Source organism: Phaethon aethereus (assembly GCF_964289735.1).
Source record: "Phaethon aethereus genome assembly, chromosome: 2".
NCBI lineage: Eukaryota > Metazoa > Chordata > Aves > Phaethontiformes > Phaethontidae > Phaethon > Phaethon aethereus.
Genome location: NC_138582.1, coordinates 130571677 through 130633896, shown reverse-complemented (window position 1 = coordinate 130633896; position 62220 = coordinate 130571677). Strand labels below are relative to the sequence as shown.

The 62220-nt window shown below is 40.9% G+C and overlaps 2 protein-coding genes across 2 annotated transcripts; one reads left to right on the top strand and one right to left on the bottom strand.

The window, feature by feature from the left end:
- Window positions 1-2366: 2366 nt before the first annotated feature.
- On the top strand, window positions 2367-48917 carry KAT2B (lysine acetyltransferase 2B; the record flags this gene model as incomplete). The annotated part of the gene is made up of 18 exons (XM_081996983.1): window positions 2367-2582; window positions 11347-11473; window positions 16129-16274; window positions 16781-16870; window positions 18638-18819; window positions 21083-21274; window positions 23276-23382; window positions 25050-25175; window positions 27522-27658; window positions 29055-29263; window positions 33201-33327; window positions 39661-39771; window positions 41366-41509; window positions 44262-44376; window positions 45127-45163; window positions 45476-45539; window positions 45637-45721; window positions 48724-48917. 18 exons carry the CDS (start codon window positions 2367-2369, stop codon window positions 48915-48917), a joined length of 2409 nt encoding a protein of 802 aa, XP_081853109.1.
- A 3928-nt stretch (window positions 48918-52845) lies between these two features.
- SGO1 (shugoshin 1) lies at window positions 52846-57458 on the bottom strand (the record flags this gene model as incomplete). Its single annotated transcript, XM_082015239.1, has 8 exons — window positions 56956-57458; window positions 56673-56869; window positions 56211-56315; window positions 55653-55717; window positions 55340-55491; window positions 53891-54745; window positions 53224-53392; window positions 52846-52987 (listed from the first exon to the last, which is right to left on the bottom strand). The coding sequence occupies exons 1-8, from the start codon at window positions 57089-57091 to the stop codon at window positions 52846-52848; spliced, it is 1821 nt and encodes a 606-aa protein (XP_081871365.1). The 5' UTR covers window positions 57092-57458.
- Window positions 57459-62220: the final 4762 nt, after the last annotated feature.

Below are 62220 nucleotides of genomic sequence, written 5' to 3'. Positions count from 1 at the left end.
GGAAGGGAAGGGGAAGGAGAAAAAAGGAAAGGAAAAGGAAAGGAAAAGGAAAGGAAAAGGAAAGGAAAAGGAAAGGAAAAGGAAAGGAAAAGGAAAGGAAAAGGAAAGGAAAAGGAAAGGAAAAGGAAAGGAAAAGGAAAGGAAAAGGAAAGGAAAGGGAAAGGAAAGGGAAAGGAAAAGGAAAGGAAAGGGAAAGGGAAAGGGAAAGGAAAGGGAAAGGAAAGGGAAAGGAAAGGGAAAGGAAAGGGAAAGGAAAGGGAAAGGAAAAGGAAGAGAAGAGAAGAGAAGAGAAGAGAAGAGAAGAGAGTAAAGAGAAGAGAAGAGAAGAGAAGAGAAGAGAAGAGAAGAGAAGAGAAGAGAAGAGAAGAGAAAAGAGAAGAGAAGAGAAAAGAGTAAAGAGTAAAGAGAAGAGAAAAAAGAAAAGAAAAGAAAAGAAAAGAAAAGAAAAGAAAAGAAAAGAAAAGAAAAGAAAGAAAAAGAAAAGAAAAGAAAAGAAAAGAAAAGAAAAGAAAAGAAAAGAAAAGAAAAGAAAAGAAAAGAAAAGAAAAGAAAAGAAAAGAAAAGAAAAGAAAAGAAAAGGCCTTTTGGGGGATGTAAAGGCTACAGCACCTCCCTGAAAAACTAGGAGTCTATGTTCAGGCATGGACATTAAGTGGTCCATAGGAGCCAGTATGTTCCAGACGTGCTCTTTGGTTGTAACATTTGCTACCCAAGAAGAGTAGTGGGAAAGCTGAAAGTGAAACTAAGCAACAACAGTTTCATTTTCAAGCCGGGGAGGAAAGTAGAAACCTAACCGGCACAAAAAAATGCAAGCAAAGAGTTCTTAGATGGCTGTTACCACACAGTGGCTATTTGTCATTTTCCAACATGATTCAGACACTTAAAAAAATAAAAAAATTCTCTCTTAAATTTAAGAGAATCTGGATTTTTTTTCCTCTAATTTTCGGCGAAGCTTGGGGCAGCTGCCGCTGAGGGCAGCAGCTCTTCCACCTTAACAGTCCGTCTTAAAGCACCGGGGATGGCAGCAGCCATCTTACGGGTCGCTGTCACCGCTGCTGTGAAGCCCTAAACCAGCCCCGGCCTCCGCCGCGGGCTCCCCAGGGCAGGGGTCCCCCCCATCAACCCCCTTGCCGATTTTAAAACCTCAACCAAAAAAAAACCCCACCCCAATCAACGAACCCAGACCTCCTTTTTCGTGAAAACACTACAGTGCTTTATTCCATTCTTTTTTCCTATCATTTAGTGGATATGCCAGCTCACCGTATAATCTTATGCTTGAGAATATCACCAGGAGCTGAGGAAAAGTGGGCGAGGGAAGACCACGGGGAAAGTGTTTTCTCACTCGTCCTCCCCACCCCAAATACTCCTCCTAACTTTGCAGAAGCCTGGAGTCCTCTTTGCTTGCCCCATGCAAGGTGGCAAGGCCCCGCATCTGCGAGAACTCTTTATTACGCTGAGATTCTCTCCCAAACTAATAATGCTGCTACAGATTTACACATCAAAGAACTGTAGATCCCACGCAAACACCCAGCTTCGATCCCAACCTTTCAAACCGTGGTGCCGCACTATAGAATTGCCATTTGTGGTTTCTTACAGCTCAACCACGTTTTTACATATGTTCAACGGAGCGTAACTGCCTCAAAACCCAAGTGCTTGCTTCTGTGTATAGAGTACAGTTTCTGTGGTGGGACCATTTACTTAAATTTAACTTTCAGTTAAAAAGGTAATCCGTTTAAGACATAAATCAACCCGCTGTCGATGCTCATTCCTGGCCCAAAAAACCCCCAAACAAAAACCCCAAAACCATGATGTGAAGAACTGAGCAATCAGTCTTTGAATTCTCCTGTATATAAAACTGAATGGCTTTTATATATTGGCGGAAATAGAAATCATCTGGGAAAAGAAAAAAAAAAGGAGTCGTTTAAGAGCGGCTGCGAAGAGCATGGGGTAAAAACGCAATGGTGAAGTCAAGCAAGGTCGTGCCACTGCGCGGGGGAACAGAGGCCGCGGGATCACCGGCGCTAAGGAGCGCGGCCGCGGGGCCGCCTCTTCCTACGGCAACTTTCCCCGCGGCCTCCCGGAGGGCCGGGCTGGCTGCGCAGCGGCTTCCCGCTCGCGGCGGGTGCCGCCGCCGCCACCCTTTCCGCGGGGGCGTAGGGCGCCGACCACCCCCGCGCAGGGAGGCGGGTGCCGGCCCCCCCGCCCGGCGGGGCAGGAGCCGCCCGCGGAGCGGCGGGTCCCTCCTCCCGCCCCCCCCCCCCCCTCCGGGAGCAGCCGGCGGCGGCGCGGCGAAGGGGAGGGTCTAGGGCCGGGCGCTGCGCTCCGCGCCGGCCGGCCGGACGGGCGGCTGCCGCCGCGCCGCGGGCATGGCGGAGCCTGGCGGCGCCGGGGCGGCGGGCGGCGGCGGGCCGCAGCAGGGCTCCCCGGCCGCCGGCGGGGTGGCCGCCGGGGGGACGGCCCGCGGCGCCGCCGAGAGCCCCGGGGGACCCGGCTCGGCGCGCACCGCGGGGAAGAAGGCGCAGCTGCGCGCCGCGCCGCGGGCCAAGAAGCTGGAGAAACTGGGCGTCTACTCTGCTTGCAAGGTACCCGGCCGCTCGGCCGCGGGCGCCCACCCGCCCACGGAGGGTGGGGATTGACGGGAGGGAGGGGAGGGAGGTAGGCGGCGGGGAAGGGCCGTGCCGGGCGGGGGAGGCTGCCCGGCCGCAGCCCAGCGCTCCTCGCGGAAGTGGCGGTGCCGGTGGATCCTGCTCCCGCCGGAGCTTTCCGGCCGGCGGTCGCAAAAATAAACCCCGAACGCGCCGAAGACGGGAGGGGGGGGTGAGGGCAGCGCCGCCCTCCTCCTGCCCGAGCCGGGCGGCCGCGGAGATACCCGTCCTCGGCGTCCGCCTGTCCGTCCTTCCGCAGGAGGCGGCGGCGGGCGGGGCGGCCGCTGGTGCCGGCGGTAAGCGCTGTGTTAGCTGCGCTGCCCGCAGTCGCTCCCGGCGTAAACATCCTGGCGGGGAGCCGGCACACCAGCCTGTCCGGGCGGGGGGGACGCGCCTCGGGGCTGCCCGTCGGCGGCCTCGCAGCGCAGAGCGGTTGAGATGGCAAAAGCCACTGCCCCGAGCTGGCACCGTCGCCAGCCGCTTTGGAGGAGAAGCGAAGGGGCGCGGCCCCCGGGCTTGGGAGAGCCGTGTCCGCGCCGGTCACGTAGCGGCGTCCCGGTGTCCGGGCCGGCAGCGGGCACTGCCGGCAGCCCAGCCCCGGCGGGCATCTCTTGTGCAGCGCCTGCCCGGCCCTCGCCTCCCCTGCTGGGGAGAGTTGCCCTGGGTTTTCCCGCCACAAGCACTTTACCCTCCACCTGCAATTTCATTCTTGGTGGGAGAAGCGGGACTTGCCGGAGACGGAGGGAGCCTGGTCGGAGCTGTCGCTCCCACCTTCGGGGAACTCTGATAACTGGCGTTGTCGTGTCCGCACGTGGGGTGCGCAGAGGACCAGCGTGCTTGGAGCGTGGGCCGCTGGCTGCGCTGCTGCTGTCGGGGCAATGCCTGGATGCACAGCGGGTCCGACATGTTCAACTTGGCAGTGCTGATGTCAAATCCACTAGTAATGCTTTCAGCCCTTTTTGTGAGAAACGTGCATCATATTTTGTCTGTTCCCTTACTTTGGAAGCCTCAAAAGGACAAACGCTAAGTGAAAGGCCAAACTAAGTGCTAATGCACATGAGGAAGCGTCGTAGAATGGCTTTGTACTCCTCTCTGGTGGTGTGAGGAGCTCTAACTGTATGCTGAAGGCATGGCGCAATGCTGTCCTGCGAAGGCGAATTAAGGAAGCCGTGCACATTTCAATTTCTTAGCTGTTTACAAAAGTGCAGGCACCTCCACTTCAGCTGTGGTGCATATGTGGGACATGGCAAGGTGGTGTCAATAAGTTAAAAGAGCAGATAGTGTAGTTGAAACTTGTGGCCCTCACTGCAGGCTGTGTGGCATAGTTTGAAGCTTTCCTGGTGCTGAGTCCTCTTTGCACTCCCATATTTTAATGTTACCAGGACTGGCTGCTAAATGATGGTGGATGTGGGGTGGGTGAGATTTTCATGGCTGCTAGGAGTGCGTGTGTGTGAATTGTTTTTATCTTACCTGGTTGGTTCTGTTTTCTTCCCCTGATGTACCTCCAGATGATCTTTGTGAGGGCAAAAGCCTTCTCCTGAGGTGCTATGCCCCACAGAGGTATCTGTGCTGTGAAGAAGTGCAGGTGGCCTTGTCTCCTCCCAAATTTTCAGGGACTCGGAAGCCCCTCATGTGCACTGCCACAGGTGCTTTGTTGGAAGGGAGATGAGTGCTATTTGGGAGGGGAGGAGGGCATGCCGTGGCCTTGCTGCCAGCCCTTTGCCTCTACAGGGCTCTGGTGGTGGGGTACACTGTGGTGACAGCTCCTACTGCCAGTGCCCTTGCTGGCCCTCTTCCATGAGACATCCTGGGTGCATTCCCCAGTGGCATTCCAGTGTTGGGTGAAGTGGGACCCATGGCTGGGGGCACCCCAAGGCCTCTTCCTCCTGCCAGGATCTAGGCACAGCCACAGCACTAAATGCTGCTCTGTGTTCAGATTAAAACGCAAAACCTACCTTTGCTATTTCACCTCTCCTCAGTAAGTCAGAGGCAGGCAGCTTGCTTTCAGGTCTCAAAACAGAAGCAAGTAGGCAGAAGGGAGTCTCGTTGTAAACCAACCAAGTGGCTTCTCCTGTGGGAAAAGGGAGAAGGATGGAGCAGGGTGGAAGGATGTGTTATTTTTCTTCCTGAACACCTGGCAGGTGCTCCAAAATGACACTGCTTGTCTCGTATTGTTAGTGGATTGCAAAAACCTGTAGTGGTGCAGAGTGTAACTTTGAACTTTTTCTTACCTTGGGTTGCAGCTTCTCTTCCATTTATTTTGCGTTTCTCTGTGTGTGTGCAAAAGAGTGAGAGAAGGCAAACACCCCTTGGAGATGGTGTCATCTCTGAAGGGGACCTCTCTGTTCATTCAAGTAGTGGCCATACGTGAATCTTGTGTAAATCTACATAGAGCTGTACAAGTTGGAGTGCAGAAGATATGTAATGGCACCCTTAGTGTCGATCACCTTCATTGCGAAATTCAGCATGCAGAATTTATTAGGAACTTAACCTCAGAAATGCCGTGAGTAGTAGTGGCAGGGAGCGTGTGTTCCCTAGGGTTGAAGAGCAGCAACACAAGAAGAGGGAAAGGTTGGTGGCTGTGAAGAGGGTGAGTCACTGGTGATAGCAGAAATGCCAAGCAGAAAAAGGGTGGAAGGTGCTGCTCTGGGGTAGGGTACTTGGTCCCCAAGGCAGATCTCCTGGTCCTTCTTCAGTGATCCCTTTTCTTCATGGGAAACATGGACAAAGACTGCTGGCAAAGACATCTGCAGTGTGAACATATTCTGAGCAGAATGAGAGTGAAGTTTAGGGAGCTGCTGCCCAGACTAAAGAAATGCGGGGTTTATTTTTCCTGATAAAGAATTGGAACAGGAGAGTTGTAGCTGTTGAGCTGCTCCGCTTGACCTTTTCCCTTGTGAGAAAAGGTCAGGGTGGAAGGGAGAGAACAGGCTCCTCTGTGTGAAAAAAAACCAAAAAACCCCAAAAAACCCCCACCCCAAACTTCTTAAATGGCAAAGTTAGTGTGTGTGGGGAAGAAAGTGCTTTTGGACCAATAAGAGATATATATTGGGGATTGTCACAGTTTTCACGACTTCTGGAAGCGCACAGTAGTGCTGTATGCTGTGTGGGGTTTTTAATTTGGCACTTGCTGTATCTGTGCATGTATGAATGGCTACATACATCGTTATGGTTTTGTCCAGTGTGAAACTTGAGCATTAGGCATGTGAGCTTGCAGCACTTTATATAAAAGCAGGACTGTGTGACTTACACACATAAATATATTTAATGAAGATGTAGGAGGAAGTCCCCTTGGCTTTTTTTCCCCAGTTGGTTTACAGTATGTGAAAATACAACTCTCTCTGCAATCCCACTGGGAGTTTTTCCTATAAACAAGGTGAAATATGTACTATTTTAGTATACTAAGTTTTCTGTAAAATTGGTTATTTCTCATTATATGTATCTTACAGTAATGCCTTGATGCTTATAAATATAATTAGAGCCCAGTAGCCTAAGGCATTTGCACAAATAGCAGGGAGTAGTACCTCCATGAAGAAAGACCTTGAGCTTTAGATAAACAAAATGGACACAGAGTAAGAAGGATTATGTTGAGATGACTTGGCCAAGGCCCTGTGGCAGGTGAGCAGGTGTCAGAGATTGAAGTAAAGTCTGGGTCCCAGGCTCCAGACCAGCTACTGACCCTTGGTAGAGGCACTTTGTCCCACTTCTCATCCTAGACTGACCTCTATGGAGTTTTCCTGCTCCTACACATAAAAAGAGTCATAGGATAAATAATGTCCCACCATTTCAATAATGTTTGTGTTTCCCCCCCGACCCCGACTTTCATAAAGGCAGATTAAGATGAGGCAGACTTGACTGTATTACTCCTGGACTCTGTATGGTGTGAGTACAGCTCCCTGAAGCTCATCTGGAAATGTATTAATGCAGTTTTCTGCAGAAGTGTGTAGGAGACTTACAGGACATCTAAAGCTTTCTTACAATCAGTTTCATAGTGAGGTCAATCTGTTTTACAATGTCTTACAGGCCTAACTAAAGTATTTTCTTTTAAATTAAATAGGAAATCTACCATTAACTTTACATGGTGGGAATTGGGCCCCTATTATTAATAAAAGCTTTATATGGTAGCCTACATCTATTCTGTAAGTGAAACTGGAAAATAGAAGGAATAAAATACTTGGATTGATCAATAAATGAAGAACATGTCCTTAGAGCTGAACTGATTACTTTGTACTGTTAAAGACAAATGGGTCAGCTAATTTCCTGATAGGTGTGAGTAGCTCTCCAAGCAGTGTCTAACTGTCTGGTTGTTGGGTACTGGGTGTTTGAGTAGGAAAAATATGCATTTTAAATTAATTCATGTGTTTGTTATGGACTGTGTGATGTTCTTTGTTAAAAGCATCAATTTGAGATTGTTGCTTGCAGGAAAAAAACTTACAGGGTGTTTTGCATGGCTTTTGTGTTGGGAGGAAGAATATTTTTTTCTAGAGTAATTACACTTGCTGGAAATAGAAAGGTCTGTAATGTTGTGTGTATATATATATAATCTGTTGAGTCTGCTTTGCATCTCAGTTACCAGACAGGGCAACCTGTATGATTTTTAACTGGAAATAGAGCCCAGCACAACAGCTGTTTTGAAACTCAATTTTAAGCCTGCTGGGGTCTTTTACTTTGTAACTAAGTTAGCTTGAAGTTTGCAGATTCCTATGGTCATTTCACTATCTGAAAAGGGGAGGAATGTTTTAGTTCATAAGTTACTGTAACATTCTTCATTTATTCATTATTAATTAGACACTTGAAACCCACTTGAAAGGGGCCAAGATGTACAATGTTGTGACTTTCAGGTGCTTCCTTTTTCAATAAAAATGCCAACAACTTGTATTAAAATGTGCTGTATTTTTTCACTGTCCGTTTTTGACCTGCTATCAGTATATTCAGTATTTTAAAGAAAACAGTAACTTTAGTTTGTCCAGAGTTGCAGTTTTCGCTGCCCAGAGCTACCAGACAGTTTGATTTCCCACGTTGGAAGGGGTCAAAAAAAAAAAAATTTGAAATTATATTGTACAGTGCAAAACGTACATAATTTCTGCACTGGATTTTTTGGGGTGGGCAGGCAACAGTGTGCAATTGTTGTGTTTTATTATACTGCACTCATCCAATTTTATTAAAAACTGCCCATGAAGATGCAGTGTTTGTGATCCCTGGGCTTGCAAAGACGACAGTCATTGCTTTGCAGGCTTCAGTAGGGCAGAAGTCCCCAACTTGCTCCACTGGCTTTATCGCAGCTCTGCAGATGTCCCAGAAAACAAGGCTACAAGGACTGGACGTACTAGCACAAATGCTGCTTTCCCTTCCTCCCCTCAAAACTGTTTTGATCTTAAATTAAGTTTTTTGCAGAGGTGAAGCCATACTTTATTTTCTAATGAAAAGCAGATGAGTGACGTTAAAAAAAAAAAAGGGAAGAAAGAAAGGAAAAAGCTGAAGATCGTCAAAGAAGGGATTGAATGAACAAAACGCTGTGGAAGACTTAAAACAACTTGGCAATGTAAGCCACTGAGGAATGCACATTGCGTATTCACTGCAAAATACTTGCACTGTCAACATCTACAATGAAAGCTTAGTTTTAAAGAGGACCTTCTCGAGTTGTGTTTCTCCTCGGTTAACAGCACATTTCTGGTGATTCTGGTGTTTTATAGAGAGACTAACGACCCCCGCCTCCCGTAGTTGTCTGAGAAAGGTCTCTGGAATAAATCGAACAATACAAATTAACATCTGCTTTAAAAAGATCTGGCGAGGAAATACTACTGAGGGCAGAAAAAAATCTGTCGCTGAACACACTGTTTTTATTCTTCTGTGGGTGGGTTGATATTTACTTTTGGCAGTTTAACTGAGCTGTTAGCACCATTCGTACATCTGTGTGTTTGCATCTTTGCTGTTAATTATTGTGTGACACTGAAGTTTATGTAGCTACTCACTGTTTATAGTTTTTAGGCTTGATAGTAAACACTATGTGGTGAGCTTCTGTGAAATACTGCTTCCTCTTGGAGAAAAAAAAAATCCTCAAAAAGCTTCTGTCTCGTTTGAGGGTTGGCTTTTTTGGACATATTTTATTGTGGTATGATTTAAGGCAATTAATAACAAGCATGATATTATGTCAGTAATTTACAGGGTTGAACATTTGTCTGGACAGCTGCATGAGAAGGATCAAATTTTATGTCCCGAAAATAATATTCAATCAATTTTTGTTTGAGGACTTCTTTACGAGTGTCTCTTGAATTTTCTTTGGCAATAATCGCATTTTCTGACAGTTTTTTTCTGTGACAGTTTCTGCCCAGAAGTTTTGTCTTGACTGCAAAAACTTTGATGGCAGCGTTGCCCGCTCCACGAAGCAAGTGTGGCTATCTTGTTCGCCATCGGTTTTGGCTAGCTCTAGATGCTCATTGCAAGTGGGGTTTCACAGCATCTCACAGATGTCCGAAGTCCCTGTGCCAGGGCAGTCCTTGGTTCACAGGTGTCACTCAATCACTGATCTCTTTCAAGTCATTAAATTTTTAAGAGGTCCTGTGGGTCTGGATAACAAACAAAAGTAAAAGCTGGCTCAATGCCTGTGAAAATGTGAGAGTTGGTTTCTGCTGTAAAATAACATCAGGCCTTTTTCACTTCTCTGCCAATCATATCACTCAGAGAAAACATGATAGAAAAATAACATAAAATTCACCATGAATCTACTCCAGATTGCATTTTATGAGACTTAAAAAAAATAAAAAAAATGTTTCAGTCTTCCCCCCATTTCATACTGAAACCTCCCTGATGCCACATTATAAATACATGGGGTGGCAGGCAGTCTGCACCCACGCAGTGAGTTGGGAGAGCCGGGAGCTTCAGGCAATGCAGGTTGTCCCCCTTCCAAGGGAAGTATGTGAAAGTGTTTTTTTCTGGGCATTTGAAGGTGGATTTCTGAGTCATCCTGGTGGCTCCGGCTGCTGAAAATACCACTGACACCCCTTTGTACCTGCCAGACCGCCCCAGGTGCAGGCAGAGGCCATGGGACCTGGGGCCAGGAGCCTAGCTGGGTTAAGACTTAAGCTTTAGAGATGGTAAAAACATAATGTGGTGCTCAGCAAAATGCAGGCAGTGGTTTTCTTGGTGCTCTGGTTGCTGAATATTGAAATTAGAATGGAAGAACAATTTACCACCAATCTACAATGCTGTCAGTTTTAGGAGCTGTCAAGCTCTGATCCTTTCTGCTTCTCCTGGGTGCTTCTTCCTTAGGTAAGATGGGATTTGAAAACATAAAAGGAAAATGAAATAGATTCCTGAAATAGATTGCATTAAACATATTCAGAATTGGTTTTGAAAAATGATACATTAGTGCTGGATATATTAATGTCACAATTTTTTCTACTGAGGTTGTTTTAGTCACAAATATTATGCAGCAGTTGGCATACTTTCCTCACTGAGGTCTTGGCACTACAAATTCATGAGTATCTTGTTACAGTGCACAGATATCTCTGAACAGCAGAAAAACCACACTTTTATTCTAATTCAAATAGGAGTATGGATGATGTTAGAACTACTTTACCATCAAAATAACTGAGATCTTTTGGATATGCAGAAGAAAATCCCCTCCTATAGAGCTGTTCTTTGGATAACTAGAATTGGTACTTCAAACTTCTGAATTATTTGAAACTTGATTACCCAAGTCACAACCTCTCCCTTCATGATCACCCCTTTTAGCTGCAGTCTACTGGTGGTGTTTCTCAGTCAGTGAGCGTAAATAAACTTTCCAGGTTAAGCAGTGGGTTTCATGGGTAGAGTCACTGTCTTTGGCATCCGTTACTTTTGATGATGTGGCCAAGCCTTGCTTTGGATGACTTTTTCCAATAGTGCAGTTATTGTTTGCTTATTTCAGTATTTAGTTAACCCTGCTTGGGTTGTCATGGGCTTGTTTTTAGTTGCCTGAATCCTTGTTGCTGGTGTAGCTGATAAGGCCTCAAGTTGCGCCAGGGGAGGCTTAGATCGGATACTAGGAAAAATTTCTTTACTCAAAAAGTGGTCAAGCATTGGAACAGGCTGCCCAGGGAAGTGGTGGAGTCGCCATCAAAAAATCTGTAGAAATTGCACTTTGGGACATGGTTGAGTGGGCATGGTGGTGTTGGGTTGATGGTTGGACTTGATGATATTCGAGGTCTTTTCCAACCTTAATGATTCTATGATTCTATAACCTGTTTGTGTTTAAATCATTAAAACTGTCTCGGAGGTGGGATGATATACCATGACATGTTGATATACCAGTTAATGTTTGAATGCTTCTTCCATATAGGAGCTACAGTGAGGGCTTTCTCTAAAGGTTAGTGGCCAGAGTTTGCATATATATTTTTCTGAGCACAGTTTGCTTACTAGAACCACGTTAATCTCTCTTTGGGGTACTGTTCTATTTTTGACTATTTCTAGAAAACAAAGTCTAGCTGTGTGGTAGATAGAAGACCAAAACCAAAGCAACAACAACTAAGCACCCCAAAAATCCCCTCCAAAATATCGAAACAAACCAAAAACCCAACATGTATTTAATAATGTTACTTTTTATTGCTTTTGAAATAACGCCATTTCAGCAAGTTCCTGTTTTGTAGGTTTGTTTTTTTTGTTTTGTGTTGTTTGGGGTTTTTTTATGCTGTTGATCAATACCCCTTTGCTTTGATTTCAGGCTGAAGAATCCTGTAAATGCAATGGCTGGAAGAACCCCAACCCGCCTCCCACGCCCCCCCGGGCAGAGCTGCAGCAGGCGGTCGCCAGCCTCGCTGAACCCTGTCGCAGCTGCGGCCACGCGCTGGGTAAGCCTTTGCCTTTCTCCTGCCGTTGCGGGGCTGACGCCTGGGAGCGTCTTGCGAGATGGAAGTCAAGATGCCCTGCCAAGACCTAGAAATGGGGGTTACGGTACGACTGGACTTAAATGTCAGTACCTTAGGTTAAAATACGTTGGAAATATCCTAAAATGAGTTTTGAAGAAATTGAACTAAGGTACAACTTCTAACAACCCAGACATCTTAAGCTGTTAAAACGCAAAAACGCTATTAAGCTACCCTTAACAATTTTAGGACTTTGTGTAACATACGGATTAACCTCACATTGTTTTATCTGTCAGCTGCCTTAGGTACAACGTGAGTGACTCTCTCCTGTAGGCTGTACTACATTTTCTTACTGTGGAAAAAACTATAAAATATTCTTGGACCTTGTTAAAGCAGGTACTCTGACCTACAAAAAGAACTGTGCCTTTTCCATGTCACAGACAACAATACTGGGGTACTTACTGTACATCTTGGCATTGCCAAAGTTATTGTGCAGACAGCTTGCATATCTTGGAAGCAACTGCTCAAAATCCACTGTTAAATCCTGCTGTGTTTTGTTTTGTTTTTGTTTTTCCAGACTAATAATAATTAATGATTTGTTACACACACAGCCTGGAAAAGAGTGGTGAATCACTGTATTATTTTTTTTAAGAATTTGTGCTTATCCAAAATAAACGCTGATGACTTTTTCTGTATACATTAGCAAATACTGAATAAAAATTGAGCTAAAATAAAATTCAGAACTAATTGAAAAGAAGCAGTTGCTATTTAATTTTTGTTGATGTCCAAAACTTAGGACAGTAAAATAAGAAAAAGGAAATCTAAAACCTTGACAATAGATGATTTACTTTTTTACTTTTGAAAATAATATTGTACTTTGTGTGGAATACTTCTTTTTTTCAGTTGGGATTTATTTCTATTTCTGTTTGCTTTTCTTTTTATGATCTCATTACATTTGATCTATTTCTGGGCTTTTCAGCAGATACATGATTTCCTGATATCCTAAATCTCTGGTTTTGCTTTCAGGAGAAGAGTAACAAATGCATAGTACCACAGAAAGCTTGGTCACTTAGCCAAGTTAGTTTCAACCTTTCGTCACGCGGCTTCTCTGTGCTGCTTTTGATTATGCAGCTAGGGTAGCTTGTGTTACCTGTCCCTTTCATTCCTGGCCTCTGAAGAAAGAGGTTTTTACTTTTTTAATTTTTTTTTTTTTTTTTAAATCTTACAAGATGTTGTGTCTGTCAGTTCCCTGTTCTTCAGGAGAATTTTTGGATGCTATGTATCTTGTAGAAAAAATGAGCTCTTCTAAAGGCTGAGACTGTTTTTGGTCTACTAAAAAATCTTCAATCACTCATTAGCTAGGGAACTAGGGAAAACCAGTACTGTAAAACCAGTACCTGTGAAATGTACCTTATGGGACAAATTATTTTTATTTATTGCTGTTTTTAGAAAAGGTAAAGTTTCTTATTCTGCTGACTGCAGCTAATGAGGATGTTTCATTTGAAATAACGGAAATGAGTTGCTGTCTGCTTCCTCGTACTACTGGCAAAAATCTTTCAGTGGTGTTTTCCAAAATAATTTTCCTATTCATCTCCTCTAAATTAGCGTGTTCCTGCTGAATGCCTTTAAAATGAGACTGACCACAAGGTGTGCAGGCTTCAGGCTGTCATCTGCACTGCATTTTCTGTTCCTTGGAGAGCCACTGAAATAGAAATGTAGAAATTCCTCTACTGGTTAAAGCCATACTGGATGTAAAATGTAGGATGTTTGGGTGGGTTTTTTGCCTTTTTTTATTGATTATTTTCTTTCAAAGGTAATTCTAGGCATCAGTCTTGGTTGAGACATCTCTTTTTGGGGGTATGGTTCGATCTTCAAGCCTGTGCAGTTTTTGGTGTATAAATCTGTTTGGTGGTGCATATTAGCTTATTCAGCTTATTTCTGTCTACTTGCCTACAATTTCTGTTCTTTTTTGTATTCTTCTCTTATATTCTGTCTACTTGCCTACAACTTGCATTCTTCTATTTGTGGCTCAACTCCACAGCTTGGCTCTATACTGGCTTTTTAATTAATAATTCTTTTATTTGGGATTTGTATCTGATCACTACCATAACACTGTGAAGTGGTGACTGAATTGGGTGCTGGGAGTTGAATTGAATTGAGTTGAATTCAGCATTGGGTGCTGAACTGGGTGCACTCTCCACCAGCCTCAAGACCAGGTCTTATGTAGGCAGAGGCTCTTTCCTCTTTTCTATTTAATTGATTTCTCCTGTGTTACAGGGTGCATTTTCCTGTTGGTAAACATTTTCAGCCTTAAGTCACTTTTAAAACTAGTTAATTAATGTGTTAGTACACTACGTACACACTCAGTCTTTTTTTTTTTTCCAGTACCGTCTTCGGTTCCTGTTATGCACTTTCACTTAGTGTATTTGGGTGTTTCTTAGTTTGCCTGTCCTATATACGTTACTAGTGTTTTTATGTACACACTGATTTTGAGGTAGACTGTGGGCACATTCTGCATTAGTCTGTTTTCCAACTGCTCCTAATTCGTACACTCAAATACTTGCTTCTTGAAGTTGCACAACGAAAATAATTAACTTGCTATTTTTCAGGTCTTCATATCATTGCATTGGCCTTACTCTTTCTGCTTGCTGTCGTCTTCTGTATGCTGTAGCAACCTATACTTGTGACTTATTTTTTAAAATTTATTGCCAACACAACAGCAGCTGAAGAAGGATGTACTAGTCGGGCAATGCAGATGAGTGGGACTGTGTAACTCTAGTCAAGAGAAACTCTGTATGTGATGTTAGTGTACTAAAGCTTTGGTTTTAATAAAATGTTTACTAATGGCCACAAGAATTTGGGAATGGGCTGTGAACGTCTGAAGAAAGGTAGTTTGTTGGGCTGGTGTACAAACGTTGGTGACTCAATAGTAAATGGTAACCAGTAGTAAGTACATGCTGGTAATATGCTCGTATTACTTTTAGATTCACTGTATGGGTAACAATTCTCTAGTTTAATAAAATGATTAAGTATGGCCAGTAAGTAGGCAAAGTAACTTTCAGTATTGTTGTGGAAACTATGTGGAAATGACTTCATAAGAATGTTGATGTTTTATTCATTTGATGAGTGTGAGGTTTCGTTAGTATGTTACCGATTTCTAATGCAATGCTCATCTAGGAAGGAATTTATTACTTTTACAAGATCAGAACAGACGGCTGGGAATATGAAACCTTCATATCTGGCTCAAGGACAGAAATGAAATAGTTTTATTCTGCCCAGAATGCTGAATATTTGTCCTTAAAGAAAGCCTATGATGACTGTCCCCTTTCAGTTCTGCACATATGCTCAGAACTTAAGAGACTATATTATAAATGTTCATTTAAGTGGAAATGATTGCTGGCATCTTTTGAACGTTATAAGCCATGATGTCCTTTCTACTTGAAGCTGCACAAATTTATTGAATTTAAATTGGCAGGTGTCATACCAAACTTTCCAAAACAAACCATCTTTTCTGGGTGGCCAATAAATATGATTGTTTTCAAGTTAAGTGTTATTTCTCCCCAGTTCCTCTCCCCTTAAGGAATCAGATTTATGCTGTGAATTTCTTACTGGTCCTAACCACATTGGCATATCTAAAATTGTATAATAATTATCTAAGAAGTAAACATTGATGCAGGCTATTAAAAGATATAACACTAATATGCCCAACCTTTTAAAAGATTTTCCTTTTCTTATAGAGGATATTTGCGTGTCCTTTCAGAGGAAAGGATATGCATACCATGTATATTGGCCTGGAGTCAGCGAAGATCATTGCTTTTTGTAATGCAAATGTCTTTTTTTTCTGGGAATCGACTATTTGTTTTAAACTGCCATCTCTCTTTCTGGGGCCCGTTGTTCAAACTAGCTTGAAATGAATGTCCCCCTTCATGTGTACAAACCTCAAGCTTTTGAAAATTACAAAGTGGAACTGTATTTACCTTTGGAGATGATAAAAGGGAGTTTGTTGCTTGGAAATCATGTTACGTTGAAAGGTGTTGTTTTGTAAACTTCTGAACAAATGAATATGTAGAATCTGCAAAAGCTTTGTTAATATAGCATGCACTAAGCATAGCTTGGCTTTACATGGTATGAAAGTATGAGACTTAGCCAGTAATGTCCAGTTTAAAACAAAACGTCTATTTACAGAGCTTTTTAAAAAAAAAAAATCTTCATGGAATAATGCGCTACTTGTATCAACAACTGGAGTACCTAATTTATGGGAATTATGGATTTATTTTCTTAAGCTAAGAAACTTTGTCTCAAAAGCATAGGTCTTGGACAAAAATATATGTACTTACATATTGCAACATATTAATACAGACAGGACTTGTGTGGTGTGTTTTAAGTGTTAACAGACACTGTTGATTCCAACCAGCCGTTGTTCCTCTGCCGTGGGGAATTACCACCCCTGGACTACCTTTACAAATTGCTCAGATGTGACGTATATTTCAGTTACCTCTGATAAGATGTTCTGTTTAAATGGGTTATTACAGGATCAGTGCCTTTACCATTAGGACCAAGTTTGAGGTATTGTAGGGAATATTTGTGCTATCGGTTCTCTGAGGAGGCTTTTTACAGGTTTGGATTTTTATTTCGTTTAGCTACTCATGTGTCTCACCTGGAGAACGTGTCCGAAGAAGAAATGAATAGGCTCCTGGGGATTGTATTGGATGTGGAATATCTGTTCACCTGTGTCCACAAAGAAGAAGATGCGGACACCAAGCAAGTTTATTTCTACCTGTTCAAAGTAAGCTGAACACATGTAGTATCTTCTCAGGTTTTTCACTCTCTCAACATGTAAGCCAGTTTCATTGCCCCTCATGCATGTATTGACTTTATCTATTGAGACTTTTTTTCTTTAGTGGCTAACTACGGGCTGGATGTTGTGCTGCTTGCAATGTACCTTATCTTACTCCAAAAGTCATCCAGATGATTCAGGAGCTGACCCTGAGTCCCATTTATAAACTGGGTAACCGGCAAGCCTTACCCTCTTCGCTTACACATCGGGAAAAGTCAGTTGACATAAATGGTAACTTAGCTGCCTACATTTGCTCAGAGAAGCCTCTTAATATGCATTTCAAAGAAGGTGAATTCACAGGGAAGTTTAGTAGCTATAAATTTAGATGACTAAACAAGTATATTTATAGCCAGGAGATTTTCAGCACCGCTTGCGGTGTGTTGTGTACCTGTGACTTCTGTTGACCCTATGTATGCAAATATGTTAATTGAAAAAAATTTGTATATGTTTAACAGCTTTTGAGGAAGTGCATTTTACAGATGGGAAAACCTGTAGTAGAAGGATCTTTGGAAAGTCCCCCATTTGAGAAACCTAGCATTGAACAGGTGAATGGTCAACACGTGGGTTTGGTTGGTGTGGGATTTTTTGATTTGGTGGTGGTGGGTGTTGGGTTTTGTTTGCGTTTTTGTTGTTGTTTGGGTTTTCTTTTGTAAATGTAGGCACTGGTTTTGAAAACGTGGCATTTTAGGCAGTTTGCAGATGTTTCTCTGTATTACTTAGGACAAAGTAGGGGACTGTAGGAGACTTCTGCTGCTGCTTCGTTGGTACAATAGTTACATTATTTCACTTCTCTTATCACTCATCTTATTGCTTTAATGAAACTGACTTTTTGTGGGTTTAGAGAATGAACTTAAAATACTACTTTTATGTGTAGCAATTCTAATCTATCTTTGTTTCAAGTGATGAAAAATGCTGTTGAAGTTTTGAAATCCAATATTAAAATGACACTTGGTTTCTATAAATCAATGAAAATGTTACAATCCAATTCAGTGAGATCATAGCCTTCTCTTTCAAAGAGTACAACAAAAAGCAAAGAATAACTGAGGCTTTTGTAACTCTCAATAGATAAAGAACATATGACAAATTCAGGTTTTGGTTAAGCAAGCTCCTGAGAATGCGCTTTTGGCACACAAGTGGGCCCATTAGCTCCAGTGAGACTGTGCGGAGGCTCACATACCTCGCCGAAACAGGAGCTCGATGTTTTCCCATCAGTGGATGAATGGATGCTCTGTTGTTAATCAGGATATTGTAAATGTGAAGACTGTTAGGTGCAGTAATTATTTCCTTGCAACTCTTACTTCTTATAATTTAGGAAATCAAAACACTTTATTGCTGAATGTCTGGGAAGTCTTTGCCTTAAGTTCTTCTTTAGTTTGAGTATAAACAAAGAATAAATGTATGTAATCTCCATACAGTCCTAGTCCTTGTCCTTAAAATATGCTATTAAAAAGGTTTTGTACAATACAATTTTTATTACATTCTTCATCCTGTTCAATTTGCTTAAGAAAGTGAAGTGTAGAGATGAAAGGGTAACTCTTCTTAGAGTTTATTTTGAAATCGTTTTCCCTTAAAATAGACTGATATTTTCAGTTCTGTTTTTAGCAGTTCAGCGACTCAATCACAGAAAATTGTTTGGTAATTATAGGAAATCATAACAATAATAAACACAAGCAGTATTATAATTGATTTACAATATATATATGAATTGCAGCACTTTGAGTCACACTTTTTAACTATCTTCAGTAGTTTTTTAAAGTGGGCAGTATACAAAGTGCAATGAGGGGACATACTTGTGAAATACTGGCACTTCTTGAAGAAATAATATGATGTGTAGACTCAAACTTAATTAGAAGTCTGCAAGCCCATGTCTACTATTGAAAAGTGGCTGGAGAGGTTAATAGGTGATACTTGGTTTACAGAGGAGATAAATCATGCAGCATGGTTATCAGCAAAATTGTGCATATGTAAGCATGTAGAAGAAATCCTACTGGATCTTTTTCCGTTCCCTGACAAAGTTGTTTTACTTTGAGAAGCAAGGAAAAATAAAGAATTTTCCTTCTCTCCCTTTAAGTCAGTGGCTGGAGGTGGATAGAATAAAAACAGCTGGAGGTACCTGCTGCTGTGTATAGGGGAACCAGCATGTGGCGGCTCCACGAGTAGCTGAGCAAGGGATTGTTCATGGTCTCCAGTATTTGTTTTCTTTCCCATGTAATGCGAGTTCAGGGTTAATAAACATAGAGTGAGGAATGTTCAAGGACACTCCTACAAGAATTATCGCTAAATAATTAAACATAATTTTCTTCTGTTTTAAGGGTGTCAATAACTTTGTGCAGTACAAATTTAGCCACTTGCCCTCAAAGGAAAGGCAAACGATAGTGGAACTGGCTAAAATGTTTCTGAACCGCATTAACTACTGGCACCTGGAGACACCTTCTCAGCGAAGACTAAGATCACCCAATGATGATATTGCGGGGTATAAAGTGAATTATACCAGGTAATGCTGCTTTTGCTTAAGTTTTGCTTACAAATACGGCATGTACACGCTTCAGGAATACACCAGTACCTGTACACCATCGGTGGACCTTGTGAATTTTTGCAGTCATGGAGTTTATATGAAAATCTGGTGATTTTAGTGACTATGTCAGAGTTTCACAGGCATCCTTGTGTTTTGAGAGGTGTGCTTTGTCAGCCAAGAACAGGGAGTAGAGGTTGCGAACATCCGTAACAACGTTTTTGTATGTCCTGTGTTTGCAGAGTTGCTCTCGGTCTTGTTAAGATATGTAAGATCCTTGTTTCATATACTAAAAATTCAGGCAAGTTGTTATTCAACTTAAAAAAAAAAAAAAAGTAACATTAAGCATTGCAAAGCATCACAATTTGAAACCAAATCATGGAAGATTTGAAAAAATGAAGTAATTTTGTAAGTGCTTCAATGCTAAATGGTGAATAGATAATATTAGGTTGCTTAAAATGATAGTCCTTTTTACGACCTTTTAATACATTGTCAAAATTCAAAGGAATAACGTAGTCACTGGGGGAAGAGAGCTAGGATAAAAAGCTGAGTCTCTTTTAATTTTTCTTCTCTCATAACAATAGCGCAAAGCCTTTTTCAGTTAGCACAGAGGCAGCAGTTAATGTGCCGTTAACAGCCAGGGACACTTTTCCCGGCTGAGGATGAGCCCTGCCTTCTGCCTGCTTTTCTGGTGGCCTTTCCTCTGAAAAACAGCTCCGTGAAGGAGAACAGCAAATCCTGGTGTGAGTTGAGACTGTGGCTGGTGGTACAGCAGACTGTGCTGCATCGGTGTCCGACTGGGATGCTCTCAGATGATCTGTCACCTGAAATAACTACCTGGCGTAGAGGACAGTTACTGATAATCCATGGGGCTCCTAAGACCATGTTTGGTGTGTCTTTGCTGTCCGTTTGTTTCTGATAAAGATGTCAGATAGCCAGGGTTGGTTAGAGTCAACTTTTATTAGGAATCAATAGCTAGCATTGGCTCTGGGTGGTGACTTTTATTGTTAATCCTTTTGTTACTTGCTGTTTCTCAAACCTTCCTGCCTGCAGTCCCTAAGGCTTCTGCCGACCCAAAGTGTTGACCCTTTCTGTCTGGCCTAACCCCTCAGCGTGAGCTTCTCCCCCCCGCAGCGTTGGAGGGAGTGCTCGGGGTGCTGAGGAAGTCCCTGTGTGCCGTGGGTGCACCTCGTGAATTCTTGCGGTCACCAACTTCATTTGAAGACCTGATGATTTGAGTGAAACTCTATCAGTGTTTCACACGCATCCTTATGTCGAGAGGTGTGCTTTATCAGCCACGAACAGGGAGTAGAGGTCCGTGAATATCTGTATCTGACAACTCTTTTGCAACTCCTGTGTTTTGCAAAGATTAAGGCATGAAAGTTTGGGAGAGCGTTTGAGACTGGCTGTACTTCGGGTCTTTCTGGGAGAAAACCAGTGCAGGATCCAGCAGTCTGTTTGCATCCAGTTGTTAACTTTTTTTTTTAATTGTTGGAGCTTTCATAATGGTTGTGGTCTGATTCTGTAAAGCTGCAGATACCATTGACTGTTCAATTTCATGCAGATACTGAAATCTTGTTTATAAAATTAACAGATATCGTGACCTACATAGTCAATGTACTCCTGATCTACCCTTTCAGTACCATGATACCTTTTCCAAGAAGAGTAACACGACATGCTATATTTCCATATGTACTAAACTCATTACAGAGGGAGTTACTGGTAAATGTAGGAGTGTCGTGTCAGGGTGTAATGGGAAGAAGCCAGCTGGTGGGAGAGCAGGGTGGGAGTCCTGTCAGACTGGGGTGGAGATAGTTAGAAGGGTTGCCCTTTCACCTCTCTGTGGGAAAATGCAGAAGTTTAAAGAGGGGAAAATGGGCCAGGCTCAGGGTGTTTGGAGTTGCAGGCAGGAGATGTGAGAGGCTGAATGAATGAGCTGCGGAGAGAATCCTTGACATCAACAGGAATTTTATGTGATCTATGATTACTGTCTGGAACAAGAGCACTTTGTGGAAACTAGACTGCAGAGAAGAAGAATATACGGAGACTTAAAAGTACTTGGCTGTCATTGCTTTTAAAAACTGGGCAATATAGATGCTGCTTAACTCTGTCCAGACTTGATGTGGTACTGATTTATACGGTCATATAGCCCTCATCTGCGTTATAAACAATGTGGGTAGTGGTTTTATTGCATTAATTCATATATTAGATGGTGATAATTATCTGGCTTTTTTCCCCTTTACAGGTGGCTTTGTTATTGCAATGTCCCTCAGTTCTGTGACAGTCTACCTCGGTATGAAACGACCCAGGTTTTTGGTAGGACATTGCTTCGCTCTGTTTTTACTGTAATGAGGCGGCAGCTGCTGGAGCAGGCCAGGCAAGAAAAAGACAAGCTTCCTCAAGAGAAACGAACACTAATCCTCACCCATTTTCCCAAGTAAGGAGTCGCAATGTGCCTGCATTCAAGGTTAACCAGTGTGCAACTTTGGCATTGAAATGGAAAAATTACCTGCAGCTTAAAACCATTTCTCCTTTTTTTCAGTAACAAGTAGATCCTGCAGCTTTCTTTTCTGCCATAGCTTGAACTACACAACCACTTGTTTTGCTTTGTCCTAGAGCTTTACTTTATAAAAAGGATTATTCATCTTGCTGGGGGATTGTGCTTATTGCCTATTAGCAGGTATTGTTGGTCACTTACTTTCTTTTTCTATAGTCCTTGGAAGCAACATAGGTCCAGATCTCCAAAAACGTGCTCGCTTCTGCATTTGTGATGGAGCAGTAAAAAAGGGAGCATTGTACTGGAGTTTATATACACCTAAGAATTTCAGTTTAACTCAACATTGTAATAGGGAACAAAGTAGTCCTCCCACCCCCAGAAGAGATGTGTTCATTTGAAGTGGTTAGTTTAAAGCTGCATCAGTGGATCCTAAACGCATGAATTTCTTATTGGCTACCTGTTTCAGTACTGGAATATTGATGACAGTCTCTCACAACTAAACAACAGTAATTACGTATTGGGGTATGTGGGAGAATGACTTGTCTTGAAACATGCTCAACTTTGACAGTCCTTAATTTCAAACATTTTACTGGTGGTTAAGGAAGGTGGTGGTGGCTGGGTAATTTATTGTATGATTCCTGTTAGAATAGCGTATCACTGGAAAAATACCCTTATTTTGTGAGGGTGGCTTGGCTCTCTAGCCCATATTTTAACAATCTGTCCCTCCTAGAAACAAAGGAACTGAACCTACAGGAGAGCTGGTGGCACTGGTGCTGTGCAAGCTGTTGTCTGGGGCTAGAGTGGGTTAGTGCTCAGGGGGAATGAAAAACATGAGCTTTCTGAAGCTGGGTAGGTCCAGGATTTGTTGCTCCTACTGTTACTAATAGTGCCTGTTACCACTTTGAAAAATATAAACCGTCTCTGGGATAGACTGTTTAATTTGTGCTTCTGCTCCATCACAGATGGCCAAATTGCTATGACAAATTTTTTGAGCTATTACCAGCTGTATACATAGCGGGAAACACCACACGTTGCAGTGCTTAGGTATCAATGTCCTACATATAAAATACAAGAGTAGGACTTGATCCTGAAAATCCTTATCCTCTTCAAGAAAGTCTTACTCAACAGTCCTGTTGGTTTCAGCTGGACAGTTTCTATACATATAGGTGATTATAGAGAGTAAAAATGTGCCACGTCAACTCCTGGTCTGAAAACTCCGTTTGTGCAACATAGGATAAGCAGCTACCTTGCTTCTGAGAGGGAACTGATGTATTAGCCCTGCAAAGGCAGGTGTGCTGGATAGTCTGATCTGTGGAATTTCTCTGACATATAACAACACTAAGAGAGGTTCAAAATCACACTGTTTCTGTAAGTGTACCAAAGTAAGATTAAAAATACTGTTACGCAAGCACAAACGTGCAATTAAATGTTACAGCAGCACACTTAAGGGAATGAAAATATCTTTCTAAGAGCATTCTTAATAACTAACACTGGGATTTTATAAATCTGTAAGAGTCAAGAAAGCAAGTGCATCTGCAAAACACTGGTTTATCAAAATAAATGTATTTCGTTGTCATTGTATAACATGAGTACCTTGGCATGCATGAACTCATAGCTTTCTTATTAGTGCACCATTTTGTTCTGTAAAAGTAGTTTGTAACTGTTTCTTTCTGCATTTGCAAATTACATAAATATTGCTTATAATCAAAGATAAATTTTCATAGGTGAAAGCACTCTACTGAATTAAGATACTTAATGTCCAGTGTGGCCTGTGATTTTGTGTGTGTCCTTTTTTTTTTTTTTAAGGAATTGGACAACAGCATTTTTCTACTGAATCAATAAATATTTTAAAATTTTTAAAGTTGCAAATGCTTTATTCTGAAAAAGAACCTGTTTTGAATGATCCTATTAAGTTAATATTTCACCTGGTTTTGTGCCTAGGTTTCTGTCGATGCTGGAAGAAGAAGTGTACAGCCAGAATTCTCCCATTTGGGATCAGGATTTCATGGTGTCTAGTTCCCGAACTGGCCAGCTGGGTATCCAGACAGGTAATTTGCATTTAGTAATGGGCTAGGGGAGCACCTGAATATAAAGATAAACCTATACAAGTGATGAATTGTAGGGAATTCATCTAATTCTAAGGAGACTTGGAGATGCGGCTTTATAAATAGCAGGCTGTACCAAAATTGGTCCTTTGAGTAAGCACAGGTCTCTGACACTCTGGTGCTTCCTCATATAAAGATCACATTTTGACGATGAAATCCAGCTAACTGAAGGTGCCAGTGGAGCAGGCTGGCTGCTGAGGGAAGTCACCTGAGTATTCAACTGGCACAGTGCACTCAATGTGGGCAGGTGGGAATGGTCAGTCCTCTGACTCCCTAGCAGCGGGAAGTAGGGACCTTCCACATCAGATGTCCCATTGCCTTTGCACACATGCCTTTGATTTTCTTCTTTTTGTATAGCTTTTCCTTGCTTTGTTTCTTATTCATATGCCTCATTGGCTATTCTGCAGCTTTATTCACTTTTCCTCAGTTAGGGTACTAGTAAGTCATCCCTAAAATTGTGGGGAGACATTAATGGCTGTTTTCTTTCACTTTCCCCTTCGCCTCTTCCTATATGCTCAAAAATATTTAAAATCCATTCATGCAGCTCAGGGATTGACTTAAATTTTCAGTATTTTAGGAAGATTAGAGGTATTTAATCCAATATTTTGTAACAATTCACTATTTGGAAACAATTATTGATTATCAGTTGACAAAACCATCTTGTCAGCACTTTATCTGATAGTGAATTTCCTAGAGTAGTAGGGAAATTCCACTGTGACAGTTACAGGCTTCTTTTGTGAGAAATTCCTGGTCTGCATCATGAACTGGTGAATTATGCCTTAGGCACAAGTTCCTTACAACTCTAAAATCCTGTTGCTCTCAGAATTCATTCTATCATATACATTTTTTCAGTGCTTCATTTTAATGTGCACCTCTTATGCACTGGATTATTGGCAGGAATATGGCACAAAAGAGTTGTTGCTAGTGATGACACCAGCATAAAGGCATGCAGAGAGAAAGACTGCAGGTGTCCAGACTATGAGCTGTCACCTCAACTCCCCACCTGTCTGCCAGAAGTCCTGACATAAAAGAAAACTGGATGATTTGGGATGAATGTTTTAAAAAAAAAAAAAAATTAGAGAGAGATGTTAGTCTGTGGCTTTTTAAAATAATAGTTTCATCCTCTTAACTGGTGTAACAACTTCTCCCTTTATTGAGTTTGATTTGTCCAACCAGTCTTTGAACACTATTAAAGTGGACAGCTGAAGCTGAATGATGAGATTTTACTTTTCAATAGACCCTTACAAAAAGCCTTTTCATGAGGCTTAACTCCAGCAGGCTTGGCAGGTATGTGAAGGAAGTTTGTTTTCATAGCTTGTGCTCAGCACTGCAGAATAATAAAGCCTGATATTTGCAGTGAAGTAAAACTAACTCTGTCATCCAGCAGTAATACAGTCCCTCGTTAGGTAGAAGTTTAGAAAAATATGTTGAGATAAAGCTCTAATGTCTCTGCTTGTGAACTGGTGGCATTGCTCTGTTGCACAACATTAGCTGTTACTTGGCAGGTGGTGGGTGTGAAGTTGGGTCCCTCCTTGTGAAGTTCTTCAGTCAGCACTATAATGGGTTCCATGTCCTGATTTTTTTTGTGTTTGACTTTAATGCCATTGCAGTTATCAATCCTCCTCCTGTTGCAAGATCTGTTTCATACAGTGCAAGTCCTTCATCTCTGGAGCAGCCCAACAGTGGGAATATGAGTCCTGCTTGCAAAGTTTCTTCTGCCCTTGACCCAAACCTAGGTAATGAAGGGGGAGACTTGCTTTTGGGCTTCTCTTGATGTTATCAGTAGTCGCAGTATATGGTGACCGTTGCCTTCACTCTGCAATAGCGACCTTGAGGTGTTTTTGCTAAAAGACATGCACACACATACTTTTTCTCTACTATGGTAATGTTTAACTAGCAGAAATGGCAACTGTATTTGGGGAAAAAAAAAAAAAGGTTTGTTTAAATTCAATTAAAATGGGGAAAGTTCTGCTGATGTCAGGGATTGTTGAAAAACACTTTACTTGGAGTACATGTATTATGGGCCATGAAAAAAGGTTTTGTTTAAATAAAGACAGAGTAGAAGTGACCATTGCATTTTTTTTTTTAATCTTTCAAGGTACTGAAATTGCATACATTTGAGCAATAAAGAAAAGCACAAACACACCAACCAGGTTAAATTTAAAACCCAAATGAGGTCAGGTTAAAAAAAAAAGTTCTTTTTGGAAAAAAGTTGTTGAATGCATAAATTTTCCTAATAAATCCTTTTTCAAACACCTCAGGATTAATGACCCCATCAAGAGAGTTTGTAGGTCAGAGAGATGATCACGAGCTTATGTAAAGTAAGTTCTCAAGGAAGTAGAAAAAGCTAAATGGATTCGTAGCCTTGATGTTCACTACAGAGGAACTTACGGTGGTTCCTAAAGTGCAGCTTTCTTTGAGTCACAAGTTGGGAAATGGTTTTAAAAGTGGGAATAGGTAGAAGATTTTTTTTTTTATTACAGATCAGCAAAATGAATAGTAAGTAGTCACTAGAAGAATTGTATTTTTTGAGACTATGACAAGAAATATGGAATTGACAAATTAATTATTAAGTTGTGCAGCTGAGCTGTCACTGGAATGCAGCCCTCAGCTGCACAACCTAAGCACTACAGAAGACACAGATGCACAACTAGTTTTTAAAGGGGTTCTAAGAGAATTCAGAAAACTGTCAGTTGTAACTCTCCTATTTCAGACAACTAAAAGGAAAAATAATAAACTGAGTAAGAATGGAATGAATAAATGTGTGAGTAATGTGATATGGAAATTCGGCATGCCTTTTCTAGAACTCATGAATTGTACATATCTGTGAAGGAAGTGGTGAGCATTTGGAAAAGTTTTTGTGTACCTGGATTTCCAGAAAGCTTTTGACAAATTGCTTCAAAAAATTCTGTTTTAAAACAAGGAATTAATCCCTTGGGAAATAAGAAGGAAGGTCCATTTAAATATGAATAACTATAAAAATAAGAAATAAAGAATAGGAATAAACTGTTTCCACAATGAAGGGAGGTTAACAATAAAATTCTGTTGTTAAGAAAATAATTGTACTGCTTGAAAGTCTGAAAAGAGAAATGAACAGTTTGATCCTCGTAGATGTAAAGCACTGTCGCTGTGGAAAAACAGTCTGTACCATATGTGTAAAATAGTGGGCCTGAAACTACCTGGTTGTTTCAGAACATCTTAAAGCTATTGTGGATTTTGTAAAAAAATATTTTGTAAAAAAACCACCAACCAAACCAACTTATCTCACTGCTAAGTGCTGATCACAGAGGCAAAATTCTGCATCTTGGCTCTGACAATGACCAGTAGCATTGTCTTAGGGAAAGACAGGAACAGGGTAACTATGGAGTGATATTCCTGTTTGTGTGCTTTCCTGGTATTTGGCACTTTGCTGCTTAGATAAATCCTGAGCTAGCAGCTGGCTCTATCAGTGTTACTGTACCCACTGGTCCTTAGTGGAGTTTTCTTTCATGAATTTGTTTAACTAGTTGCTTTTGCTATATTACATGTAGGTCTGCAGTTAGTAGGGCAGTTAATTAATGTATATTTTGATTTGGAAACTTTATATGGATTTTTATTTAGTCAAAACGTGTCATTTGTCAGACCATACATGCTGCTTGGTTTACAAAAAGGATGAAATAAATCTATAATGGATACATAATTCCAGTGAATCCCAAAATGGGATTTAATGTCATCCAAAGATATGCACTACAATTTGTGTATTGAGCACTGACTTTCGGAGACCGCAGCAGAGGATACCTGCAGAAGATGCTGAAGCAAAAGGAAAAGCAAATAGTTTCACTCTGAATTTACAGAGGTATAGGAGAAGGAGAGGTATATTCATCCTGCTTCATGCTAATAGCCCAGTGCAAAACCAAAATTGCAGTGGTGATAAGCATTGTTCATATTGCCTTTTTTCCCTCTTTCTTCCTTTCTATAGGGATTAAAAAAAAAAATCCCCAAACTTGGCATACAAATTAAAGAATATAACGGAAGTGCTAGACTTCACAGTGCTAGTCTGTGACAGTTTAGTTGTTCTAATTTATTCTGGTTTTGTTTTATAGGGGAAAAGAGAAAAAATAATGAACCCTATTCTCTGGAGGATTCAAAAAGACCAAGGGTTGTAGGAGATATTCCTATTGAGTTAATCAATGAAGTAATGTCAACAATTACAGATCCTGCAGCAATGCTTGGGCCAGAGGTGAGAAATATATAGACCTGGTCTGTTTGCAGATGGTCTGTTTTCAATAAATGTTCCACATGGATAGAGTATGATAAGCCAAGAGTGCACAAAACTTACCATGCTGTCAGGAAGAAAAATAGAGACTTTCAAAGAGTATGATTAAGTAAGCAAATAATATTGATAAAATACATCATTAACATGAGAATAGTCCTATGAATTTTTTAATGCATTGTGTACCGTTTGCAAAGAGACTTGGAAACTAGTGATAGTAAAGAAGTAGAACCCAGGTTATTTTGCAAGGTACTTTTGTTACAGAACAGTTTCAGAGTACGCTCTTTATTGTTAATCATAGATGTAGCTCATAAGACAAGGTAAATGGGGTTCAAATATTGCAGCAGAATGAAAGATCCAAAGTTAAAACCTCTGTCTAGTGCAGAAGGGCTGATCTAAATAGTTATTTGCTCTGTCTTCCAGAGTTGCTCTTTTTTTCTGCTGGAAGAGAAACAAACAGAATTGCAGAATTGTGCCATGTAGAGAATTGCATGCTTTTTTTTTTTCCCCCCTGACTTTTCCTCCTTCTGTTCCCTTCGCCAGGCTATGTTTTGCCGGCAGCTCTTGTTTGCCAAAGTTTAGCTAGAGACTGCTGACAATTTGGAACCACCTACATTTCTTACTCAAACTATATACTGTGACTGATGGTTCTGCATATTATGAATGCTGTGCCAGTCTGGCTGTTGGGGCTGGCAGTGACTAGAAACCTGGCAGGCAAACTTGCTTTAAAGAGTAAACAGTATGTGCATGCAGAGATGTTTTGGCATTGTAAAATGATCTTGGAAAAAAAAGTTAAATAAATTGTCTGTATTAATTTCATCTCCCTTCAAATATATGGATGCAATTGCTAGATATGTAACAGTAAAATCAGTAGGAATTAAAATATTCTTTTTAGGCTCTTACGATAGTGTCGTAGATAGTGGAAAGCACTATTAAAATGAAAAAATATGACTTCGCCTGTGCTACCATTAAAATACGTGATTTGCCGTATGCGTAGGCAAATCGACCACTTTTGCCGAGATGGCTAGACTGAAGAAAATATGAAGACTTAGTGGCATAGGCTTCAACTGGATGAATGCTGTCCCTCAAGAGATTTTGGAACTTGTTGAGTCATAACCATCACTGTTACTACCTAATCTTTACCAAAACAAGTTTGAATAAGCCTTTTACACTGTAGTGTAAACTATGTCCAGCTTATTTGAAGGTGTCATCCCTGCTGAAAAAAGGTAGTAATTGGCAGCTCTTATTTTTATAAAAAGATAACTTGGAATAAAGAGGTGGTTTCGTTTGTTTGTTAAGGCTGTTTCGTTGGAGGCTGTGAAATCTCCAAAATGTGATTTTGTTCCTCTTTTGTACGGTACAGACCAACTTCCTCTCAGCGCACTCAGCCCGGGACGAGGCGGCGAGGCTGGAGGAGCGCAGGGGGGTGATTGAGTTCCATGTAGTTGGCAACTCCCTGAACCAGAAGCCCAACAAGAAGATCATGATGTGGCTGGTTGGTTTGCAGAATGTGTTCTCCCATCAGCTGCCTCGAATGCCAAAGGAGTACATCACACGCTTGGTCTTTGATCCGTGAGTAGGGCTGAAAAGGGATTTGGTGGGTGAGATGGAGACAGCCTGGTGCTGATTGCAGGCCGTGGTGTAGGAAGGGGCCAGCTGAGGTGTCATGGAGGGCAGCTCTGCCTGTGCTACCCTTTTCCCATCTTTTCAAGCCCTCATAACTCCTGGCCAGTTTAATTGGATTGTACCCACATACTATCTTGGTGGCTGCATTAATGACAAGTGGCTTCTTGTTGTGGGACTGTGGTGGGTTGACCCTGGCTGAATGCCAGGTGCCCATCAATCCTCCTCCTCCTCAGCTCAATCACTTCTCCTCCTCAGCTGGTCAGGGGAGAGAAAATATAACAAAAGTCTCATGGGTCGAGATAAGGCAGGGAGAGATCACTCACCAGTTACCGTCACAGGCAAAACAGACTCGACTTGGGGAAGAATTAATTTATTACCAATCAAATCAGAGTAGGATAATGAGAAAGTAAAAACCAAATCTTAAAACACCTTCCTCCCCCCTGCTCTTCTTCTTCCCACGCGCAACTTCACTCCCAATTTTCTTTACCTCCTCCCCCCAAGCAGCACAGGGGGACAGGGAATGGGGGTTGTGGTCAGGTCATCACACGTCTCTGCCGCTCCTTCCTCCTCAGGGAGGAGGACTCCTCACACTCTGCCCCTGCTCCAGCGTGGGGTCCCTCCCACGGGAGACAGTTCTCCATGAACTTCTCCAACGTGAGTCCTTCCCACAGGCTGCAGTTCTTCACGAGCTGCTCCAGCTTGGGTGCCTTGCATGGGGTGCCATCCTTCAGGAACAGACTGCTCCAGCCTGGGTCCCCCATGGGGTCACAAGTCCTGCCAGCAACCCTGCTCCAGCGTGGGCTCCTCTCTCCATGGGTCCTGCCAGGAGCCTGCTCCAGCATGGGCTTCCCATGGGTTCACAGCCTCCTACGGGCATGTCCACCTCTCTGGTGTGGGATCCTCCCTGGGCTGCAGGTGGAGATCTGCTCCAGCGTGGAGCTCCATGGGCTGCAGGGGGACAGCCTGCCTCACCGTGGTCTTCACCATGGTCTGCAGGGGAATCTCTGTCCGGCACTTGGAGCACCTCCTCCCTCTTTCTTCACTGACCTGGGTGTCTGTAGAGCTGTTGCTCTCATGTGTTCTAACTCTTCTCTCCGGCTGCAATTGCTGTTGTGCAGCAACTTTCTCCCTTCTTAAATCTGTTCTCCCAGAGGTGCTGCCACTGTCACTGATGGGCTCGGCCTTGGCCAGCGGCGGGTCTGTCTTGGAGCCAGCTGGCACTGGCTCTATCGGGCATAGGGGAAGCTTCTGGCAGCTTCTCACAGAAGCCACCCCTGTAGCTCCCGCTACTACCAGAACCTTGCCACGCAAACCCAGTACAAGGATATGGGCCTGCAGGGAAGGCTCCTACTTTATCTTGTACTTTCAAATTTTAGAACTGAAAGTCAGAAAGTAATTACGATGCTTATTAGTGGTTTCCAGGCCTATACTAACTTGCAGGCTGCTCCGTCCTCGGTCTGTGGAGATTGTGAACCAAATGTCAGCAGAGGCTAAAGTTTTTTCAATTACAAGAATTTCTGGGATTTACAAAGAACAGCAGCATTTAAGTCAGCATGGGAGAAATCACTCCTCACCCAAGCATGTTGCTTTTCTCTGTATCAGTGCAACTTTCCTGTGTTGTGTTGGGTGCGACTCTACACCACAGGCACTTGAAAAGAAACACATTGGCTGTAGCAGCATCCTCAGGTTGCACATCATCCTCCACCTACCCTGGTGTCCTGACTGAAATGTGCCTCAGCTGCTCAAGCATGAAGGGAACTTCTCACAAGTGTCCACTTTTCCACCACTGTGTTTCCTGCAGAGTCTGCTTTCTTTCAACCAGAAAGTTGAATTTCTTTCAAATTTTCCAAAATTTCTGCCTCTGGACAACCCATGCACAATGATAGCCTAGGGGTTTGCTGTACTGACCACAGCAGTTCACATGGAGGATGCCTGTGGGCTCATTGTTCTGTGTCAGCAGAGACCTTGAGGAGCTCTGACTGAGCTGGTCACAGCCAACTATGCAGCCTGGTTTGTGGATGAGCCTTTCTCCACCACCAGTGATACCAGCCTCTGTCCTTGTGCCTGGTATTACAGCTGCAGCTGTTATGAAACCATTTCTGGAGCCATTTCCTCTGCTTTTAGGCTCACTAGCATTCCCTCGGCAAGTCTCTCTTGGTGCCAGCAAACGCTGCTGCTGCTGGGTCTGTGCTGTCCCTGAAGCACAAACAGCCCAGTGCTGGGGACTGTTGGACAGAACTTGAGTCTCCAGGCACAGGAGTCTGATCTTGGAGCCTTCTCCTGGGTTCTTCAGAGGGGAAGAGCAGTTGTCGCGTGAAGGCCAGCACCAGTCCACACTCTTTTACCTCTCCTGTGTGGGGGTAACTGCCGCTTGGCTGGGGGAGAGGGGCAGCATCGGGATCTTGGCTGAGTTTAGGAGCCTTAGCAGCACTGTGATCTCAAGCAGAGGCTACTGGTTGAAGAAGCCAGGTTCCCTCATAACTGAACATCAGAGCAAAACTCTGAAGTGGTCGTGTTGAGTCATGGCCGCCTCCCATATTTTTTATTGAGAAAGACTCTTTTAGTAGGCTGAGAGGAAATTAAGTGTTCTTCAGTATAAATATCTGTCTTGAGAGTGATCTGTGCTTGGGAAAGAGGTATGGATGTTGTTACAGCAAGAAAATGCCCTCCAGAAAGTGCAAATGGGCACATTTGCCTCCTATATGAGGCAAACAGTTGACCCGAAGGAAGCAAAGTGCATCATCTGGACAGCTCAGAGTACCCCAGCATCTGCCGTGAATCTCCTGTGACACGCTGGAGACCTGCGCTGAGTAGTGGGTACACACAAACCTATGTCAAGTGTGAGATGCTGGAGTCCAACAGTTCTTTTCCAAAATTTCTTTCACCTATTACCTTACTTACTATTGCCTTTAATGCTCTTATTTCTGAAATGGCCATCTTTACTGAATCTTGTTCCTCAAGCAACTCAAACATGAGTAAACAAAATTAAAAACTCAAGCTACTACATTGCTGCTGTCATTCCACAAATAAAAAGCGCCAAAATAAGTACAAGAAGAATATATAAAACGTATAAAATATCCTTCAACAGTGGCACATAAAATATAACTACTCTTCAGACTACCTTTTTTTGGTAGGGGTTCACTTTTGGCACCAACCTTTCCTCCCCAAAGATATTGTCTCTAAATGTACTGTATTGTTTATACAATTTATATGATACCATGTATTTAATTACCTAGAGAAAAGGTGCAGTGTAAATCTTTCTGGACCTTGAGGATTACACTAAAATTCTTAATCCTTGACAGAAGGGTTCAGATTGCACCTTTTTATGTCTTTCCTGGCAGTCAGTGTAAGTGCAACAGAAATGGCTATTTATTCTGGTCTTGATTCCACTAGGAGAGAGTGATTAGAAATAAGAAATACCATTTCTTGCTTCATCAGCTGCATTTGAAACTGATAGCTTAGCTATAGAGAGTGCATGCAAGGAAACAGGAGTCCCATAGAAAGGACGTGCTGTCCTGTAACTGCATTAATTTCTAATTTAGTCAGGGTAAAATCAACCTGAGAACTGTGCAATAGCATAACTGTCAGCAAAAGATTCAATGAAAGCTATACAACTCTTATTTATTGGGCATTACCTTAGTATCTAGGGGTACTTGGCAAGGCCAGGACCTTGCTGCATGAATGATTAATTTTATGGTAAATTCAAAGCATGATGTTAAAATAGTAACTCTTCTGTAGATACAAGCAGCTAACTTAACAAAGGTGTATACGATTGCGTTAGCATCATGGGAAGAAGTGAATCAAGTTTTTGAAAAAAGGGAGGTAATGGCACTTTATGTACTATGCACATGAATTAAAGTGACTGTTATTTTTGTCTACTCAGGAAACACAAGACCCTTGCATTAATAAAAGATGGTCGCGTTATTGGTGGTATCTGCTTCCGGATGTTCCCCTCTCAAGGATTTACGGAGATTGTTTTCTGTGCTGTGACTTCCAATGAGCAAGTCAAGGTAAAAATAATTCTGTACTAGAGTTTAGTAAATGTATTTCAGTCCCGTTCACTACTGCGTATGCTCCTAATTTTGTTAGTTTGCATTGAATATATTGCTGAGTTGCCAAACAGAAATAGAGTTTGAAAGATACAGTGATTCACAATATAATACACAACAAACTAAACAAATGTGCAGATTTAGAATCATCAGCATAATAGTAGGATTAATTGTAATTAATTAAATAAACAAAATTGTTCTCAATGCAACAGTAGTGGCTAGTAGTCTCCCCTTCTCCAGCAATTGCCTCTCTATGTAGTGTAACACTTCATGGTTGACTGAAATAAGTATTGCTTGTGTGTGACAGTAATTTGTGTTGAGTCACTTTGTGGTGTTACATGACTTCAATCAAAAATGAGATATATCAAAAAATTAGGTACAGGTTTGCATCTCAAAATAAACGTGGTCTATTCTATACCCTCTTTTTGAGTTACTTTCACAAAATGTTCTCCGAGTGTTGAGAATTAGCGGCTGAATATACTTCTAGAATATAGAGCACTATGAATATAGGAGATTCCTCCTGCTTTCCCAGGGACTACAGGTAGATGGATCTAACTATGACCATTTGATTCAGGACTTTGCCTTTAGATGGTGCTGTAGCTTTATACTTTCCAGTTGAAACTGTTAGAACTGAGATGTGGGTTAATTCAGTTTGTAGCAGTTGAACATGCAGAAATTGGGTGCCCTGTTTTGAAGGGAAGAGCTCTTGAGTGTGGAAAGGTAACACAATGGGATTGAAACCCTGTGACAACTGTTAGTACTTGGGTTATATTTGATTTTATTCAGCTCTGGTGTTAGAGAGGAACAGTCCCCTGCACTTGACAGTGGACTGTCATAAAAGTATCCAAAGTGTTTTAGCAAATGCAAACAATAACGGAATATGCTTAAGTTATGTCTATTCTAAGCTTGACTAATTTGTAAAATGTGTATTCTTTCTACTAAAACAACCAACTGTGCTACACAAGTTAGGCTGCCAAGGATGTGTTGTGATAGAAAGGAATAACCTTTCAGAATATAGTAGAGCGAGTAAATCTGACCCATCAGAGTGCCTCCTAGGTTGTATATGCACACATAAAGCACAATTTCTTCTGTTACCCTCTGGGTGCCTCGCTGTATCAGTTGACTATTTCTGAAAATTTGCTTTACCACATTCCTATCTAGGTAAGGTGTGAGACCTACCAGCAGGTAACTGAGGAAAACTAAATGTTCACACATGGGTAAACTGCCTACTCTTTGGAAAAATAAATTCCTATTTTAATTGAGTTTGAGGCTGGAGTAAGAAATATGGGTACTGCTTTCCTTCATATGTGATGTTTAAAAGTTGGATTGTTTTTGATATCATAGAATCGTAGAATCTTTGGGTTGGAAGGGACCTTTTAAGGTCATCTAGTCCAACCCCCCTGCAATGAGCAGGGACATCTTCAACTAGATCAGGTTGCTCAGAGCCTTGTCCAACCTGACCTTGAGCGTTTCCAGGGATGGGGCATCTACCACCTCTCTGGGCAACCTGTGCCAGTGTTTCACCACCCTCACTTTGAAATATTTCTTCATTAGATCTAGTCTAAATCTACCCTCTTTTAGTTTAAAACCGTTACCCCTTGTCCTATCACAACAGGCCCTGCTAAAAAGTTTGTCCCCATCTTTCCTGTAAGCCCCATTTAAGTACTGGAAGGCTGCAGTAAGTTCTCCCTGGAGCCTTCTCTTCTCCAGATTGAACAACCCTAACTCTCTCAGCCTTTCTTCATAGGAGAGGTGTTCCATCCCTCTGGTCATTTTTGTGGCCCTTCCTCTGGACCCTCTCCAACAGGTCCATGTCTTTCCTGTGCTGAGGGCTCCAGGGCTAGACGCAGTACTCCAAGTGGGGTCTCACCAGAGTGGAGTAGAGGGACAGAATCACCTCCCTTGACCTGCTCGCTGTGCTGCTTTTGATGCAGCCCAGGATACAGTTGGCCTTCTGGGCTGCAAGTGCACGTTGCTGGCTCATGTCCAGCTTTTCATCCACCAGTACCTCCAATTCCTTCTTGGCAGGGCTGCTCTCAATCCCTTCATCTCCCAGCCTGTATTGCTACCAGGGGTTACCCCGACCCAGGTGCTGGACCCTGCACTTGGCCTTGTTGAACCTCATGGGTGAATATTGTGAGTGGGCCCACTTCTCGAGCTTGTCCAGGTTCCTCTGGATGGCATCCCTTCCCTCAGGTGTGTCAGCTGCACCACTCAGCTTGATGTCATCTGTAAACTTGCTGAGAGTGTACTTGATCCCTCTGTCTGTGTCACTGATGAAGACATTAAAAGAGTACTGGTCCCAACACGGACCCCCGAGAGACACTTCTGGTCACTGATCTCCATATGGACATTGACCACTACCCTCTGGATGCAACCATCCAACCAATTCCTCATTCACTGAATAGTCCACCCATCAAATCCATATCTCTCCAATTTAGAGAGAAGGATGTTGTGGGGGACTGTGTCAAAGGTCTTACAGAAGTCTAGATAGATGACATCAGTAGCTGTTCCCTTGTCCACTGCTGTGGTCACTTCATCATAGAAGGCCACTAGTTTGATCAGGCAGGACTTGCCCTTGGTGAAGCCATGTTGGTTGTCTTGAATCACCTCCCTGTCCTTGATTTGCCTTAGCATAGCTTCCAGGAGGATCTGTTCCATGATCTTCCAGGCACAGAGGTGAGGCTGACGGGTCGGTAATTCCCAGGATGCTCCTTGCTACCCTTTTTAAAAATGAGTGCAATGTTACCCTTTTTCTAGTCTCCAGGGATGTCACCTGACTGCCATGACTTTTCAAATATCATGGAGAGTGGCTTGGCAACTACATCAGCCAATTCCCTCAGGACTCTGGGATGCATCTCGTCAGGTCCCATAGACTTGTGTATGTTCAGGTTCCTCAGGTGGTCTTCAACCTGATCTTCTCTTACAGTGGGAGGACCTTTGCTCCCCCAGTTCCCATCTTGCAGTCCATCCCCTTGAGAGGTGTGGGAAGAGATGCTGACAGTGAAGACAGAGGCAAAGAAGTCATTGAGTATGTCAGCCCTCTCCTCATCCACTGTTGCCAGTCTGCCGGTCTTGCTCATGAAGGGGGGTACGCTTTCTTTGACCTTCCTTTTCTGTCTGACATACCTATAGAAGCCCATCTTATTATTCTTTGCATCCCTTATCCCTTACTAAATTCACCTCCAGCTGCGCCTTGGCCTTCCTGACCCCATCCCTACACAACTGGGCAGTGTCCCTATAGTCTTCCCGGGATACCTGTCCCTGCTTCCACTGCCTGTGCATTTCCTTCTTGCCCTTTAGTTTCACCATCAGGTCTTGACTCAGCTGTGCCAGCCTCTTGCATTCCTTTCTTGATTTCTTACCCCTGGGGGTTGAAAGCTCTTGCACTCTATGGAAAGTGACCTTAAAGATCTGCCAGCTTTGTTCTGCTCCCTTGTCCCTGAGGGCAGTTTCCCAGGGGGTCTTACTGACCAACTCCCTGAAGAGCTGGATGTTTGCTTTCCTGAAATTCGGGGTCCTGACTTTATGCTTCACCTGCCCCAGGTCCCTCAGGACTGAGAACTCCAGCAGTGCATGATCACTGCAGCCCGGGCTGCCTCCAATCGTGATGTCACCAATTAGCTCACTTGCATTGGTGACCAACAGGTCCAGTATGGCATCCCCTCTGGTAGGGCTGTCTGTTACATGGCACAGGAAGTTATCCTCCATGTACTCCAGGAGTCTCCTGGATTGCCTGCAGCTCTCTGTTCTACTTTTCCAGCAGATGTTGGGGTGGTTGAAGTCCCCCAGCAGGAGGAGAGCCTGCGAGCGCCATGCCTCCTGTAGCTGGAGTAAGAAGGCTTCATCAATAGACTCCCCTTGATCGGGCGGTCTGTAGTAGACACCAACCACAAGGTTCCCTTTGTTGCCTTGGTCCCTGATTCTTACCCATAAGCTTTCAACCTGCTCATGGCTATTCCTCAGAGACAACTCTTCACACTCTATCCATTTCTTGATGTAGAGGGCAACGCCTCTGCCTTTCCTTCCTCACTTGTCCCTTCTGAACAGCCTGTAGCCATCGATAGCCGCATTCCAGTCATGGGATTCGTCCCACCAAATTTCAGTAATGGCAACCAGGTCATAGCTTTCTAGCAGCACAATGGCTTACAAGTCCGCCTGTTTGTTGCCCATGCTGTGTGCATTGGTGCACCTCAGCTGGGCTGTTGGCTGTGTCACCCTGTTAGAGGAACCCCCTTTAGTTCCTTTTAGGTCCTTCTCTGGTGCAACAGGCTAAGGGGCCTTGCTAGCACCCCATCCCTCTAATCTTGGTGTGTCATCCTACAGCTTGTCATGGGTGAGCCTGGTATTATCCCCCACCCGCTTTGAGTCTAGTTTAAAGCCCTGTCAATAAGCCCCACTAGCCTGTGAGCAAAGACCCTTTTCCCCTTTTGAGAAAGGTTAATCCCATCTGATGCCAACAAGACAGGTCCTGTGTAGGCCGTCCCATGACAGTTTGATCCCATGTTACAAAATTATTTAAAATTTTATTGTACATGGCTTAGTTTCCTTTTAGGATTGTTAGACTTTGGCAAGTGTTTGTGGGAATGAATAAATCCTGTGAAAGTTACAAAAATAATAGGTCAGCATAAAATGTTTGAAGTAATTGCCATCATAATTGCTGAAATTTCTTTGAGACACAAAGTTGACATTTTTTGTCAGAGATTAGATGCTTTAGAATGACTGTAAGGAATTTTAATGTTTCAGGTGTAAATAAAATGTCAGTCTCTCATACCCTGTTCCTTTCACTCTGCTGATGAGAGGGGGAATGAAGTGGGGAACTTGGCTAGCTCGTGTACTGCTAGCTTGCATTTAAGGAAAACATTTTTCATTAAAAATTCTGGTTCAGTGTTTTTGTCCTCTTCAAAGAATTTGAGAACTCAAATTTGCAATCAGAAAGTCTCTTAAGACATCCTGTACCACTTAACATGTCATCAGTTGTCAAACCAATTCTTTGTATTTGATGCCATGGATGATGCGTGCATGATTCACTTTAGCAAGTGAATATACAGCTTTCAGAGCTTCCTCAAATTGAGAAGTACTTATTTTTACACATATGAGGTCTTAATTTTGACTGTGAAGTCTGAATACCAGGTGCTCCAAACACTAGCTGGAAAGGAAGGAGTAATGCACAAATCCTACCTAGATTAGTAAGATTTTAAAGAAAATGTGTCACTACTAAATGTTTTGTATTGAGCTTCAGCGCTTGCCTAACTTGCTTTTATCTGGCTATTTTCATGTTGGTGGCTATTAAATTGTGAGTTAAATCCAAAGTATATATTTTCTAATTTATTCTTCTGGCTTATATACATAAGTAAAAATTTCCCCAGTTTTCAAGAACAGAGTAACCAAAATGATTTCATGTATATTTCTGTAAGTGTCCAGTTAGTCTCCATGATGTTAAAATTGGAACATATGCAGGAACAATACATTATTATGGGCTTTCCTGTCTATTTTACATTTCTTCATCTCACAGCAGAAGGGAAGGACTATAGCTTACTTGGAAACGTGAACAAATGGAACCTTTTGTTTACTTGAGGGTTGAATGGAAATGGAAATTGTTTCTGTGTGCAGTCAGAAGGCATAGCTATTTATTTGATTGGGGACTCCATAATAAGCAGCAGAAAATTATTGTAATAACTGTTTCACTATTCCCTTTTATACCCTGTGATAAATTCAGATTATAAATCCTTTGAGGCAGAGGCTGTTTCTGCTACCGTTGCACAGAACACAGTAAAACAGAGATTTGTCTCAGAACAGGTTCCTCCTAGAAGTAGTCATTTCAGCATTCCTACTGGTTTGCAGTTTTGAAGTGATGGTTAAGAAAGGATGCCCTATTATTACAATATATGAAGTCTTGTTATTGGTGAAATATGTGACCATTAATAGTAGGTATGTTACTTAAAAGGAAAAAAATAATGTGTGCACCTTGAATTACAACTTCCAGGACAATGTACCTCTTTAGAGCTATGCTTTTCTAGGTTTTGGTCTCCTTTAGATTAAAAGTGAATCAGACGTTAGAAGCTGTGATATTTTTTGTTCCCTGTTGGGTCACAAAGATACCCTTACAAGGATGAAAACAGTTTGACTTTGACTATGCCTCACCACGTTAGTTATGAGAAAATATTTAAAACAGGGTCTAGAGGAAAGACTGTGTTTTGAAAAACAGCCTGTAATAACTCTCAGTCCACAGTTTCTAATATGTGCAGTCCCCAAAGGCTTTGTAATGGCTTTTTCCTTCTATGTTTCACACAGGGCTATGGGACTCACCTAATGAACCATCTGAAGGAGTACCATATCAAACACAACATTCTCAACTTTCTCACGTATGCAGATGAATATGCTATCGGCTACTTCAAAAAACAAGTAAGTAAATGTAAGAAATTACTTGGTGCAAGAAGTTAACATCTAGCAGTGATGAACTAAACAACTAGATGTGACAAAGTAGTTGGATAGAATGCATAGTGCAATTTTATGTGTATATTTTTTATCTACAAAATGTGCTCTGTGTTCATCTTTTATAATGATGTTGGCTTATAATGCATTTTACTTTGATGGAATCATCTGAATATATAGGTGTATGGTATAGCCTATAATTTCTCAAGTCTAAAAACCAGTCGCATGTAGGTTATCTGCTGCTTCATTCATTCAATTTTTTCACAAGAAATGTGAAGAAGGACCAGACATACCTGTGGCAGACTAGAACTTAGCTGACCTGTGCTCACAGCTCCTCCTGATTTGAAGCATGAGGTTCAAGTTCAAAAAAGATCGAGATGTCTAATCTGTCAGCTAGATTTGGTAAAGTAAACAGGTGTCAACTATCTGGTCAGGTGACAGAGTGAATATGGAGTCAGACTATTCTCAGAGAAGTACAGCAATAGGACTAGAGTCAAAGTATGCAAGTTGGATCATGGGAAATTGCAACTAGATAGAAGGAAATTGTCTTTTCTTCCTGTCCTGAGGGTGGTGAAATACTGGAAAATGTTGCCCAAAGAGGTTGTGGAATCTCTGTCTTTGGCAGTTGTCAAGACTGGACACAGCCTTGAGCAGCCAGATCTGATGAGACCTGCTCTGAGTAAGGATGGGGCTAGATGACCTCCTTTAAGTCCCCTCGAACCTCAGCTGTTCTGTGATTCCATATGTAAAGCTGATACAATTCGCTCTTCACACGTTCAAAATGAATAAAAGCTGTGCTTGTGATACTGCTATCAGATCTGTGCAGACAGATTCTTCTCACGTCTGCAATGTCCCTTCCCCAATTTGAAGGTGCTCGGTCTCCGTGTAAGTCTGAAGCCTTTGATGGTAAATTGTGAGGCAGAAGTCCTGGTTGGGTTTCTGATTTTTACTGAGGTTTCATAGATGCCACTGTAACAGAAGAATAAAATGCAGCCAAAGTGAGAGTCCTACACTGCTTTTTATTGTCTTGGTTAATTCTTTTGTGGGTTTGTTTTTCAATTAACTTTTGAACTATATGAAGACTGTAGTATAACTTTGTAACTTTTAATAGGATTTGTTATCTTATTTTTTCACTTGAAATACAAAAGTAAAAAAAAGAAAACAAATTTTTTTTTTTTCTAGCTATAAAATTGCTGTCATCGATTTCAACAGTAACTTTCCTTAACTAACGTCTACAGGATTGGCATCCTTTAGTATTAAAATAGCAAATTTTTGGAAAAACCCAGAAAATTTGTCCACAGTAAAAATCTTTTCCTCCACCTCTTTATCTCCCCTATCTCCCTTCTTTTCCTATACATATAAGCAATTAACTATTGTTGTATCAGGTGACTCCCATGAGAAGGTGTTTGCAACACTCTGAACCATGGTCTGTAATTCTTTCCATTGTATTGTCTGTATTTTAACATTATGATGGATTTAGTTCTAAATCATCATAGCATTTCAGTGACAACAAATGTAAAAGGAAGATGGCATGATGACAACTTGAGGTTTTTTTCTTCTTCAGGGTTTCTCCAAAGATATTAAAGTACCAAAAGCAAAATATGTTGGCTACATCAAGGATTATGAGGGTGCTACATTAATGGGATGTGAATTAAATCCAAGGATCCCCTACACGGAATTTTCTGTCATCATTAAAAAACAAAAAGAGGTAAAGGCTGAAATGAAACACTGAACATTATAATCTGTTCAGATGCTTAGAAACAATTCAGTCAGTGCCACGTTAGCTCTCCGCTTTGCTTTGGTGCTTAAAACATTGGAATGTATACTTTTGTTTGTTAGAATAATTCTTTCATTCAAGTCCCAATGCCATAATTTTGCAGTTGAAGCATTAAATTCTACCTTACTAACTTTATGATAACAGAAGTACTGATATTTTGAGGAGTATTTCGTAGCAAAATTTTGTCATTGATGATAACTGACCAAAATCTTGTGAGATTGATTTGTTCTGCAGCTTTGTCAATATTTTTCTACTTTTTTTTCTCCCCAGTGATAGTAGTGTTCATTAGAGTGACTTCTAAATGCCGTGCTTGTACTGCATGTCCTGTATTTTACTTGAAAGAAAGAGGGTTCTTTTTTCTGCTGCTGTTTTAATATAGAAACCAAAGGTGGGCTGTCTTAAATCCCAAGCTATCCCTCTTTGGAGTTTATGTGGGGTATTCCATAAAACAAGGCAGTTTATGAGCAAAATAATTAAGATGTCTCCAGTTGTGTTTAAATACCTTCCTGGGTTTTTAAAGCAATACAAATTGCAACGATAAGTTGTTCTTTCAAGATTGGTCAAATCTCATGACTTTTTATTTTGTTAAAATGCTTCTTTATGGAACAGTCATTTTCCTTCTAACAACTATTTAGCCCATGCTTGCAGAAAGAGGGACAATATCTGAGTGCTACACATTTAGTTTACAACGTTTCTTAACTTCACTCACTGGGAAAGTTTTCATACGTCCATACAACATAGATCATATTTTTTGCCCTTTCATTTCTGCTTGGTTGGGTTACTCTTCAGATCCCAGTCTATTGCTGGACATGTCACCTTCCCCTCAGGAATGGGATGTTGTCAGGGTGGGGAGGTGTCTCTTGTAGCCTGTTAGACCTCAGGCATGCTTAACTGCAGTAAAACAGTTCTAGTTTTGACATGACACGACATCAACACGTCAGTTCCAAAAACTTAAGTTAGTTTTTAAGATTTTGGCTCTGGGACTGCTTTATTAGCGTATGTTATTTTGTATTCTTCACTCTGTCATTTGGTGGGATGTCCATATTGTTCCAAAGCACCTGTAGACACTCCACTTGGAGATGAAGTGCCTTGGTCCTACAGACATCTCATGTCTGCCATTGTTCAAAGAAAGCTATTATACACTGATCTATGCTGTTGTGTTTTCTCTGAGAAGATGTGTACACCTTTGGAAATGCATCTTAGGAGAGCCTGTTTGACACTCAAAACACAGGTCAGGCTTTTTAGTCTCCCTGTTCCAAGGAAATTTAGAAATAGCCCTCACAGTCTGCAGTTTTATGAAGGGTGTTTGCTTGTCTGCTCAAATCAAAAGCAATGAAGATGATACCTGGACATAAGTAGAACTTTGAATGTTGACAGTATTTTAGAAGTGATGCTTCTCGTGGGATCTAAGCTTTTATTTAAAGAATGAGAGTATATGTATATGGCTGCTAAGGCCCTGTCAGCCGACACTGGGTACGAGTCACAGACCACCATTTGTGAGTTTGCACTGCCTGATTTGTAGCTCATTTACAGTCATTCTGAAAAATATGAAAAAAATGAAAAATCCCTTTATGCAAAGTTTTGTGACCTGCTGACTTCCGAGTAATCAGTGTTACTGATTGAACAGCTTGTTTCAATCCAGAAGAGCCACTGGTTCCTAAATTATTTAAGGTGGATTTAACAATTAGTTTGACAGTATTTTGACGTTGTGCTGGAATCTGGCCATGGTGCTGTTGTATACTGTATTTCTCTTAATATTTAAGAGACTCTGTTGAAAGTCTGATTTCCCCCCCACCCCCGCTCTTTGAGAGAAAAATACTATATGTGGGGGAGTGAAGGTCCTTAAAAATAATAATATATCCATCTTTAGTCTTTCCAAAGAAAATAGTGTCTCAAATTGTGGTGGTCTGAATGGCTGTGCATTTGTTTACTCCGAGTTATGCAGTAAGCCATTTTCAAAGTGACATACTCAGGACACATGAAGCATAGGTAAGCATCTAAGTGTGTATCAAGAGCACCAAAGCAAATTACTTATAATTGAGGTAACGAGATTGCAAAGCAGAACAGAGTGTACCCCAGAATTGGGAAGCCTATTCTGGCATTTACAAGCAGAGTAGTATGTTGGTTCCAAAGAGTGGCATCATTCTGACTTCTTTGAGAGAAAATCTTCAGTAAGAGTATCTCTGACTGATACCTAAGCAACTCTTACAGTTATATGGAGACTTTGAAGTGAACAGGTATTTCTAAGATTTTGGAATATGAACATATGCGCGTTGAAATATGTGCATTCAATATGTGCCTTGAAATTTCTGACCAGGCTGTGCTGAAGCAGTTCAGAAGCACCAGCTGCGTAGAATTAGAGGCAGCTCCCAAGAGCTGCTCCCTCTGCTTCCAGGAAATTTCCGTCCTTACCTCTGCTGCCACCTTCCCAGGAGCTGTGCAGCTTGTGATCCATACAGCAAACGACGACTCCTTTTCTTCCAGATTTGTGCCTAAATAGGCAGCTGAGAGTCTTGGTAGCCTCACCTGTGGGATCAGTGTTTGGCAAGGTAGCTCATCCCTGTTACCAGCTTCAGGGGCTCTATAAGGACCATAAGATTAGGAAGTGAGAGTGTTTCTGTTCATCATGGTTTTGCATTAATTCTCTGGGTTGCTTCTGAGGTTGTTTTTGTTTTCTCTGCAGATCATCAAAAAGCTCATAGAAAGGAAACAAGCTCAGATACGAAAAGTTTATCCTGGCCTTTCTTGCTTCAAAGATGGAGTACGGCAGATTCCTATAGAAAGCATTCCTGGAATTAGTATGTATCAACGTCTTTTAATGTAGAACAGAAGCAGAATAGCCCAAGAAAGATCCAAGACTAGAAATACTAATGTAGTCACATACCTATTTTTTATTAAAATGTAATTGTTTTCATCTGTTTATTTGATTTCTATGAAGATTGTTGTGTTTCCAGTACAATTGCTGTCTTCAAGACTTCCCCAAGGCATCCCATGCTGATGCTCTTTTATGTACTTGTGTGTAATTTTATTTCTGTGATCCCTCTTCGATTTGTATTGCAGTGTAGTCAGCAATTTCCCTTTGGCACCGCTGTTGTGCACTGCACTCCCGTACAAGGATGTGTTCTGTGCTAAACATGGACTTACAGGACAAAATAGAATTAGAACATTTAAGTATCATCTTTTGGGGGACTTTGTCAGCTGTGCTTTTCTGCAATTTATTCTCTGTCCCTACAGAATCAAATTGGGTAATTTTGACATCATTATTCTTTACAGAGGTTGTAGTAAAAGATGAATTATTCAAAAAATGTGTTTTTCATGTAGGAATATTTTAGAATCTTTTCAGCAGTCTGGAGGAAGTGTCATGTAGGGAATTGACTTGGGTTGTATGCTAGAGATTTGTGTTATTTATTAGGAGTACCTTTTCTTAAAACAAACCCATTTTACTGCAGCAGTGCTGGAATGGCTTATCTTTTCAAAGTTGCAATAACTTGATTAATGTTTTGACCTACTGTAGTTCCCATGTAATCTCTCTTGTTGTTGGTGTACAGGGGAGACTGGCTGGAAACCAAGCGGAAAAGAAAGAGGGTAAGTAAGTGTTACACAAAGTAAAATGATGAAGCAGTTTGGAGATTCCTTTGAGAAAAGTCTTTAGACAATGTCATTTGATATATCCTTCCATCCATTGGAAAATAGATAAATAGTCTGAAAGGGGTGAGTTTTAAGTGGGTTTGGGTTTTGGGGGGGGGATGGGTATTGGTGTTTGTTTTGGGTTTTTTTAACTTTATTTCTTCCATAAAATACTTGAAACTTTGGAGTTGGTTTTAGGTAAGATGCACGTCATGGGAGTGAAGATAAGGGATTCAAGCTAATATTTTTGTGTTTGTATTTTCTTTCAAGTAAGGAGCCCAAGGATCCAGATCAACTTTACAGCACATTAAAAACCATCCTGCAGCAGGTGAAGGTGAGTGCTAGTTCTAGTTTACCTTCTGTAAAGATTTTTAAATGATTTCAAATATAGAGTTTCCATATTAGATACCTTACTTTTTTCTTTACCAAAGAGCCATCAAAGCGCTTGGCCCTTCATGGAACCTGTGAAGAGAACAGAAGCTCCTGGATATTATGAAGTTATAAGGTTTCCCATGGGTAATGCCATTAACATTTTTTAAGTATAGAGTTTGAAAATCTTTATAGCTGGAGACATAATAGATAAATTGTAATCGGATTTGTTTTATGTTAAAGGAGATATATTACTTGCAGCTGAATAGCTTGCAGCTCTGAAGTGCCAAGAGTACGATGCTGTCATTTGAAATCTATGACTTCTTTATAACCTTTATGAAGTATCTATAGCGTATACATGTGAAATCTTAGTATGCACTAGAGAGCCCTAGCAAGCTCTTACACGGTGCAGTCAGCTAGAAACTTTCAGGACTGAGCTAGTTTATGTGAGTTGTACTTGTGTGTGGTAACTGGTCATTGCAAATCCTACTAGTATGTTAAAAATCTCAACGCAAATGTTCAGGAACACCTGAGCCCTTGAATTGGTTTGAAAAACATATTTAAGCTTTCTAACTCACAGAGAGAAAACCTTTTCAAAAGTACCAGGATTTTCTAATGAAGACTTATCAATTTGCTCTGATTTAAGTTTAGGAAAATGCTTCATGCAACTGATTGTAAGATAACTTTTATCTTTGTATTTTAGATTTACCAGAGTTGTCCAAGGTGGTTTATTTTTTTGTTTGTTTTTATTTTTAAACCATGCAGCTATTTCTTTATGCAGAATTACTTGCAAAGGGAAGTACACAACTGCTAATAACGTTTTTCTTTGCTTTTTACTGCTGGGTCATACAATATTAATGATGATTCAGTGCTGTTCTAAACAGGTGCTTGTTTTGATTTGTATTGCAGCAGATTTAAAACAATCCTCCTTCATTGTTTATGCAATATTCAGCTCCATCTTTCTGATTACAGTTTCTGTACATTTTAATGTTATTAGAGAATGAAATACAAGTTCATTGCAGGCTACTGTCAATGAGTTTCTCAGAGAATGAAAGTGTTCACATTGCTTTGCATAGGCTCCTAGCCTGTGTTACACCACTTTGTCTTAATGATTTTTTTTTATATTCAACTTACCATTTCCAAATAGCAAATTATGTGCACTTTACAAAACATCACCTGGCTTCCTGAATCCCTGACACAAATGCATTTTTGTAGCAATGAAGAAGAATGTTGATACCCTCCCTTGTTTTCTCCATCTGCTTTTCTGAGGCTGTTTAATCTGAACAGCGGTTACAAAGAACTTACTGCCTGGGTTGGCAAACCTAAAGTAGGGATGTCTGTGCTTTCCTTGTTCAGATGTATTACCTTGGAGGTGAGGGCAGCAGCTGTCACTTTAGGATTAAGCTGAAATCTTTGGTTTGGTTTTTCAGCTAAGGAACCCAGCACAACTAAATCGCATTTTGATTCATGATGAACTTCTGCTTGCTTTCTGCTCTCACTGCCAGCATGCTGATACTGTACAAAAAGCACTCAGACATAAAAAGAAACAGCATTGTCTTTTCTTATGCTGTTACATACAAGATAAAACATTTGTCTTTATGTTTGCATACAGACTAAATTGTACAATATTTGAGAGGTATAGCTGTAGGTTTTTTTGACTACCTCCTAAGGTCAGTTCTCAGGTATAAACACTTTTTTCCCCTGTTTTAAGTGCTCTTTCAGCTGCTTAGTTTCAAGAAATACTGTTTGGGCTTTTTTTCTTTTTTATCTGCCATACTAAAGCTGTATGGCTGAGTGACAGATGGAGCCAAACTTTCACTGTAGTTAGAGAACAGTTTGACTGACCAGCCAGGCAATGTTTGCTTTAGGGTGCACTGAACAGCTTTCTCAGTTGGACACTATAATTGGAGTATGGATATCTAGTTAAGATGTAGGCACCTAAATTTCAGACTTAATGGCAGCCAAATGAACCTTTGCTTTTGCAAGATACTGTGCAACACTAGTTAATGACAAGTTATATATCATTGTAAGAGGTACTTGAGAACATCCATTAAACTTTTCTTAAATAATCCCCTCTTGTCAATTTGACAGGGTTTTTCTGTATTTTACCAAAGTCAGATTTCCCTTAAAAAACTCCACACCAAAACAAACCAAACAAAACCAAAACAAAAATACCCACAACCATGTTTTTAAATCTTACGTTTTAAGGTTTCATTTCTTTGCCCTGGAGGTCTTTGGCCTCTGCTTTCCTTGAAATACTTGTTGTCAGTAAGCTACAGTTTCACAAAGTGCTCCTGAAGCTTGGCTCAAGCATTGCTAAAAAAATAGTTGTTAGAGCATCTGAGGTGACAAAAGCCAAGGCATCCAGCACACGTCCCACTATTTCTATTCCTGTATTCACTCCTAGAACACTTGTAATGTAGACAACATTTTTAAATGCCTGATAGTGGGAAAGAGATTAGAGAACACTGAGATGAGTTATGCATTTTATAGATGACTGATTTTTATATAAAGGAAAACATTTCTTACAGAACATTCTTTAAGTAAAGGTTTTGTATGATGCACTGAAAGCAGGAGAGATGTTCTCGCATGACTCTTAGAAGGATACGTAACTATAAACTTTGAAGATGCAATGAAAATGTATGTAGAGTGTGGAACATTTAATCTTTTTTCAAAGCTGCAAGTACTGCCTGTAGTACAGACAGATGTCTTTTCTCTGCTGTGTTTGTACAGAAGTGAGGATTTTAGGTTAACATACATGTTTTGTGACGTTTGAATTCTTTGCTTATATACTCCTAAGGCCTCCTCCAGCAGAGCTGACAACAGCTTTGCCTCACAGAGCAGTTAGAGGAGAGTTAGGACACCTAATACCCGCTGAAAACTCAGGAGTATGAGAACACAAAAGAATGATGCTTCAATCTTTGAAAGAATTAAAAATAAACTCTACGCAAAATCACTCTTACAGTGAAAAATTGCTTAATTCCAGGGTCTCAATTGTTGTTGAAAATAAAAAGGGACAGAGCCTTAGACGAAGGAATTCCAAATCTTAGCTTTGCCAGTTCACATTAAATGGCAAGTCAGTTTAAAGGGATATTGCATATAAAAAGTATTTGAATCAAACACTCTTAATCTATTTTTCTCCTGTACAGATCTCAAAACAATGAGTGAGCGACTCAAGAATAGGTACTACGTGTCTAAGAAATTATTCATGGCAGACTTGCAGCGAGTCTTTACAAATTGCAGAGAGTACAACCCCCCCGAGAGTGAATACTACAAATGTGCCAATATACTGGAGAAATTCTTCTACACAAAAATTAAAGAAGCTGGATTAATTGACAAGTGACACTGTCTTCTTTTACAACCAAACAAACAGTGTGCCTACTTTATGGGCAGGGGAAGCTGTTATGTATCTCAGTTGCGGGACTTTAAAGTTTCAAGAAACTTCTGTTTAATACTTAGCACTTTTAAAAACTCTTTTAGTTTTGCAAACCTGTATTATACTGAAGTTACAAAAAATTATTTTATTAAAATGCTTTATAATGTATTTAATTATGGAAAATTTCTTTTGTGTGCCCATTACCATTTGTTCATAAGAAGTTTATCAGCTATAGCCTCAGAAACCTCACAAAACATGTGGGAAATTGCACATGTTTGGGAATATGAAGAAAATTCCCAGACAACAAATGTTACAGCTTACCTAATACAGTATGTATTTGACAAAGTTTTATTATTTTTTTTTCCAGTAAAAAAAGAAAACAGTAAGGGAAAACAACAGTTGGGGGGGTTCTGAAACACTTGGTTCTTTGTAGAGTCTTTTTATAAGATATAATTTTTTAAAAGAAATACTCAGCTGGTTGAGAAGCTGTGAGAGAAGAGCAGCCAGTTCTGAAAAAGGACTGCCTGTAATCTTTGATAGATGCAAGTTTTTCTATTCATTTTGGGTTTTGATAAATATTTTACCTGCAAATTGTAATCTCATAACCACTGTTTAAAAAACTCTGGCTAGATGTATAATGTCATAGTGACTTGGCTTATGCAGGACATAAGTATCCAGAATAACTTCAGAGAATCTGATTTGCAAATACTAGACAATTTTAATTGGCTTAGTAGAGTTAAGGTTTTGATGCACTTCATGATCCACCCCATTTACTATTCTTCACTGATAAATTATTTAGATTATTCATCAGAGATAGAGCCTATTATACAGAAAAGAAGTCAACATATGACAGCTTCTAGCTTATATACTTGGCTCTGTGGTAAACTGGATTTTCTACCAAGCTTTATTGTAGACACTTATTAACTGTGATTATTTAGACCCAGGAACATATTAATATTTTACAACTCATGTTAGTATATATTCAAATTGAGCATATATATATATATATATATAAAAAATATATATATATTGCTGCTTACACTACATTTAAGAGGTACACCTAACTTCCTAATGGAGATGAGTACAGGCCAAAAAGTTGTCACTTGACATTTTCTAATTAGAGTTTGTAACTGCAAATTACAATTGCTTTTGTGAAAAACAGGTTTAACTTCCATTCTTGGTGTTTTGTATTTACAGATGTTACGCTGGTAAAATTTGATAGTTATAAGACTGAAAAAAAACCCCAATCCTGTGCTGTGTCAAATAATATATTTTGCAAAATGCCTGTGCAATGTTATATCACAAGTTGATTCAGGAACTACCTGGAAGTAGTAAATGTGGTACACAAGGTATTCAAAATGTTAACACTAGACTTGCCATAGTGTTTTGTATGAGATTAGTCTGACCTACAGTTGGATCTATAATGAAGGTACAGTGAGGTTTTTTTTTTTTAAATAGCCAGTACTGGATGCTATAATCCTGTTTTGTAGATTGGGCCTACTGATGCACCTGCTAGCTTGGTATCCTGTGAAATTTTGTTATTTTCAGAGTAGATTTTCTTATCGTATTTCAATCAGATTGTCTCTTCTATATTGAAACATTTGTTTTCTAATTTAAGAATATTTTCATAGATACTGTGCAATAAAGTTACAGTAGGATATGTGGTTTTGCAAATGCTTTAACAGCTGATGAACTTTACATTTGTAAAATTAATATATTGTATTGGTACAGAATAGTTTTAAATTATATATGTACAAAACCCTACTTATTTTGGTCTCTTTTCATTAATTTGTTCTTGCACTACAACTATACACACTGAAGCAATTTCACAACTGAGCACAGTGAGGCTACACGAGTGCAGTCAGTGCATCTTCCAGCACTAGAAAATACGCAAAAAAGCCTCAGAGTTCACTGGGAGCATGTTGAGGATTCAGTATGGAAAGCTGTGACCATTCCATATAGCATTCCCAGCTCCAGTTCTGTTATTCCCATCTCAACATCTCAAACAATTCTTTGATTTAGCTGTTCAAAAGTTTTCATTGCTTACCTCAAAGCATGCTCATGCTGTTTTCTCATTTTTGTCTAATAGAGTCCTTTATTCACAAGACACAATATACACAGGAGTTTCAACTGTCTTATGTTGAGCTTGTACTTACCCACTCTCATCGTGAGGTTACTCAAATGGTAAACTTACTTTGCATACCATAAACACACCCTGCACCTGTCCCAATACCTGACAGGTGATTAGAGAGTAGGAAGAGATTTATTATTTCCACCACCATCCCTAAGATTTAGTCCTATGCCATATCATGTTAAAGTGTACTGTTCAGAGGGTAGCAACTGGAGATCAAAGGAGGCTTACCCTTTTTCCTGGACACTTCTGGGAATATCAGTTGAGATGAGCTAGACTCAAGACTCCTTCCTGCAGTTGCGATTAAACTGCAGCAACTCCTCAAGCTTACTCAATGCAAAAAAAAAAAAAACCCACAACAAAAACACCACAAAAATCCCAGACCTACCACATCTGCCTTGGGCTGCTCTGCTGTCTCAGATAAACAGCTATCACAGGTTTGTTTGCTGAAAGGAAAGAACACCTGAAGTTAAGTCATTCTGCTTAAGTTCCTGTAGTACTAAAGAGTTACAGAATGAATATAGTAATGCCCAGAGCTAGAATTTTAGGGTCGTCAGGGAAAGCTGTTTCAGTTCCAAAGCTATGTTATACACAAATATTTTCAAACACAATAGATGCAGCTTTTATTATTACTGAAGAGCTTTTCCAACCTTAATGGTTCTGTGGTTCTGTTGAGTGAGTCATGGAAGAAGTTACCAGTAAAACTGTAATTAACACTATACATTTTTATTACAGAAAGGGGGAAGTCTTACACCTATGGAAGTGGGACAGGTGAGAGAGGCAATGTTGTAAGACAGGTAAAGAACCTGTGTTTTTGTACTTTCATCATTATTTATTTTGGATGTAGCTTTCCTCTTTGTATTCATGTATCCATGAATACTTCTTAAATGTTTCTCAAGCAAAGAAAAGCTGGTTTGAGTGCTCTGCAACCTCAAAATCTTGCTGGACAGTTTCTAACAATGTTCTTCTAGTGTACTGCCTATTGTGGTACCAGTTCAGATGTGGTATCTTCCTCTGTTAAAGATACTTGGCAAAGCAGGGCCAGAATTATTATCAAGTCCCATAATAACAATTTACTTTGCACTCCAAAGCAACCTTCACAGATAACCAGATAAGAACAAAGCAAGCTTAAGTTTGGTACCAACCAACCCTGAATTGCTACTTTATTGCTCCACCTACATCAAATTACAACTGGCAACCTTGCTTCTAAAGAATGCTTATGCCACATCAAGCTGGCGAAGGAGTACACTGGCTTGCCGTACGCCTACTGCTGACATAGGTACCCTTGAAGCAAACACAGAAACCGTGCAAGAACACTAACCAACTCTGAGCTGCTTCTGAACACCAAGACATTTATTATGAGCTTCAATATGAAACTACAACCCTTACATAAACAAGATCTGTACAAACATGCTTATTAAAAAAAGAAACTGATCTTAAGTGCCTGATGTTCCCCTTTGCCAACCACTGTGACATCAAGCAGGGTATAAGTCATAAAATTACATTCACCATCTTTTCCATCAGGAATTTCTGATATACCCCTCCCAAAAGAGTTTGAAAGGAAGCACCTTAGTTATAAAAGTAGTCTTGTGTCTTCCACATCATTAAAAACAAGTCACTGGGTTAAAAACAAAAAACACCTTAATTTTAGGTCCTTTAATATTAGACACATTTGGGTAAGATATTATGCAACAATAATTTCCTGGATGAAAGATGTCCTTTCTTCATGGAGTGAGCGTGGTTTTGCTGTCATGACTGGAAATCTCAACAACACCCAACAAACTTCTCATTGTATTTTGACAGAGATTTTTTCTTAACAGAATGGCGCTTAGCATCTTTTTTCTGCTTGAAAATTGGAGAATTCAGAAAATTTGTATCTGTAAATGGATCTCCTCTCCTGAGTTTCCTATTAAAAAAAGAAGAGGGGCAAAATTGACTTTTGTTCCCCACATCACTTACTTAGAACATTAACTTTCAGATAATAAGTTCAAGTTCACATGAACTATTTCGTATTACAAACATCAGACTTCTCTTCAAACATTTTATTAAGAACTTATTTCCAGTATTTAAATAATCCCTTCAAATCATCCATTTGATGGAATATCATAAACTTCATATCAAACTAGAAAGTAAGACACCTACCCTGCAATACTTGGTTCTTTATAGCTCACAGTAAGAGTACAGCTTCGCTTGCGTTTTGGAGATCGTGGTCCTTCACCTTCTGGGACAACAGTTGTATTCCCAGTGCTGGGGAGCAATGCAGTATTGGTAACATCACAAAGATGACCACGAGATGATTCAGAAGGGGGCCCTGGGAAGAAGTTAAGCATGCTTAAGACAATTGAGACAAGCTAGCTTAAAAGAGAATGTGAATGAACATACTAGATGTGAAGTAACTCCCAGCTGTAATGATTATCTTAATCTTTCCCCTTAAGAATGCATGACGATCAACAAATACTCAGGATTTTCATTTGGAAAAACAAATTAAGCAGTGCCAAGCAAAGTGTGATTTGTTATTCCACTCCTCAACTTACACTCTTTTTCTCCTCTTTTTCCTCAGCTTTAATACATAATTAAACACATCTGAAATACAGTATTAATTCATTGCTGAGCAATTTCTTAAACAAAACAAAACATACCTTTAATTCAAATTTCTGCTGAGGACAAAATGAACAGACAGAAGAATAAATCTAATGATTTTTATAACATTATCCTGTTTGTATTTATGACAAAAAGCTAAAATAAAAAAGCCTAAATCCTTTATCTCTCAGTGAAACAAAAGCAATTACAGAACATTTTCTACACTTACTAATAGACTTGTCACTTGATTTACTGTTTTCAGCCTCATTTTCATTATGGAGTTTCTGCTCACGCTGTGCCAAACATCTTTTAGACCTTGGCCTTGCATGGACTGGCGATGTATCTTTCTTGTCTGCTGAACTTTTCCTTTTTTTTGATTTGCTCTTATAAGGCTCATAGAGGCTATCATCAGAATCTTCTTCAATATCACTCGACTCAATGGTATTAGTTTCAGATAAGTTGTCTCCATCATCTGCATCAGTATCTGTGTCATTCACCTTATTTTGTCGAAAAGGTGTAACATGGACACACTCTTCAAAATGAAAGTCATAAGCATCACTGGAGCCACCTAACAAATCCAACTTTTCTTTTGAAACCTCTTTACCCTGTTTTTGGTTTGGTTTCTGCCTGGAAGTATATTTAGGCCATTCCAGTTTTCCCTTCTGATGCTTCTCTTTCCTTATGTGAGAGTCTTCTCTGCTTTTACACTGACGCTGTTTAAGATCAGAATTACTGTCTAAGTTGAACCGTGCCGTTTCAGAATCTATCCACCTCAACACCAGCTCTGAACCCACCTTGTTTTCATTCAACTGAGAAATATCTGAATTTATGTTTTCTACAGTACACTTCCCTAGACTTTCCTCAAGTCTAATTTCATCCTGTTTTGAAAGCTCTCTTGCTGAATCAGGTGCTTCTGAATGGTCCAAGACACCAGTGCACAGTTCATCATAATTTCTCATCTTTGAATAGCGACGCCTGGTGGACACACTTTTTGGTAACACATTACCAAATCCATCCTCTCCACTTGAAGAAACATTTTCTAGTTCTGACCTTATGTTGTCCAGATGAAAATCAGATGTTAGCCCTTGTAATTGAAAAGAAAAAGTAATGTTAAAGCTAAATAGTAACAACCTGCTACGGTTTTGTGCAAATTCTGCACCTGTCAAAAATTAAGACTATTCTTAGAATTTTCTCTACAGATTTGTATAAACCAGTATTTGGCAATCAAGATAAGCTCTGTTTAATACAGCTTCCAGACAGAAAGAAGTTAAGTATACTACATTAGAATTTCCCTCTAAAGTGGTCTGTTTGGAAAGGTTATCTACAGGTCGTTTATTTTTTTGAGTATTTTGCTTTGTTAACAGTTGTTGATTTCATAAGTGATAACATGCATGACTAAAGATGACTTTACTCTGTTTAACTGTTTGGTAGATAACAAAACTAGATTGCAGAAGACAAAGCAGTTTCAGATTCCTCCCCCATTTCGCTAGGCATTTTCATTCAAAAAGTTTACCAGTTGCCAACATTAATATCTAACCTTCATCATGAGTGGAAAAGTTACTTGACAGTTATTTCAAAAGCAGTAACTATATTTTAAAGTTATATTCACATACTTCCCCCCACTCCCCTCACCCCCCGATTCAGAATAGAGTAGTGTCTGATGCTTTGATTTAGTTACCTTTGTCTGGAACTATTTTGATTAAGGAAATGGCATTGTCAGATTCCTCACAGATCTCTGACATGAAATGAGCTGGCTCATTTCTACCACTATCAGCCTCCATCCCACTTGGAAGTACTCGATCATCTCCACCGGCACACTGTAGAGGTCTTCTAGAGAAAAATACCAAAGGTAGTATTTACTGAATAGCAATATATTTTACCACAATGAAGTACTTCATTACATTGAATTTTCTGACTGGAGGAAGGGAAGAAATCAAGTTTACTGTAACACAATTTTAATAATACCTATTCATATTTGAAAAGATACTTACACTGAACTTACTTGTCCTATGACACTGGAACTGTTTTCAGAAACTGAAGAAAGCACTCTCTGATTCTGTCAACAAAATAAATCTTACTGTGACTAAATAGCCAAAACAAGCTTACACCATATACAAAGTTTGGACAACAGCCAGGTTACCCACAGAAGGGCCAAACGGGCCCTTGACTTTTTTTTTTCTTCCCCCTGGATGGCTAACACAAAGTGCTGTAGGATCTCACATACTCAGCTCCTGCAAGTCAGCACATTCATCACCAGCCCAACTATACAGATAGTGGACAGGGGAAGGAATTGTGAGGATGACATACAGAACAAGACACAAAACTAGAGAAAATCAGGGTGACCTGACTACCTTGTAGCAGGGCCTCAGTCCCACTAGTAACGTATGACACACACCCACAGTGTGGGCCCCATGTCATACTGGGAACTGTGGGACTAGTCGTATCTCCAAACTAAGGCTCAAATCTCAAAAATCTATTTGCATCTACGTTGGAAGGAATAAGGGGAAGAATTAACAGAAATTCTGCCCTTGGGACAAAAAGGTACTTACTACACCTATGGAACACAAATCCTTTGCTGGGCCAAGGAGATCTATTGAGTCGAGTAAATTCTGAGAAACTTTTGAAATTATCTCATTCAAGGCTGACAGTTGATCCTAATGGACAAAAGAAGGAAAATAACACCGTTACTGTCATACTCTAGTATCAACTACCAATATAATAACTTCTTATTGGTATTATGGGATGACTAAATCCTGGAGATACTTGTGTCAGGTTATCTTCAACTGATTAAAAAAAATAAAATTCACAGAAGATAAATTTTAATTAAAGAAGAAAGAGTAGCCAGAAAAAAAAGTTAATGACCAGGTTATGTAAAAATATTAAAAAAAAAAACCCTGTCCTATATAATGAATTATTTTTTTATGAAACATTTAAGATCACAAAGATATCAGTGGATTGGTGCAGATTCTGATGTTAGCTTCACTACATCATAACGTCATTATTCAAGATACCTCAACAAGTCCTCGCGCTTGCTTGAACCTAAGAGTTCTTTGCAAGTCAAACATCTGAACCTTCAGATCTTGATAGTCTTTCCTTAAATGAAGGATGGTAGCCTGGGCATCCCTCAGTTTGAGCTTTTCTTCTTGCAAAGCCTGAGCTAAAGCTCTGTTATTTGCTTGGATGCTCTTCACTTGCATGGAGCTATTGGCTGCAATAGAACAGTGAGTATTTCAACTTGGTTTAAAAAAAAAAAAAAAGAAAAAAGAAAACTGTCAAGGTATTTAAGCATCTTACTTGGTATTTTGCACTTTACAGTGGAGATTTGGCTAATTCTACCCAACCTTGTCCATTTCTGATTTCTTCTCTCTTTCATTCGTTCTTTTATATTGCCCAGACTGTCTTTGAAGGGCTTTTTCAAGCATTCAGCCATCTTCTACCTTTAGAAACATAAAGGGCAAAGAACTCATTAAGCTGGTGTTGCACAATGCTTCCCAATGCCAAAAGAAAAGGAACAGAGAAACAGCAGTAAAACTTATGGTATCTTTAAGTTGCATACACGCACTTAGAAGGGACCCACAAACGCGAAGAGACACACAGCTGTGCCCATTTTCGAAACAATCTTTGCAGCACGGCTCCTGTCGCTAGTGCCGATTACCTGAACTGCAAAACACACGGTGTCCGCGGCGAGGCCTGCGGCCGAGGCCGCTGACCACCCGCATCGGGGCGGCACGGCGGGTAGAGGGGGAAGGGAAGCGGGCCCCCAGCTCCTCTAACACTGAAGGGAGACCCTCATGACATTCCCCCCCCGTCCCCAGCCAGCCAGCCTGCCGGCCGGCCGACCGTACCTCCTCAGAGAGGCGTATACACCGCCGGGCACTTCCCACGCGCAGCCGCCCGCGCCCCAAGCGGAAGCGATGCCGCCGCCGAACCCCAGCCGCCGCTGGCCCGCCAACGGCGGGCGGCTCTCGCCTGGCGTCAGCCGCAGACCCCCCACTTACGTGACAACGGCAGCAACCGCTGCGCACGCGCTCGGCCTCAGGGGGAAGCGAGGGGACCGTCAGGGCGTCCCCGCGCGCGGCCGGTCGGTCCGTACGGCTCCCCAACGTTCAAAAACCACCGCCGCGCCCTCCCATTGGTGGGAGCAGCGCGTGGCGTCACAGCGCGGCCGCAGGTCTCATCCGGGCCTCGCGGCCTGTCCCCGCCTCAGGGAGCGTCAGAGGAGGCTCCGCCCCCCACGCGCCAGCCCGGCCCACTCCGGCGTCCCCACTTGAGTCGGTCCCGGGCCGTTGCGGCCGTTAGAGCTCACGTTCCCCGCTCCGAGGCTCTGGCTGGAGCCGGGCTCAGGGCTGACGCGCCCACTGGGCCCCGTAGCGGCTGCCCCGGGTCCTGTGTTCACTTGCATCGCCTCAGCTACCATAGTGGAAAAGCATGGAGGCAGACTAATAGCTTTTTATTAAAGAGGTAAAAATTGGTATTTTGCTCAGAGCAGTTGCTTGTCGCAACAGTAGCAAGATGAGCTCTTCCCATTCTTCCTGGACCACACTTCTTGCAGAGTGCTCCTACCTCCTGCTGCTGCAGGTTGAAATTAAAATGCTATAAAAGCTGCAGAGTTAAACCTATTTTCAAACATTTGTTTTATGACAGAAACCGTTCCAAAATGCCATTAATAAGACGATGGTAACAGCTGCTCTGCGAGGTTTATGCATGTCCAGGCAGTGAAGCGGACAAGCATGGCTGAGGTCAGGCGGGAAGCCTCCCTGGGGCATGCTGGGCTTGAGGCTGCTGTTTGCCTCTTTACTGCTCCACAAGGTTTTTCTCTGATTATGTCGTTTTTGTAACAACTGTAACTGATTAGTATGTGCTAATATCTATGCATATTGAACATGGAGTGCTGAACTTTGATTAAACACTCCTTTATGATGGGCAAAGAAAAGAAAAAATCAGCAATATTAACAGTGGAATAAATGGTATTCTTGTCTCTGAGAAATTAGCATTTCATAGCTACGGCATTTTTTCTTGTCTAACAGCTAATCCTGCCTACTCGATTTTATTTGTTACAGCTTGGATGTGGTGTGGGAAGATGATTTTAAACTTTAAAAAAATCTTACAGCTCATGACAGAAACCATCGTCCATGATACATCTGCATTTAACCTTTCCCAGTTCGTGGAAGTTTATGTATTTTTCATTTCTCCAGCTCAAAATAGCTGGCCTCATCAATGTAGTTTTTACAGCAGTGTAAATAAATATAATTAACTTACTCTCTTACCTCATCAGTAGGTACTGATAAAGTTGGGGTTGCATCTCCTGCCAGCAAATAAGTGGCCCTGCAAACTGTTTGAGACATGAGATCATGTCAAAAAGAATCACAATTTCTTTAGGATTCAGCATGAAAAGTTATGAGCAAGTTACACACATTAGACCCTCTTACTCAGTTAATAGTGTCACACAAAACCAGAGCAACATGATTTTGGTTTCTCTTTACATCCTTTTACTTCTTTCTGTCTTCTTGCTAAGTCTATGAAGCACCTACCAACCCACCCTTCCATCCCCCAAACAACCCTCCCAAAACCAAACAAAAAATCACACAGGCCTGAGGGGAAAAAAAAAAGAGAAAAAGAAAGAAGTACTGGATATTAAGAATCGCATATTCAGTAGAAATACTGATTTGCTGATGCCATACAATTAACCTCGCATCCACTTCCTACAGGCCTCTCACTGTTTTACAGACAACAATCGGGCATCCTCCTCCACTCAACAGCAGCTAACAGCCTCAGCCAGCCTTGCAAAGAGCTCTCTCTGAACTTTAGATGATAATCTCATTGAACTCAGCTTCTGGGGTTTTTAAGGTGGTGTCATTTTGTTGTTTTTTGTTTGTTTGTTTGTTTGTTTGTTTCCAGCTAAGCACCAGCTATTCTAACCAAAAGTAATACCTTTCTCTACAAACTTTGTCTTACTTAAAGCTAGCATGTGTTTTGTGTTTGGCCAACTGGCAACTGGTAGTTTCCAGCAATGCTGGTGAGGTCTTTTAGCCATTAGTCATTCATTTGCTTAACATGAATGCACTGGTTGTAATTAAATGAAACATGCTTTGATTGAAAAAGAATGCTTTCCTCATGCTACTAAAGAATGCTACCTAAGTGCCACTCTTAATTACTTTTTTTCTCCTGAGTATGCCTGTATCAAGATTGAAAAAACTCTCTTCACCTTTTTTTATTTCTGTTTTATTTAATGTTACCCACCAATTTTGTTACACTTCTTTCAAAAACACTTTGGGATCTTTCTGCAGATTATCCTTTGTTTTTTAATGTTGAATTTCTATATCCTGATAATCTCATTTTCACTGTTACTAAGGTGTACTAATTTCTGCATTATTCTCATCTCAAGACAGTTGTATTTCTATTAGGTTATTTGCAGGTTATACCCTCTGTATTATTTCATTTGTTTAGAGTGTGGGATTCCTAGTAGTGAATTTTTCTAGCTCGACTGACTCTTTGCTGTAAGCATTTTTCTCTCTGAAGACTGATGCTGTGATTGATGCCAGAGGTGCTCTAGGTGATTAGTTTATGTCTAGCGGGTGTACTCATGTGGCAAAACAGCTGTTACTATGACTGGAGTTGGTGGAGTATGAAAAGATTTGCTCTCATCTTAGATTTACTGACTTAAAATACAAGGAAAGAGTTGCTTCATCTAATTACACCAAATTGCAGGAATCAGACCTGTGGTTCTGGGTGCATTCTAGGTACTTCTTGTTAGAGTTCAAGTCCGAGTGTGGTATTACATGCTGATGCCCGACGCGTTCTGTTAGTGGCCTGTGTAAAGGGCTCAAAGTTAGAAAGTTATTGTTTTTCCCAGCTAAGCAAGCAATCAGATATGAAATATCCTGTGCAATATTAATTAGTTACTTTTACTGCTACTAAGATCAAAGTCTTTAAGGAAATGGAACTTAAACTTTTTTAGTGGACGATTAGGAGAGGTATTGATAATCCAGTCGTTACTGGAAAATATTTGTAAAACTCCGGTTGATTTCAATAACAGGATAATTTTGTATGGCTCTATGAAGGCAGATTATTAGACTCCTATCTACTTTTTCATTCATTTTTTTTGTGATCACCAGTAGGGGGTGACTGGGACAGAAGAGCAGCATGGTATGGCGGCAGATGGCAAGCTTCTGTTGATGCAGGCAGCTGGATAATCTGCAGATATCCAACTTAAATACCCCGCCCATCTTTTCAGCCGCCTTATGTCCAGCCCTACATCAGGCAACCACAGTGGTGATGTTTATACCAACTGGTTTTAACCATCAGAGTAGCTCAGTTACATCAGAGTAGCAGATAGGACTCACATTTCACTACCTCTATCAAAACAAGATGCAGAGGTGGAAACTACAATGGATGCAATGCAGTATATACTGCGAGGACAAAAGGAAAAGTATATGCAATAAACTATTATGTGTAATACCATATTAATACTGTGAAGTGTTCTCTGTTAGAGGACATCCTTAGAAGTGGCTGTTACACACTACCAGTATTTCCTTCCTTGGAGAGTGAGGCTGGTTAGTGTCACACAGGACTCTTGTGCTTTCAGTTGCCTTTGGAATTGGGGAAGATCATTTTAGCTCCCATGGCTTGCCGAGTCAGCTTTGTTCTCTTTTCTTGTGAGTTGCACACTCATTCTGCCTTGCAGTGCTTTTCTCCTTGACCATCAGATGGCTCATTTGAAAGCTGCCTTTAAACTGTCCAGTTCTAATCAGTTTTGAGTAGGGCATGCATACCTATCATCAGGTTGTAAGTGTCATATCAGGAGTCTAGAATATTTGGTTCGTGAGACCTGTGGGGGCTGTAAGATGCTGATGCAGCTACCACTTCCCCCACAACAGAAAAGCAGCAAAGATTTTTTGAAGAAGCTGGCACAGAGCAGAAAAGGACATGTACTTGCTTGACCAAGTTTGCCTGAAAATCCTGTAGAAATAATGAGCTGAAAAGATTTTGACAATGGGCTAATTGATATTTGTCCTTCAGCAAGGTTAAAAAGAACTGTGAGCATCATCTAGGTGTCATTATTTTTTATATATGTCTATATATGCTCTTTCTTTCACATTTCATAATGATTTATCAAATTAGACCCATAAGCTGCTAAACTTCAGACCACTTCTATTTTGGACTATGATATTCTCTATTCTAAGTTATCCATCATCACTTTCTAATTACAATTTTTATATTTTTCTTTCTCAAAAATACTTTGTTCTACTTACAGCTAAAACCACATACATAAGAGAAAAAAAGTATGAGTTAGTTGAAGTGTGAGACAACATGCATTTCATTAAGCTAAAATTAATAACATATAAATTGGCATACCTACGTTAATTGTTTTTGGATGTACATGTATATTCTAAAATGTTTTCCATTATTAATCAGTTTAATATAAGTAAGGAGGTGAAAGATTAATAAGTATCTTGATCTGTTCATGAGAGAGATTCCAGAGAGGAAAACATACACAGTTATTTTTCTATGGGTCAGATACAGCTGTCTCTTCCACTACAGACATAATTTATTACAAAT